Source organism: Theropithecus gelada, chromosome 5 (genome assembly GCF_003255815.1).
Source record: "Theropithecus gelada isolate Dixy chromosome 5, Tgel_1.0, whole genome shotgun sequence".
NCBI lineage: Eukaryota > Metazoa > Chordata > Mammalia > Primates > Cercopithecidae > Theropithecus > Theropithecus gelada.
Window position 1 is genome coordinate 125,299,211 of NC_037672.1, and position 66,620 is coordinate 125,365,830.

Sequence of the window (66,620 nt, forward strand, 5' to 3'; positions counted from 1 at the left end):
TTGTCTAAGTACCCTCTATGATGTTTTCACAATGATGAAATTGCCTAATGACACATTTCTCAGGATGTATCCCTGTTGTTAAGCAACATGACAGTATAGTCAATTAATTTTTGACAGGAGAGACAAGATCATTCAATGGGAAAAGGATCACCTATTCAACAAGTGGTTCTGGGAAAGCTGGATATCCACATGCAGGGATATCCATAATGAAGTTGGACCCTTAATTATACCATATATAGAATTAACTCAAAATGAACCAAAGACCTAAATTTAAGACAAACTATAAAACTCTTACAAGAAAACGTAGAGGAAATCTTCGTGACCTTGAATTTGACAATGGTTTCTTACGTATGACAACAAAAGCACAGGCAACAAAAGAAAAAATAGATGTTGGACTTCATCGAAATTAAGAACTTTTGTGCTTCAAAATATACCACAAAGAGAATGAAAACAAATTATGGCAGAAAATATTTACCAATCACATATCTGATCAGGGATTAGTATCCAGAATATATAAGGAACTCCTATACCTCAATTACAAAAAACCTCAATTCAAATATAGATGAAGGACTTGAATAGACATTTCTCCAAAGAAGATATACAAAAGGCCAATAAACACATGAAAAGATGCTCAACATCATTAGTCATTAGGGAAATGCAGATCAAAACCCAAATGAGAAAAACTGGAGTTATTCCCTAATGACTAATGGACTTTTTTTTTTTTTTTTTTTTTTAGCTCCTCTTACTGTCATTCCCAGTTGAATGGGCTATTCTAAAGCAAACTAAACAAAACAGAATCAGAAAATAACAAATGGTGATGATGTGGAGAAATTAGAACTCTTACGTATTTCTGGTGAAATATGAGTGGTGCCTCCCCTGTGGAAAATACTTTGGCAGTTCCGCAAAATATTAAACTTAGAGTTACTATATGACAAGCAATTTCACCCCTAGGTCTGTGTTTAAAAGAATTGAAAACAGGGACTCAAACGCATAATTGTACACTAATGTTAGCATTATTCACAATAGCTAAAAGGCTGAACCAATCCAAGTACCTATTGGCAGATGACTGGATAAGCAAAATGAGGTCCATCCGTACAATGGCTATTCCTCAGCCATAAAGAGGAATGGAATTCTGATACACACGACAACATAGATGAGCCTTAAAAACAAGCTACACAAAAGAAGTCAGACATGAAAGGAATATTTTATGATTTCACTTTGTAAAATATCAATTATTTTGGGTACATATGATTCCACTTTTATGAGATACTTAGAATAGGCAAGCTCAGAGACAGAACCTAGATTAAAGATTACCAAGGGGTTGAGGGAAAGGGAAATGGGAATTGTTGCTTAATGAGTATAGCGTTTCTGTTCGGGGCAATGGAAAAGTTTTGGAAACAGGGAGCAGTGATGGTTGCACAATGTTGTCAATGTGTTTAATGCCACTGAATTGTACACTTAAAATGGTAAATGTTATGTTATACATATTGTATTTTACCACCATAAAAACAGATTTGAACATAATTTTTGAAAAATTACAGACTAGGTAACTTCATAGAGATAGAGAAGCAGAAATCCACAGGTGCTCAGAAAATAATCATAAAGCTAGTTGGAAAGAAGGGGACAGGATGTGAGTGGCTGAAACCAAGAGGGGTGAACTGGAGACAGCTTCAAGGAAAAGCCTGTGGAGTAAGAAGGGAAAGAGCACGGGTGTTAAGTAATCATCATTTGGCAGACTCCACGGGGAAAGCTTTTATGTACTTTTCATTTTACCCTCATGGCAGTTGTGTGTGGTACATCCTGTTAGTCACTTGTTTCATATGAAGGAACAGAACCTTAAGTTAATTAAGTCACTTGCTCAAGGACTCACCCAGCGAGTGGCAGAGCCAGAAATCAAAACCCAGTCTGTCGCTTCCAGAACCCATATTCTAATTCTATCAATCTCAACTTTTTTGGTTAAGAACTGGAACAGGGCTGGCTGCGGAGGCTCATGCCTGTAATCCCAGAGCTTTGAAAGGCTGAGGCCGGTGGGTCACCTGAGATCAGAAGTTCAAGACCAGCCTGGCCAACATGGTGAAACCCCGTCTCTACTAAAAATACAAATTAGCCAGGCGTGGTGGTGGACACCTGTAATCTCAGCTACTCAGGAGGGTGAGGCAGGAGAATCGCTTGAATCTGGGAGGCAGAGGTTGCAGTGAGTCGAGATCGCACCATTGCACTCTAGCTTGAGCAAAAAGAGTGAAACTCAGTCTCAAAAAAACAAAACAAAACAAAAAAACTGGAGACAATGTCCACCCCACAGAGTTGTTGTGAGGGTTAAATGAGAAGTACTTTTTAAACTGGGAAGCTCTAAATATAACAGGATTTTGCATTTTTTTTTTTTTTTGACTGCTTTATCCTCTATTGCCCCACACGAGACTGAGACCTTTTTTTTTTTTTTTTACCATAGTAGATAGTTCACTGAAGATCGTTCTAACATTTGTGCATTTCACAATGGCAAAAACTCTATTTTATTCACTGTTAAAAAGGTGTGTGATTTTTTTTTTTTTTTTCAGATGGAGTTTGCTCTTGTTGCCCAGGCTGGAGTGCAGTGACGCAATCTCAGCCCACTGCAACCTCTGCCTCCTGAGTTCAAGCAATTCTCCTGCCTCAGCCTCCCAAGTAGCTGGGATTACAGGCGCCCACCACCACACCTGGCTAATTTTGTGTTTTTAGTAAAGACAGGGTTTTGCTATGTTGGACAGACTTGTCTCGAACTCCTGACCTCAAGTGATCCCCCACCTTGGCCTTCAAAAATGCTAGGATTACAGGCATGAGCCAGTGCGCCTGGCCCTAAATGTTTTTTAAGTGAAGGTGATGTTTGAGTAGAATTTTGAGATGAAAAACATTGCAGAAAAGATGGACAAGGATCCCTATAACAACTGCATTTGAAGGCCAGACAGGCTTCTCATTGGAGTGGAGGGCCAGAGCTCCAGAGCTGGCCTATCATATAGGGAAGAAACGAGTTGAGACAGGGAAGCAATTAGTGAGAAATTTGGATCTGAACAGCCTTTGGACTCAATGTGAGATTCTGGGAAGGAGACAGATCTCTGGAGAACATGGGTGACTTCACTGTGTAAAGGATCCTTTGGATGGGAAAGAAGTGACAATCGGCAACAAGATCAGCATTCTGAACTAGAACAGTGGTTGTCAGGAGGGGAGATGGGATTTTGAGGCGTCGGCATCAAACATCGCCTCTGTGCGTACTACTCCAAAAGCTTCCTGAATCCCTACTGCACCAAATGGTATCATTGCATCCTTATGGTCCTCACCATCATCAATGCTATTATCTTCAGTAGCAGCAATAATAACCACAGTAGCAGTGAATATGCTATGAGAGCCTACTGGGTGGAAACCACTAACCAGAGCTATAAACAAAAGTTTAAGCCTCTGCTTTTTTTTTTTTTCTTTCTTTTTCTCTTTTTTAAAGATGGAGTTTTGCTCCTGTCACCAGGCTGGAGTGCAATGGCACGATCTCAGCTCACTGCAACTTCCGCCTCCCAGGTTCAAGCGATTCTCCTGCCTCAGCCTCCGGAGTAGCTGAGACTACAGGTGTGAGGCACCATGCCCAGCTAATGTTTATATTTTTAGTAGAGACGTGGTTTCACCATGTTGGCCAGGCTGGTCTTGAACTTCTGACCTCAGTTGATCCACCAGCCTTGGCCTCCCAAAGTGCTGGGATTACAGATGTGAGCCACCATGCCTGGCCTAAGCCTCTGCTTTCAAAGTATCTAAAAAGGTGCTAGATCCTCCCACCACCCTCTACCCTGTCCTCTGATGCCAGACTACTTTTCTTAAATGCCACGTAAATAATGTCATTCAGTGTTGCTGAAAAGAAAACATCATAACTCCTTAGTGTTTAGGCCTTCCAAATTGGGATCTTAATATTTTTTAAAAATAATTTTAATTCTTTTTAGAGTAGATTTTACATTCACATGGCTCAAAAAAACACCTAGGTATATGGTGAAAAATCCTGCTTTCCATTTTTCTCTCAGTTCCCCCATTTGTTTCCTGTGTGCCCTTCCAGGAGGGGTTTTAAGTATGTCTTTTTAATATTTCCCACACCACCCACACAGTTTTCCCATCGGATCATCCTGTCTTTGAATGTGCCTTTGCTGTTTTTCTTTCTGCCTGTAAAATACTCCTTCTACCCGACTATGAATCTATTAAACCAAGAAATATCCAGGTTTTCTCCAGGGTTGTGATTTATTGACCAATAAAAAGGAAAGGAGAAAAGAGGAAAGGAGCTAGCTTCTGTATTTTGGACCCAGGAAGTCAGGAAGAGACAGCAAAATGCTACTGAAGACTTTTGGTGATTATGGAGCAGAGAAAGTAACCTCCCTTTCACACTTATTTAAAAACAAAACAAAACACGAAAAGTCCAATACTTTTTAAAACAAGACACTTTTAAAGCCTTTAAATCTCACTCTAACACCATTAAGTGTCTGTCTAGGAGGATTAATTCCAATTTGACTTCTCTGACCAGATTTGGTGAATCCCATTCCCTTCAGAGCAGCAGTTATCAAAATTATCTGATTCATAGTAAGATGAAGAACATTCTGGCACCCGGAGAAGGAGGATTACTATGTGCAAAAGAGCTGTCCAGTGAAGTTGAGGGGGGGTCCTGTGGGGTCCCGTGGGGAGCAGCTGTCTTTCCCCAGCTGCCCCTTAGTTACCCCTGACCTAATGATTAACAAAAATTGCAAGAAACTCCTGATGTTGAAATGTTTATTGTTCACCTAGTTGATAGCATCTGTAGAGCCTGAGACTCATCAGATAGGGCCTTGTTTGTGGATAACATTCTTGTCCTTGCCAGTTTATCTTATGAATGATTGTATCTAGTAGCTTAACTACTAATGATCGTATCTAGTAGCTTAACCATTGTCTAATCTACAATGAAGAGAAAATCTGAGCACAAACCAGATTAAACAATGAGCAGATAAAAATATTTACATTGTTCTGAAAAATGGCTTATTTTATTTTTACTTATTTTATTTTTTGAGACAAAGCTTTGCTCTTGTTGCCCAGGCTGGAGTGCAATGGTGCGATCTCAGCTCACTATAACCTCCACCTCCTGGGTTCAAGCAATTCTCCTGTCTCAGCCTCCCGAGTAACTGTGATTACAGGCATGCACCACTACACCCAGCTAATTTCGTATTTTTAGTAGAGATGGGATTTCTCCATGTTGGTCAGGCTGGTCTTGAACTTCCGACCTCAGGTGATCCACCCACCTTGGCCTCCCAGTGTGCTGGGATTACAAGCATGAGCCACCGCGCCTGGCCAAAATGGTTTAATTTTTTTAACTGTAAAATATTATGCTTTCAGAAATCACCCCTCTGAGAATAATCTACAAACTCACTAATTTACTCAAAAGTACCACCACTAAAAATGAAAAAAGATAAAGTATCATAACTCATGTCTTAAAAATACTTGGCTATAATAATTTTACTTATTCTAAGATCATGCTGTTACTACTTGAATTGAGAGCACATTATGGTATATTTGAAAGCTTTATGAAACTGGTTTACCCTTTCTCTATGAAATATTATTGAAAAATAGTATTCAAATACTCTACAGGCTTTATATATTCACTAATTTAATTTCACCGTAAATCACTTTGTATTAAGACACTCAGTATCTGTGAACAGAAAAGTGTTTGAAAATATGCAAAACATAAAAAGGGCAAAGAAAATAAAGTGTACAGGCCAGGGGTGGTGGCTCACACCTGTAATCTTTGGGAGGCTGAGACGGGCAGATCGCTTCAGCCCAGGAGCTTGAGACTAGCCTGGGCAAAATGGCATAAAGCCCGTCTCTACAAAAAATACAAAAATTAGCTGGGCATGGTGGCACGAGCCTGTGGTCCCAGCTACTTGGTAGACTGAGGTGGGAGGATGGTTTGGAAGGGAGGCAAAGGTTGCAGTTAGCTGTGGTTACACCGCTGCACTCCAGCCTATGCAACAGATAGAGATTCTGTCTTTAAAAAAAATAAAAATAAAAAAAGTGTATTTTTCAAGCTCAAAAAAAAATTCTTGTTCTGAAAACCGAGAAGCACTAAATGGAGTGAAAATCATCTGTCACATATAACCCACCAAACTGGAAGATGAAATGGTGCATTTTGTGAACATTACAACCTAAGTCGAGAGCTCCCTAAAATATCAATATTTTTCTTTGTATTTTTAATTTACTATGTTTTCCTACTTTATTCCATAAAGAAATTAAAGTGACTTACAAAATTTCTAACCTTATGCTAAATGGAAATTTTAAAAGCAAATGGTTCAAAGCTAGGATCACATGCAGATTTATAGGTCATAAAGTGTTAGATGGCTATTAAAATTGGGCTGCAATTTTTTTTGAGGTGCTTCACAGTCAAAGTAAAAAGAGAAGCTTGATAGGTTAAAATTTCACATTCCATTAAATGATAATTTAATCTCCTAGAAGAATGGAAACTATTCCTGTCATTTAGGTCTATAAGACATCTGTGTGGGTTTTCATGTATGGGCATCAAGTGACACCTGGACATCTTTAACAACATCCTGAATACACACAATAGTGGGTTCTGTCTGTAGTTTCTTCTACCATTAGTCTATGTAAACCAAACGTATAACTGTGCAATGTAAATCAGAAAGGTAATATGAACAAAGAAAAAACAACAGATACCACAGGCAACTTTGTGATAATTCAGAGAATAAAAATGAGATAGCTTAATAGGGTAACTGTATGTTCTTCAAGATATAGCTTTGCATATTTCCTTCAATTGGGCTTTTGATAAAAGTTGAGCAGGAGGGAATTCAGTACATATTCTTTTACATGGGCCAAGTATTCAGATATTCTCTGTAGTTGAATAAGAGTGATCCATAGACTTGTTTTCTTACCTTATCTTTAGAGATGGGATGTTGCTCTGTCACCCAAGCTGGAGTGTAGTGGCGCGATTATGGCTCACTATAACCTTGAACTCTTGGGCTCAAGCCATTTTCCTGCCTCAGCCTCCCAAGTAGCTGGGATTACAGGTGTGCACCACCACCACCCTCAGCTAATTCACAGACTTTAAACATAAATTAAGACTAGGGGAGCTCACCACCTTTATAAAAACTGGAGGCCTGGTATCATGAGGATGCTTTTGACTGCAACTTCCAGAGAGCACAACTCAAAAGAACTTAAAGACATAGGTAATTTATTTTAATATTTCTTGTTTTTGAAAAATTTATTTAAAGCTATAAATTTCCTTCTGAAAAATGCTTAGGCAAATCTCATAGATTTTGGCATGGAGTTTTTCTATTATCACTTAAAACCTTTGTGTTTAGTACATTTTTCAGTTTTAAAAAGGTATCTTTCGGTTGTTAACATCTAATTTTATTGCATGATGGCAGGTTAATTTACACTATTCTTGATAGCAACAAAAACTTTATAGGACTAAAACAAGAATAAAATATTCTAAGACAAAAATGTAATATTTCCATGAAGTAAACTTTAAAGTGCTAGTAAGGGACATGGAAAGGGATCTGATTAAAGCTTAACACGGCAGCTCACACCTGTAATCCCAACACTTTGGGAGGCTAAGGAAGGCAGATCACTTGAGGTCAGGAGTCCGAGACCCGCCTGGTCAACATAGTGAAACCCCATCTCTACTAAAAATAAGAAAGTTAGCCAGGTGTGGTGTAATCCCAGCTACTCAGGAGGCTGAGGCAAGAGGATTGCTTGAACCTGGGGTTGTAGTGAGCCAAGAGCACACCATTGGATTCCAGCCTGGGAGACAGGAGAGAAACCCTGTGTCAAAAAAAAAAAAAAAAAAAAGGGGGGGGGGGTAAATGGAGAGGTACTCTTTTTTTTTTTTTTTTTTTTTGAGACGGAGTCTTGCACTGTTGGCCCGGCTGGAGTGCAGTGGTGCAATCTCGGCTCACTGCAACTTCCGCCTCCTGGATTCAAGAGATTCTCCTGCCTCAACCTAACGAGTAGCTGGAATTATAGGTGCCCACCACCATGCCCAGCTAATTTTTTTTTTTTTTGTATTTTTAGTAGAGACAGGGTTTCACCATGTTGGCCAGGCTGGTTTTGAACTCCTGTCCTTGTGATCCACCCGCCTCAGACTCCCAAAGTGCTGGGATTACAGGCGTGAGCCACCGTGCCCAGCGGTTTGTGAATTCTAATAAATGCACCATACTAATGTAAGATGTTAATAATGTGAGAAACCGTGTGTGGGGTATAGGGGAACTCTCTGTACTGTATTCTCCATTTTTATATGTTCATAAATCTAAAATGATTCCAAAAAATAAAATATATTTAAGAAAATATATATGCAAACAAAAAGATTCTCATGGAAATGCAGTGGATAGGAGCAGAGTATGAGGATATAGAGAATAAACAAGTGAAACAGAAGTAACGTGCAGGGCGCCATGGTGACTGTGTGCCTCACACTAAGAATGGTCAGTAAACCGATCCTCTGTGCCACAGGCCCAAAAACAAATCAATAAAAGAAAACAGTAAGCAGGTAAACAAAAGCAACAGTCAATTCTCACTCCTAATCTCACTGGACTTGGCAGCATTTGAGTCTTTTCTTCTTGAACCACCTTATTTGGGTCTCTCAGTCTACCCACTCCCTACACACTCTCCTTTTGGCTCTCCCTTATAGCTCATCCTCTAAAACAGGGGGACTTTTGCAGTTGGTAGTGCTATGAACTCCTTTGGTAATCTGTTGAATCCTAGGCACCCTTTCTCAAAATACTATTTTTAAATGTATAAGATAAAATACATAGAATTGCAAAGAAAACCAAATGTATATTGGTTTGATTAGTATATATATGTGTGTGTGTGTGTGTGTGTGTATATATATATAAACAAACAATGGTGTATATATATGTATACACATATATATACCATTATATATGATATGCCATATAAATATACACACACAAAAATGATATATATATATGTATACCATTTTGTAAACAGAAATTGATTCTGAGCCCCCGCTTCTCAAAGAGTTCTAGTCCATTGTCATTTGGATAAACAAAAGTGCTTGATTGTGCCATTCCTGCACACCACTCTGATGGACTTGATGACTTGACATAGTATAGTCTCTAGAATAGGCCTCCTTTATTACAGAAGAAAATAAATTATATTGAAATATAGTATCAAACATTTAAAAATTATTACATATTAATATAAAGGCCTCATTGTTAACTCATTAAACAATAAGATCTAGGAGTCTGCCTACTAACTACCACCATTTAGAAGCTGTAATGAATATAAATGATACTTCTTTTTTTTTTTTTTTTTGAGACAGACTCTCACTTTGTCTCCCAGGCTGGGATACAGTGGCGTAATCTCAGCTCACTGCAACCTCTGCCTGCCTGGTTTAAGCAATTCTTCTGCCTCAGCCTCCAGAGTAGCTGGGACTACAGGCATGCACCACCATGCCTGGCTAATTTTTGTATTTTCAGTAGAGACGGGCTTTCACCATATTGGCCAGGCTGGTCTTGAACTCCTGATCTCATGATCTGCCCGCCTTGGCTTCCCAAAGTGCTGGGATTACAGGTGTGAGCCACCATGCCCAGCCCATCAATGATATTTCATGAGAGATATTCTCAGTCAACCAGGAATAGAAGGAAACTCCCTCCACCTGACAAAGGGGTTCTACAAAAACCCTGCAGCGATATTTTACTTAACGGTGAAAGATTGAAATGTTTTCTGTACAAAATTTGGAACAAGGCAAAGATGTTTGCTCTTAACCACTCGAATTCAATATTGTACTGGAGGGTGTTAGCACAGTAAGGCAAGAAAAAGAAATAAAAGTCATCCAGAGTGGAAGAGAAGAAGCAAAACTATCTTTGCTTGCAGATAACATCATTGTTTATACAGAAAATCCTAAGACAGCTACAAAACACAAAACAACTCTCATAATATGACAGACAAGGAAATTAAATATGGGCAAAAGATTTTATCAGATACTTCACTAAAGAAATGTGTAAATCAGGCCAGGCGCAGTGGCTCAAGCCTGTAATCCCAGCACTTTGGGAGGCCGAGATGGGCGGATCACGAGGTCAGGAGATCGAGACCATCCTGGCTAACACAGTGAAACCCCACCTCTACTAAAAAATACCAAAAACTAGCTGGGGGAGGTGGCGGGCGCCTGTAGTCCCAGCTACACGGGAGGCTGAGGCAGGAGAATGGTGAAAACCTGGGAGGCGGAGCTTGCAGCGAGCTGAAATCTGGCCACTGCACTCCAACCTGGGTGACAGAGCAAGACTCCGTCTCAAAAAAAAAAAAAAAAAAAGAAATGTGTAAATCACCATTAAGCACGTGGAAAGATGCTCAAATGCATTATTCACCAGGGAAATGCAATGTGATATTACAATGTGTCTGCCCACCAGAATTAATAAAATTGAGAAGCCTTGTAGTACTGAATGTTAGTGAGGATACTGAGCAACTGGAACTTGCATATACTATTGGTGGAAATATAAAATGATACAACCACTTTGGAAATACAATTTGGCAGTTTCTTATTAAGTTAAACACACACTTAGCATTCATATCAGCAATTCCATTCTTAAGTATTTATCCAAGAGAAGTAAAAACCTCTGTCCATGTAAAGATTTATTCAAAGAGGTTTTATTGATAACAGCTGCAAATAAGAAATAACCCAAACAGGTGAAAGAATGAAGTTGTGGTATATCTATGCAAAGAAATACCAGTCAACAATAAAAAGGAATAAAGCTTTTATTGCAACAACATGCGTGAAACAACATGGATACATATCAAAACATTATAATAAGTGAAAAAAGCAAGACATAACATATCTGTTAAAGGAAAAGGCAAATCTACTCTAAAGTGAGATTAGATCAGTGGTTACTTAAGATAAGGCAACTGGGGGCAGTTCCAAGATGGCTGAATAGGAACAGCTCCAGCCTCCAGCTCCCAGTGTGAGTGACGCAGAAGACGGGTGATTTCTGCATTTCCAGCTGAGGTACCGGGTTCATGTCACTGGGGCTTGTCGGACAGTGGGTGCAGGACAGTGGGTGCAGCCCACCGAGCGTAAGCCGAAGCAGGGAGAGGCATCACCTCACCTGGAAAGTGCAAGGGGTCAGGGAATCCCCTTTCCCAGCCAAGGGAAGCTGTGACAGATGATACCTGGAAAATCAGGTCACTCCCACCCTAATACTTCCCTTTTCCAATGGTCTTAGCAAATGGCACATGAGGAGATTATATCCTGTGCCTGGCTCAGAGGGTCCCATGCCCACAGAGCCTCGCTCATTGCTAGCACAGCAATCTGAGATCAAACTGCAAGGCAGCAGCGAGGCTGGGGGAGGGGTGCCTGCCATTGCTGAGGTTTGAGTGGGTAAACAAAGTGGCCAGGAAGCTCAAACTCAGTGAAGCCCACTGCAGTTCAAGGAGGCCTGCCTGCCTCTGTAGACTCCACCTCTAAGGGCAGGGCATAAGCCGAATAAAAGGCATCAGACCTCTGAAGACTTAAATGTCCCTGTCTGACAGTTTTGAAGAGAGTAGTGGTTCTCCCAGCATGGAGTTTGAGATCTGAGAATGGACAGACTGCCCCCCCAAGTGGGTCCCTGACCCCTGAGCAGCCTAACTGGGAGGCACCCCTCCAGAAGGGGCAGACTGACACCTCACATGGCTGGGTATGCCTCTGAGACGAAGCTTCAAGAGGAACAATCAGGCAGCAACATTTGCTGTTCAGCAATATTTGCTGTTCTGCAGCCTCTACTGCGGATACCCAGGAAAACGGGGTCTGGAGTGGACCTCCAGCAAACTCCAACAGACCTGCAGCTGAGGGTCCTGACTGTTAGAAGGAAAACTAACAAACAGAAAGGACATCCACACCAAAACCCCATCTGTACATCACCATCATCAAAGACCAAAGGTAGATAAAACCACAAAGATGGGGAAAAAACAGCACGGAAAAGCTGAAAATTCTAAAAATCAGACTGCATCTCCACCTCCAAAGGAACACAGCTCCTTGCTAGCAGCAGAACAAAGCTCGACGGAGAATGACTTTGACAACTTGAGAGAAGAAGGCTTCAGACGATCAAACTTCTCTGAGCTAAAGGAGGAAGTTAGAACCCATCGCAAAGAAGTTAAAAACGTTGAAAAAAGATTAGATGAATGCGTAACTAGAATAACCAGTGTAGAGAAGTCCTTAAATGACCTGACAGAGCTGAAAACCATGGCACGAGAACTATGTGACACATGCACAAGCTTCAGTAGCTGATTCAATCAACTGGAAGAAAGGGTATTAGTGATTGAAGATCAAATGAATGAAATTAAGGGAGAAGAGAAGTTTAGAGAAAAAAGAGTAAAAAGAAATGAACAAAGCCTCCAAGAAATATGGGACTATGTGAAAAGACCAAATCCACGTCTGATTGGTGTACCTGAAAGTGACGGGGAGAATGGAACCAAGATGAGAAACACTCTGCATGGTATTATCCAGGAGAACTTTCCCAACCTAGTGAGGCAGGCCAACATTCAAATCCAGGAAATATGGAGAACGCCACAAAGATACTCCTCGAGAAGAGCAACTCCAAGACACAAAATTGTCAGATTCACCAAAGTTGAAATGAAGGAAAAAATGTTGGCTGGGCGCGGTGGCTCATGCCTGTAATCCCAGCATTTTGGGAGAGGTCAGGAGATCAAGACCATCCTGGCTAACACAGTGAAACCCCGTCTCTACTAAAAATACAAAAATTTAGCTGGGCGTGGTGGTGGACGCCTGTAGTACCAGCTACTCGGGAGGCTGAGGCAGGAGAATGGCGTGAACCCAGGAGGTGGAGGTTTCAGTGAGCCGAGATCACGCCACTGCACTCCAGCCTAGGCGACAGAGTGAGACTCCGGAAAAAGAAAAAAATAATGTTAAGGGCAGCCGGAGAGAAAGGTCGGGTTACCCACAAAGAGAAGCCCATCAGACTAACAGCGGATCTCTCTACAGAAAGTCTACAAGCCAGAAGAGAGTGGGGACCAATATTCAACATTCTTAAAGAATTTCTCAAACCAGAATTTCATATCCAGCCAAACTAAGCTTCGTAAGTGAAGGAGAAATAAAATCCTTTACAGACAAGCAAATGCTGAGAGATTTTGTCACCACTAGGCCTGCCTTACAAGAGATCCTGAAGGAAGCACTAAACATGGAAAGGAACAACTGGTACCAGCCACTGCAAAAACATGCCAAATTATAAAGACCATTGACACTATGAAGAAACTGCATCAACTAACGAGCAAAATAACCAGCTAACATCATAAAGACAGGACCAAATTCACACATAACAATATTAACCTTAAATGTAAATGGGCTAAATTCTCCAATTAAAAGACACAGACTAGCAAATTGGATAAAGAGTCAAGACTCATCAGTGTGCTGTATTCAGAAGACCCATCTCATGTGCAGCGACACACATAGGCTCAAAATAAAGGGATGGAGGAAGATCTACCAAGGAAATGAAAACAAAAAAAGGCAGGGGTTGCCATCCTAGTCTCTGATAAAATAGACTTTAAACAAACAAAGATCAAAAGAGACAAAGAAGGCCATTACATAATGGTAAAGGGATCAATTCAACAAGAAGAGTTAACTATCCTAAATATATACACACCCGATACAGGAGCACCCAGATTCATAAAACAAGTCCTTAGAGACCTACATAGAGACTTAGACTCCCACACAATAATAATGGGAGACTTTAACACTATGCTGTCAATATTAGACAGATGAATGAGACAGAAAGTTTAGAAGGATATCCAGGAATTGAACTCAGCTCTGCACCAAGCAGACCTAATAGACATCTACAGAACTCTCCACCCCAATTCAACAGAATATACATTCTTCTCAGCACCACATAGCACTTATTCCAAAATTGACCACATAGTTGGAAGTAAAGCACTCCTCAGCAAATGTAAAAGAACAGAAATTATAACAAACTGTCTCTCAGACCACAGTGCAATCAAACTAGAACTCAGGATTAAGAAACTCACTCAAAACCACTCAACTACATGGAAACTGAACAACCGGCTCCTGAATGACTACTGGGTACATAACGAAATGCAGGAAGAAATAAACATGCTCTTTGAAATCAATGAGAAGAAAGACACAACATACCAGAATCTCTGGGGCACATTTAAAGCAGTGTGTAGAGGGAAATTTATAGCACTAAATGCCCACAAGAGAAAGCAGGAAAGATCTAAAATTGACACCCTAACATCACAATTAAAAGAACTAGAGAAGCAAGAGCAAATACATTCAAATGCTGGCAGAAGGCGAGAAATAACTAAGATCCGAGCAGAACTGAAGGACATAGAGACACAAAAAACCCTTCAAAAAATCAGTGAATCCAAGAGCTGGTTTTTTGAAAAGATCAACAAAATTGATATGCCACTAGCAAGACTAATAAAGAAGAAAAGAGAGAAGAATCAAACAGATGCAATAAAAAATGATAAAAGGGGATATCACCACTGATCCCACAGAAATACAAATTACAATCAGAGAATACTATGAACACCTCTATGCAAATAAACTAGAAAATCTTGGAGAAATGGATAAATTCCTGGACACATACACCCTCCCAAGACTAAACCAGGAAGAAATTGAATTCCTGAATAGACCAATAGCAGGCTCTGAAATTGAGGCAATAATTAATAGCCTACCAACCAAAAAAAGTCCAGGAGCAGATGGATTCACAGACAAATTCTACCAGAGGTACAAGGAGGAGCTGGTACCATTCCTTCTGAAGCTATTCCAAACAATGGAAAAAGAGAGAATCCTCCCTAACTCATTTTATGAGACCAGCATCATCCTGATACCAAAGCCTGGCAGAGACACAACAAAAAAAGAGAATTTTAGACCAATATCCCTGATCAACATCAATGTGAAAATCCTCAATAAAATACTGGCAAACTGAATCCAGCAGCACATCAAAAAGCTTATCCACCACAATCAAGTCAGTTTCATCCCTAGGATGCAAGGCTGGTTCAACATATGCAAATCAATAAACATAATCCATCACATAAACAGAACCAATGACAAAAACCACGTGATTATCTCAATAGATGCAGAAAAGGCCTTCAACAAAATTCAACAGCCCTTCATGCTAAAAACTCTCCATAAACTAGGTATTGATGGAATATACCTCAAAATAATAAGAGCTATTTATGACAAACCCACAGACTATATCATACTGAATGGGCAAAAATTGGAAGCATTCGCTTTGAAAACTGGCACAAGACAGGGATGCCCTCTCACAACTCCTATTCAGCATAGTGTTGGAAGTTCTGGCCAGGGCAATCAGGCAAGAGAAAGAAATAAAGGGTATTCAATTAGGAAGAGAGGAAGTCAAATTGTCCCTGTTTGCAGATGACATGATTGTATATTTAGAACACCCCATCATCTCAGCCCAAAATCTCCATAAGCTGATAAGAAACTTCAGCAGTCTCAGGATACAAAATCAATGTGCAAAAATCACAAGCATTCCTATACACCAATAACAGACAAACAGAGAGCCAAATCATAAGTGAACTCCCATTCACAATTGCTTCAAAGAGAATAAAATACCTAGGAATTCAACTTACAAGGGATGTGAAGGACCTCTTCAAGGAGAACTACAAACCACTGCTCAATGAAATAAAAGAGGACCTAAACAAATGGAAGAACATTCCATGCTCATGGATAGGAAGAATCAATATCATGAAAATGGCCATACTGCCCAAGGTAATTTATAGATTCAATGCCATCCCCATCAAGCTACCAACGACTTTCTTCACAGAATTGGATAAAACTACTTTAAAGTTCATGTGGAACCAAAAAAGAGCCCACATTGCCAAGACAATCCTAAGCAAAAAGAACAAAGCTGGAGACATCACGCTACCTGACTTCAAACTATACTACAAGGCTACAGTAACCAAAACAGCATGGTACTGGTACCAAAACAGAGATACAGACCAATGGAACAGAACAGAGCCCTCAGAAATAATACCACACATCTACAACCATCTGATCTTTGTCAAACCTGACAAAAACAAGAAATGGGGAAAGGATTCCCTATTTAATAAATGGTACTGGGAAAACTGGCTAGCCATATGTAGAAAGCTGAAACTGGATCCTTTCCTTACTCCTTATACAAAAATTAATTCAAGATGGATTAAAGACTTAAATGTTAGACCTAAAACCATAAAAACCCTAGAAGAAAACCTAGGCAATACCATTCAGGACATAGGCATGGGCAAGGGCTTCATGTCTAAAACACCAAAAGCAATGGCAACAAAAGCCAAAATTGACAAATGGGATCTAATTAAACTAAAAAGCTTCTGCACAGCAAAAGAAACTACCATCTGAGCGAACAGGCAACCTACCGAATGGGAGAAAATTTTTACAATCTCCTCATCTGACAAAGAGCTAATATCCAAAATCTACAAAGAACTCAAACAAATTTACAAGAAAAAAGCAGACAACCCCATCAAAAAGTGGGCAAAGTATGTGAATAGACACTTCTCAAAAGAAGACATTTATGCAGCCAACAGACACATGAAAGAATGCTCATCATCACTCACCATCAGAGAAATGCAAATCAAAATTACAATGAGATACCATCTCACAGCAGTTAGAATGGCGATCATTAAAAAGTCAGGAAACAACAGGTGCTGGAGAGGATATGGAGAAATAGGAACACTTTTACACTGTTGATGGGACTTTAAACTAGTTCACCCATTGTGGAAGACAATGTGGCAATTCTTCAAGGATCTAGAACTAGAAATACCATGTGACCCAGCCATGTCATTTCTGGGTATATACCCAAAGGATTATAAATCATGCTGCTATAAAGACACTTGCACATGTGTGTTTATTGCGGCACTATTCACAATAGCAAAGACTTGGAACCAACCCAAATGTCCATCGGTGACAGACTGGATTAAGAAAATGTGGCACATATATATTATGGAATACTATGCAGCCATAAAAAAGGATGAGTTCATGTCCTTTGCAGGGACATGGATGAAGCTGGAAACCATCATTCTCAGCAAACTATCGTAAGGACAAAAAAACCAAACTCCACATGTTCTTACTCATAGGTGGGAATTGAACAGTGAGAACACTTGGACACAGGAAGGGGAACATCACACACTGGGGCCTATCATGGGGTGGGAGGAGGGGGAAGGGATAGCATTAGGAGACATACCTAATGTAAATGACGAGTTAATGTGTGCAGCACACTAACATGGGACATGTATACATATGTAACAAACCTGCACATTGTGCACATGTACCCTAGAATTTTAAGTATAAAAAAAAAAGGAAAAGATCAGGCAACCTAGGCAAGAGGGAACTTTTTGGAGTGAGAAAGAAGTTCATTACCTTGACTGTGTTAATGGTTGCATGAGTATAAATAATTGTCAAAAGTCATTGAACCGTATTCTTAAAATGAATGTATTTGTTGTATGTTAATTATATATCAATAAAGCCGATTTAAAGATACTGAATTTTGAAACTCAAGACAGAGTTAGTTGACTGGAAATAAAAAGAATCTTTGAGTTCTAAGAGCCAAGATGTTTTCAGTCCTGAGCTGAAATCCTGGTCTAAACAATCAACATCAGACTGGGTGCAGTGGCTCATTCCTTTAATCCCAGTACTTTAGGAGACCAAGATGGGAGGATCACTTGAGCCCAGGAGTTCAAAACCAGCCTGGGTAACATAGTGAGATTCCATTTCTACAAATAATCTAAAAATTAGTCAGGTGTGGTGGCACCTTCCTGTGGTCCCAGCTACTTCAGAGGTTGAGGCAGGAGGATTGCCTGAGCCTGGAAGGTTGAGGCTGCAGTGAACGCTAAGATCACACCATTGCACTGCAGTCTGGGCAACAGAGTGAGACTATGTCTCCAAAAAAATAAATCAACAAAACAAAAAACAATAAGCGTCGAACATGAAACATAGAACAAGAGTGTAGCCTCGTTATCCCCAGCAGCCCAACTTTATCGAAAAACTTACTAGGCTGGGGAATGCAGAGGAGAGTTCAATAGGAAAGAAAGTGAGCTATTGGTTGGGGCCCCAAAGAAAGGGTCCTATATCACCCTTGTGCCCCTTCATCTTCCAACCAAGTCAGATCCGTTTGTAGGGACAAGCTGGGAGGGTCCTCTTGCCGTGGGAAGTAGCAAGCCCCACAGGGCATTCCTGAGGCCACTGTAGCAGGGAAGATCAGGTGTGGCTCTGGCAGCCTGAGGGATGTCCTGTATGCTCAGCATGCTTGGAAGAGTGGCTGGCAAAACCTTAAGAAGCAGGAGATCTGGAGGGGCCTCACAGCTAGAAAGAGGGGAAACTATTTTATCAGTGGCTGCAGCAGAGGCTGTGTGGCTGGAGATACCATCGAAGAGATAGTAACAGTGGAGAACCAAATGGGAATTTATTTTGGTGGATGCTAACATGAAGGGGTTGATGACAGAGCCATGGCACTGATACCACGAGCCCACAGAAACCTTGTGGAACTTACTTGCCACTTCAGGGACAAGGCTATGGGTGGGGAATGAAGGCAGGGGAAAAAATTCATTTGAAAAATGCTTTTTGGGCCTCTCTTGGAGTTGCCTTGCTTTTGTCTCTGCTAAAACATCAGACCAGCCCTGTCCTCCCCAGGATTCTCTGGGAACTCTGAGATGTGGTGTAGGGGACAGATTGGATCCCTAATTTGCTGCCAACCTCCTTTCTGCAAACTCATTAGACTAGACCAATGTGAGCACTGCAAGGTGTAAGCAAGGGAAGCTGTCATCGATAATGCACCATTTCTACTTTCATTCTGAACTCTTAACTGACACATTTACAGAACCTCTTACAAAAATGAAAAGTTCAAATATCCCTCTGTTGTAAAGAAACAAGATGGGCCCAGTGGAATAGTCCATCTTGTTTCTTTACTCTTTACATTTGGATGAAGAACCACACCATTTAGTCTTGGGATCCACTTGAGAACTCTCCGGGACTCAGATTTCTGTTCTTATTTCTCATAAGGCACAGTGTACGTGTGTCATCCTCTGAGCTGTCTGTGATGTTTTCCACCTGACCACAGCTCGTGCTCTGTCTCCCACCATGGTCAGGCAAGCTGTGTGTACACTTCTTGAGAAGGCTGATTGTTGTGAAAACCTTTGCCATAGAAACAAAAACAAGGCGCTGGCTCTTTCAGATACATTCGTCAGCAACTTTTCTCTTATGACCTCTGGAACACAATTGCATCAACTCAGACATGTGACTGGGCAGAAATATCAGCTCAAAGACCATCTGGTTAAGAATGAGGCATACTTCCCAGCTTGGTGGATGGCAAAATGCCAGAATTTTCAAAATGCCCCAGGGGAATCTGCCTCATCTCTCATTCTTAAAATATTAACAGGCTGGCTGGTTCTGACCCAGCCTCAAAAAGGGGGGTTTCCCCTGGCAGAAGTTAAGTGATCCTGCCCTCAGGTTCTATGTCTTTTGGAGCACCATCAGGGCCTTCTGTGTTTCTGGAGCTAATCTAAGGAATAAGTGTTGTTTTAGGACAGTCGTAATTCAGCGAAATTTATTGATTCACTCACTAATAACTGTGAGCAGATACTGTCCTAGGGAGTAGAGATACTGTTTTAGTCTCCCTGTGCTGCTATAACCAGATACATGAGACTGAATAATTTATGAAAAACAGAAATTTATTTTCTCACAGTTCTGCAGGCTGGGAAGTCCAAGATCAAGGCAGGTTCAGTGTCTGATGAAGGCCGGTTGTTCATAGACAGTACCGTCTAGATGTCGTTACTTGGCAGAAGGGACAGAAGAGCAAAAAGGGGACAAACACTGTGTCCTCATGGGCAGAAAAGAGTGGAAGGGCAAACTTGCCCCTGCAAGCCCTTTATAAGGCACTAATCCATTCATGAGGGCTCTACCCCCATGGCCTAATCACCTCCTTATAGCCCCACATTTTAATGCTGTTGCATTGTGGATTAAGTTTCAACATGAAATTTGGAGGGGACACAAACATTCAAACCATAGCAGGCACAAAGATAGCCAATTTCTGCTCTTAACAGATCAGGCAACGCGGGGAGGGTCTAAGAGAGGGAAGAAAGAGACAATTGATTAGATGCTGATGACACAGGGTGGCCATGCTATGACAGAGGTACGTGAGCATAGCAAAGGAGCACAGAGGAGGCACACCTCACCCCAGAGGGCTCATGGGAGTGGTGTTAGTAAAGGCTTTTTAAAGAGAAGGATCCCTGGACTCAGTCTTGAAGAAAAAAAATTGGAATTCACTAGGCAAAGGGTGAGAGAGTTCCTAGAAGATGAGATGAGATGTGCAAAGGTGCAGAGGCAAGAGAAGGCCTAGGGCGCTGTACCACCTGGAGTGCATGATGAGAGATTAGGTTGAAGATGGCAGCGGAGGCCCAGTGATGAAGGGCCATGAATGTAATGCTAACAGCTTGCAGTTTGTCCTCTGGGGACAGGGAACCACTGGAAAGAGAGCCATTTTGTCAGTGGAGCGATCTTAAATGTGTGTTTAAGAGAATATATGGAACTGTGGGGACAGATCCCTGAGAGGCAGTGGGAGGTGAAGAAATGCAGAGGCCTTCTAAGATGATGAGGAGTTATATTTGGCAGAGCTGGGCAGGTGGGTGGATGTGGAGGAGAGAGCATGGGCCAAGGAAGACTCCAGGTTTCTGGCGTGGGTGACTGAGGACAGTGCTGTTGGCAAACGGGAAGGCCAGAGGATGGATGGTCTGTTTTCTTTTTTAGCGGAGAAGCTGATGAATGTCTTGAACACACCAAACTGGGGGAACCTGTGGGCCATCACGAGGAGGGACTCAGTGGGCAAAGGGCACTAAGGTCAGCGCCCGGGACAGTGTCATCAGTCCAGAGATGGAGGTGACAGTCAGGGGAGTGGCAGAGATTGCTCAGGTGTTTATGGGAGTGAGGAAAGAGGCCCATGAATGCTGGGGGCAGCCACTTTTGCATTGGCTGAGGAAGAAACTGAGTCCTGAGGTACAAGCCCAGGGTGGGGTGGAGTCCTGCTGTCAAAGTCAAGAAGAATGCAGTGGTGGCCATGTGGCAAAATGAGGGCAGAAGAATTTTTCTGAGAATGAATCACAAAAGGAATTGCAGGTCCCTGGAGCCTACTCTGAAAAGGAACAGGGGCTGGAAATTCTGGCCCTCTGGGTGGGCCTCCCTTCAGCAGCCTCTGGATCCCTTTCTGGAGCCCTGCTCACTCTCCTCCAGGAACTGGCCCCCAGCAGGACTTCTATCCAAGCCGTGCTGCACTTTGTCAGAAGCTTCCAAGGCCAAAAGGTGCTGGGAGCGAGTCATGTCTTTTTGGGTTGTTAGAGTGCCCGCCAGCAAATCGCTATCCTTTCCAGGTTATTTTTTCCTTCCAGTGTATTCCTTTCCTGCTACATTTAAAAACACACAAAAAAATTTCATTTTTCCCTCACATAATTCTCTTATCTTAGTTGTTTTCTGCTTTTAAATGTCTATGTTGCTAGCAGAATCCTTTCCCCAACCTTTTTAAAATGTGAAATACACTTTGTCCTGCTATGGCAGGTGAAGGTTCAATCAATTCATTGCTCTAATCAGTAAACATTTGCGGCATGCCCACTTGGTACCAGGTGTGTACCAGGTGCTGTGGCAGCAGAAAGACCACCTGAGAGATAGCTTGAGGGGAATGAATGCCAGGAAGATCAGAGGAAGCCCTCTCTCACTCTCCCCTGCCACAGTGCCCTTTTTTATTTTGTCCTCCCTAGTGTTTGAGGTGTGGAAGACCCATACAGCATGGAGGCCAAGAGCACGAGATGAGGTGGCTGCAGTTCCTAATACTTTCTGAGTCCAGAGGAGGCTACGCCCTGGAAGTGGACTCTGAAAGTAGGTCCCCACTGTGCCAGTCACCTTACCATGTCAACCATAGAGCTCCCTTTGCCTTTCTTTAAACACACACGTAGCTTCCACTCTGAGCTTGTAAGAAACAAACAAGCAAAAAACAACCAAACAAAAAACAAAATAACCCTACACATGAAGGTTCATTCAAAGTAGTGAAACAGCAACTTAAGTTGCTGGCAGGGAGAGGTAGGACAGTCAGAGAATGGCAACTTTGCTGACTATTCTGCTGTACATCTCTGGTGAGTCACTGTGTTTAGGAAATGCAGGCAGGACTCAAAGATGAATGGAGGCTACCATTAGTGATAATGGGTCCATCCCAGGCATAGCAGACTCTTCTCACCTCCTTCCCCATTGGACACCTGGTGAAGACAGACATACACTTAACATTTCCATAACACGCTTTAGTTTATCAAGTACTTTCCCCCCACTTTAGTTCACTGAATCAAAAGAGGTAAGCTGTTGTGGTAAATGTAGACATTTCTTTTAGGTACTAAGGAGCTGTTTGAAATCATTATATGGAAAATTAGACTTGAAGTAGTTAAAAAAAAAGAGGCAGATTTTACCTGTAATACTTTAGAACTATTTCCAAAATACATTAATGAATTAAACAAACAAGTCTGCAGAATAACACACAGTAGGATGCCATTGATGTTAGGAAAAGAAGAGGAGGATGATAATAGCTAATACTTTATAGTGCTTACGATGTGCTTGACACTGTTCTAAGTGCTTCACATGCATGAACTCATTTGATTCTCTAAGCAACACTACAAATCTGGCACTATTATTATCTTCATTTTACAAATTTGAGAACTAGGGCACAGAGAGGTTAAGTGACTTGCTCAGTCATACAGCTAATAAGTGATAGAGCAAGGATTTAAACCCAGGCAGTTTGTCTACAGATTCTGGACCATAAGCTCTGCAATATTTTTCATAGGTATAGCTATATGAATATAAATGCTGATAGGGTTTGGCTGTGTCCCCACCCAAATCTCAACTTGAATTGTACCTCCCAGAATTCCCATGTGTTGTGGGAGGGACCCAGGGGGAGGTAATTGAATCATGGAGGCCAGTCTTTCCCATGCTATTCTCACGGTAGTGAATAAGTCTCACAAGATCTGATGGGTTTAACAGGGGTTTCTTCTTCCTCATTTTCTCTTGCTGCTCCCATGTAAGAAGTACCTTTTGCTTCCTACTATGATTCTGAGGCCTCCTCAGCCATGTGGAACTGTAAGTCCAATTAAGCCTCTTTTTCTTCCCAGTCTGGGTTATGTCTTAATCAGCAGCATGAAAATGGACTAATACAAATGGTTAGAAAAAAGGTCAGTCATGTCCCAGATGTTAGGCAAATGTGACACCACTGGTATTCAAATGACTATTCAGCTTTTGCAGCTGATAAATCCCTAGTCTCTCTCTCTCTTCCTTTCCTCTCCAAAGCAGTTAACCTAAGACCACTTCATGTTGAAGTCAATGCAATTTTCTGTGATGTTACCTTTCTAAGTTGGGATATGAGAAATAACTATATTTGGGGAAGAGTTAAACACATGTGACCCTGACTTTCAAATCAAGTTGTTGTTTTTTAAATTTTCCTCAGTCAGGTTATAAAGTGATGAAATAGGGAGGAAAATTCAAATGCCAAACAATGAATTGTGATTGATGAGATGAAATCCCTAATGTTCTTAAACATTTAAGAGTAAAATTAAATACTATCTGTTATTTCATATACTTTTCAAATATAGTGGCTAAAGTCTACTTTTCTACATTTTTGTAGTTTACTTTGGTTACTAAAATCCTACAGAATAAAATATAAGTGAATTACAGACTGTGAACCCTGAAAATCTGAGACAGGTCTCAGTTAATTCAGAAAGTTTATTTTGCCAAGGTTGAGGTCATGCACCTGTGACACAGCCTCAGGAGGTCCTGATGACATATGCTCAAGGTGGTAGGGGCATAGCTTGGGTTTATACATTTTAGGGAGACATAAGACATCAATCAATATATGTAAGATGCACTTTGGTTCAGTCTGGAAAGGTGGGACAACGCGAGGTGAAGGTAGGACAACTTGAAGTAGTGAGGGAGCTCCCAGGTCATAGGTAGGTAAGAGGCAAATGGTTGCATTCTTTTGAGTTTCTGATTAGCCTCTCCAAATAAGGAAATCAGATACACATTTGTTTCAATGAGCAGCAGGGTAACCTTGAATAGAATGGGAGGCAAGTTTGCCTTAAGCAGTTCCCAGCTTGACTTTTCCCTTTAGCTTAGTGATTTTGGGCCCCAAAATTTATTTTCCTTTCACATTTCCCCCTTTTTCTTTTTAAAAATCTTTTGGAGAAAGCATTTTAGGAGAAAATGAGTCTCTGGTCTTAGGTTTCCTCTGATCTGTCATGGCTGGGATGGTTTATTCCTAGATGGGTAGGAAGGAAGAAAAACAACAAGCCAAAGAACAATTCTGGAAGGCCAGATGTGGTGCCTCATGCCTGTAATCCCAGAACTTTGGGAAGCCAAGGCAGGCGGATCATTTGAGGTCAGGAGTTTGAGACCAGTGAAACCCCGTCTTTACTAAAGATACAAAAAATCAGCCACGCACAGTGGCACATGCCTGCAATCCCAGTGAATCAGGAGGCTGAGGTAGGAGAATTGCTTGGACCTGGAGGTGAAGGATGCAGTGAGCTGAGATCATGCCACTGTACTCCCGCCTGGGCAACAGAGCTAAACTCTAATAAAGCAAAGCAAAACAAACAAAAAAAGAACAATCCTGGAAAATCACTATAGGCCATATTACTCTGAAGTTCATACATCAGTAGGCAGGTATGAAAGTGGCTTATGTGTGTAAATCGGTTGCTATTATTTTCTTCTGAAGGTTAAGTTGCCTAGCTTCAGTTCACAGGGCTTTATGAAAGCACAGCTTAGTTTTCAGTGACTCCAAATTAGGAAAAATGAGGAAAAAAGAAGAAAAAAAATGGAAAACATTATTTTGAAGACTTATAGCCAAGAAAAATTAGAATTCAGTCCAAACGGCAGAAAATAATTGACATTGAAAAACATTAGGCAAGACTAGAATCTAATAGCAGGTGTACTGTAGTTTTTGAAAAATAATTTTTCTCTCTCCAGTTTTCCATTTTTAGTAAAGACAAAGCATGGTAGGATTGGTTTGCTTTATTATACTTGGCCTGATTATTTGTATACAGTGCAGCGGGAATAATTATTTTCTTACATAGGCTTTTACATTGGCTTTGATGGAACTTTGTTTCATAGAAGGAAACTTGGAGAATACTTTTTTTTAAAGCCGAGTCCAGCCATGGATTTGTACCATCAAATACCTATAAGTTGGGTGAATTCCTCTCCTCTTGAGATTCTGAGATAAACTTGGGACTCCTGTACCTGTCAGAAAGTGACATTCTTCATTTACCACAGGTCAGAAACCCTGTACAGGGACTGGATATACAAGGTAAGAGGCCAGTTTTCCCATAAGTCAAGTTTGATTCCTTAAAGGAAAGCACAGCATTCCAGTCAAAGCCTTGGTAAAATAACCAGTTTCCCCAGCTGTGTTCTGTTATAAATGAAAAGGGATTCTTACTGCACTTATGCAAATAACTATATTACCATTAGTTAAGAATACTCAAAAATAGTTCCCAAATTCTGGAGAAATCAGGTAGAGAGAAATCAATATGTTCTAAATTTTGTTCACAGGAGCATACTAAATTATTAAAAGCTGTCAATAGCTCAAAAGGAAAGGTTCCTTTACTCTGAAAAAATAAAACAAAGGATCAGCAATGTCTTAAGCAAAAAGTCAAAAAGATTACTTCTGTCTGCTATTAGTTCAGTCCATGTAGTTAATTTCTGTTCTGCTTGATGTTCATGAACATTTTTGTTCTCTGAGTCCTAAAAGTTTTTCTTCTATTCTGATGTCACAATCTCCAAAGTTTTCAAACACCTGTATTCAAAAGCACCTGTTAGAGTTTTATAGCTGATTATAAAACCACCTTCTAAAACGGACCAAAACAAGACAATGATTGTCCATGGATGACAAAAAGTTTTAAGGCAGCCATAGTTGAGAACGCAATTGACAAGGAAATTTTTACCTCTATGGCACACAAAAATTTAACATAGCAATTGTAATTATTACTAATAATGTATACTAAGTCATATCAGAATTATAGGAGTTTCCCATAATTTTGGAGCACATACCAACAGCATATTTATACAAACACAACCCAAAGAAATCAAACACAATTTCATATTTGACAATGTTTCCTGTATAATTTTTATACCAAATAAGCCAAATTATGTCATTTTTGGACTTTAGAGAACCTAATATCTTAAAAGTTTAATTAGGTCAGAAAAAGACATAATTTATAATTTCGTTTCATAAAGTTTGTCAAATATCAAAGGTTTAAAACACTTGATATCACAGGTCATTGTAAAACAAGCCATTAATTTGACCAAAGTGCTAACTCGAGGATTAAAACAAACAAACAAACAAACAAACAAAAAAACAAAAGAAAATCCTTCACTCTTTGAGAGAGGGGACTTAATTTTCTAAACAATAAGCCCTAATAAAAACAGCATGAAGCCAATTAAATTTGTTTTTCAAAATTTTATAAACAATCTATAAAATGTTAATCTTGATTGTAAGATATAACTGCTATAAGCCTTTTATAATCTTTATAACCTTTATTAAAGAGTTGGTTAATGCTTCAAGAAAACCTTGTTAATCTGACATAGGGGCCCATATGCTGATCTTGCATCAGTGTGCCTATGACATCAATGATTAATTTATAGGGAAACTGAACTTATGTCCTCTCTCAAAATTGGCCTTTACAATCTCACATGTCCATCTCTTCTGTGATAGTCCTGGGGCCTTGAGGAGTTGAATAGCTTTATTTTCTGGTCCTGTGTCTCAGGAATGCAGTGTATTTTTTTTTTTTTTTTTTTGAGATGGAGTCTCGCTCTGTAGCCCAGGCTGGAGTGCAGTGGTGCGATCTCTACTCACTGCGAGCTCTGCCGCCTCCCAGGTTCACGCCATTCTCCTGCCTCAGCCTCCTGAGAAGCTCAGACTACAGGTGCCTGCCACCATGCCCGGCTAATTTTTTTTTTTTTGTATTTTTAGTAGAGATGGGGTTTCACTGTGTTTGCCAGGAGGGTCTCGATCTCCTGACTTCGTGATCTGCCTGCCTCGGCTTCCCAAAGTGCTGGGATTACAGGCATGAGCCACCACGCCCAGCCTGCAGTATATTTTGATTGGCATCTTCTACTGTGTCTGAAGATGAGGCTTTAACTGCTGTTAGTGTTTAAAATTTAGCAGGAATTGGTGTCCGTTTTAGATCCAGGAGTCAAAGCCCTGTAACTCAATGTCACAAGTACTTTAAAAGCACAAACAGAAAAATACACGGACATAATAACTTTAATTTTAAAAAAAGTTTTTTTTTAGGTAGTTCACGCCTGTAATCCCAGTGCTTTGGGAGGCCAGGGTGGGTAGATCATGAGATCTAGAGATCGAGACCATCCTGGCTAACATGGTGAAACCCCGACTCTACTAAAAATACAAAAAATATTAGCTGGGTGTGGTGGCAGGCACCTGTAGTCCCAGCTACTCGGGAGACTGAGGGAGGGGAATGGCATGAACCTGGGAGGCGGAGCTTGCAGTGAGCCGAGATCTTGCCACTGCACTTCAACCTGGGCGACAGAGACAGACTCTGTCTCAAAAAAAAAAAAAAAAAAAAAAAAAAAAAAATTTAAATCTCTTTTCTTCCCAAGCAAACCAAAACTTAATAATGATGGTATAGGAATTGTTTTGGTAAACCATAAAATCTGTTGGGCCAGTTACCAAAAGACAAAAGAAAAGACCTCTGCACTGCACAGTATATTATGTTGGAAGAAAACATTTCCTTTAGGCCTTTAGCATCAGGCCACAACAAACAGAACTCGAGGAGAAAAACTTATATGAACTGAAAATGAGTTGAAGGAGAGTGTTACTATTTTGTACCCTTTAAAAGGGGAGAGAAAACTAAAAATGGAGAGATGCAATAAAAGTTGAACTTTGGGTTTAAAAAAATTAATTGTTCTAACAAATTATTTAGTGTATAAGTTTTTTTTTTTTACCTCAAGCGTAATCCCTAGAAAGACCATTATAATTTCTCTTTAATTAATAGACAGCTTGATAAATGTTTTTGCTTTTTAAAAATAAATCCTCTTGTGACTTACACAGACCATTCATGACGTGCTTGGACTTTCTGGTTTGTCCTGAACATCCTTCTTTCTTCAACAGCAATCATTTTATTCTAGGACTAAATCTACCATACAATATTCTTTCTCACATAAAATTATTTCTCTTTAAGCTTTCTTCCCCCCCAGAAAAACCACCTCTTTATTTTTATGACTTTCTTTACATCTCTCTTGTTTCCTGGCTCCTTTTACCTTGTCTTATACATAAAATTTATATAAGCTTTGATTTAGACAAAAATTGTTAACCTTTTTAAAATGAACACACTTTTTTTTAGAAAGAATGTTTCCCTACAAATATATTTTTATTGGAAAAAATACTCAAATAATAAAATATATATTATTTAATCTAATATAACTGTAGATTCTAAATTATGATGAGGAACTGTGTTTATAGTTTAGTTTTGAAATAAATGGTAATAGTCCCTTCCCAAAACAAACCTTACTACCTGTGGACTAAATTGCCTAAAGCCACAAGATTAGAAGTTGTGGTAATTTTACTAAATTCAAGATGTAGCTATTTTTCTTAAATGAATATCAATGTCTTATTTATTATAGATTACACAAGCAGAGATGATTCTGTTTTGGGCTGGGTTTATAGTTTTGTAACCCCTATGCCAAATTTTGACACCTTAGATGATTTGGCAGGTATAAAGAATAAATTGCTTGTTTAATAAATACAAACAAAAATGTATGCTGGCAATTCTTAAGACATTTCTAATATTACTTTACCAAAAATTTCAAAGATAGCTTATTTATTAAAGATTTCACTTAAGTTATTTAAATTTGAAAAAGCATTTGACTAGTTTTTTCTTTTTTCCTGATAAAGTATTTTATTCAGACACTTTTGTTTTCTTAAGCCAATTAATTAGAGGTCTTTTATATATTTTCAGTAGTTAAACATTGTGTACACAGCATGTAAATACATGGACATATTAGGCATGCCAATAGAAGTACATCTTATAGAGTCATAAAAACCTTTTTATTCTATCTTAGACTTTCAAATTATTGATAACCTGCTTTGCTACCCTAGGCGGTTGTCAGCTAAATAGCCTTAAATTTGCATATTAAAGGAAACAACTCAGGTGAAAATCAAATAGCAAAGTATACCTCATAAAGTACAAAGAGAAAAAGTATGGTGTGCTAGAGAAAAACTAAAATGGATTTAATTGCCAATTAAACATAAAATTACAGAAATTATGAAGGCCTTTTAATATATACACAAACACATAAACACACACACACACGAAGATCCTACGGCTTTTACTTCAGAACTTTAGCCATGAGATAAATGAAATTCACTGGCTTGCAAAAAGAACCTGTTGGATCCAAACAGTCGTTTTTATCTAAATAGAAAAATAACAGCAGATTTAAAGCAGGCAGAAAAGAAAAACAGAGAAAAAGAGAACTTAGGTCAACCTCAGGGCTCTTTTTCCTTAATGTAAAGGTGCACAAAGACCATATTACTTCCATTTTACATAAACTCTGGCAAGTAGAGTTGCCATAAAACCTACAGAGTGCTTGAAGGGGGGTCATTCTCCTTGCTTTCTCCTCATTCTTAGATTATTTGTTTCCCACTTTCTTTTCTTAAAAGGAAGAACTGATGCTGGGCACGGTGGCTCATGTCTGTAATCCCAGCACTTTGGGAGGCCAAGGTGGGTGGGTCACGAGGTCAGGAGATCGAGATCACCCTGCCTAACATGGTGAAACCCCGTCTCTACTAAAAATACAAAAATTAGCTGGGCGTGGTGGCGCATGCCTGTAATCCCAGCTACTTGGGAGGCTGAGGCAGGAGGATCGCTTGAACCTGGGAGGAGGAGGTTGCAGTGAGCCAAGATCATGCCACTGAACTCCAGCCTGGTGACAGAGCTAGACTCTGTCTCAAAAAAAAAAAAAGGAAGAACTGAGGGGTGGCCTAGGGTTTTTGTGTGGTGGATCAATGTGTGCTGTTTGTGGGCACACACAGTGTGTCACCACTGAGCCGTTTCTGCCCTCTTACATGTCTCAGTTTCTCTCTCCAAAGGTCTATCACCTCTGAAAGGGCTCAAAACGTGAGGTGATCAACTCTTATATGCGTTTCCTGGATGACTCTTTTTTTAACATTAATTTTTATTGGAATTTCCCTGTGGGGCTGCTGCATGTCACAGGAGGTCAACCGCCAGGCCTCCCATGAGGTCCTCGGTCACCCAGGGAATGCCTTTTGGCTGGGAAGAGCAAATGCCCTTTCCTTTTGGAGCTGAAAAAACTCAGTCTCTCATTTACCTATGAACGACAGTTTAGTTCCTCATGCAAGTGTGCACAGACAAGCTGAATAGGGATTTATTTTGGGAGAAAAAGCAACAGAGAAGACCCTTTAGAATGTGTCTCTGAACTAGAATTAGGATGCTTAAAGAACAACTTCTTGGGAGAGAAAAAAGGCCAGCCAAGACCACTTCCTGTAAACTGTGTTCAGCCACCCCTGCTTGGTAGCTCTTGTCCACTATTACATATGCCAAGGTCAATTCCTCTCACAGTATAAGGTCATCTCTGGTACCCCTAGAGCCAAAGAGGTCAGGTCATACAATATAGGAAAACAGAGCTTTAGACCTAAGAAGAATCTGCCCGTGACTCTTGAAATTCCACAAAGATAACAGAAAACCCCAAAGGGATGAGTGGCACCTTTGTTCTGAATTCTTTAAAGGGATTCAGGTAATTAGAAGCCTTCTCTAGATTTTTTTTGGTACTGCAGATGGCAAAGGCGGAAGGAGGTATATGGTGGAAGAAAAGTAAACAAACATTTATTTTCTTTTTTTTTTCCAAAATAGGAAGCAAACACAGAAACCAAGTGCATGATTTTTTGGGGATTTTTTTTTTTCTCTTTTGCAGCTGTGAGAAATTGTGGCCAAATTGAGAGGCTTTGTTAACCATAATTTGGAATTCTCACTTGGATTTGGCCAAATCAGCTAGATTTGGTCAAATCTGATAGAAGAAAGACTGAAATGAACAACAACAACAACAACACCCAACAATATGGTCACCTAGTGCTCTAATGTTAAGGAGAAATTAAAACCAGCTGGTTGTTAAACTTTAGCCAAGACAAAACCCCAACTCAGCTACTTACCTAGGAATGGGTCTCAGGCTGAAGACTGCTTTCTATCATCCTAGAAGCAGAAAAAAAACAAAAACAAAAACAAAAAAATCCTCAAACTCGTCTTCCCTGCTGGGAGCAAGCTCAAACTCCAGAAACAAGTTACCTGGCTTTCATCATCATCGAAACAGGAAATCTTGCCTTCCTTCTTGGAAGCAAGTAAAACACCAAAAGAAGGGAGTTGTGCAGCAAAATAAACTTTAGATCTCGACCAGATTTTAGGAGATCAGGGATTCAATGGAGGGGGTACCCTCAGACCTCAGCAAATTGTCCTATTTGAGCCATAAAGTTAGCTCGTGATGGTGCCAAGCAATGATAGGAGATTCATCAAAGGTCAGGGGCATCTCCACTCAGAATCCCTTCATGGTTACCAAAATGTGAACCCCGAAAATCTGAGACAGGTCTGAGTTAATTCAGAAAGTATATTTTGTTAATTCAGAAAGGTTGAGGACACATGCCTGACACAGCCTCAGGAGATCCTGATGACATGTCCCCAAGATGGTAGGGGCACAGCTTGGGTTTATACATTTTTAGGGAGACATAAGACATCAGTCAATATGTGTAAGATGTACATTGGCATATTGGTTCAGTCTGGAAAGGTGGGACAACTCGAGGTGAAGGCAGGACAACCTGAAGTGGGGAGGGGCTTCCAGGTCATAGGTAGATAACAGAAAAACGGCTGCATTCTTTTGAGTTTCTGATGAGCCTCTCCAAATGAGGCAATGAGATATGCATTTATCTCAGTGAGCAGAGGGGTGACTTTGAATAGCATGGGAGGCAGGTTTGCCCTAAGCAGTTCCCAGTTCGACTTTTCCCTTTAGCTTAGTGATTCTGGGGCCCCAAGGATTTATTTTCCTTTCACAAGACTAACCTGTAATTTTCTTTGAAATATGAATTGTCACCTTTTTGGTTCTCAGCTGTGCTTCTTCTTACTATATTTATCCAATATCCCAGATTTCAGGAGCTCATATGTTCCTTAACAAACATCAGATAGATTTGTTCTGTATAGAGACGCAATGTTTATTATCCAATATCCCAGATTTCAGGAGCTCATATGTTCCTTAACAAACATCGGATAGATTTGTTCTGTATAGAGACGCAATGTTTATAATTTGGCTTGTTATTAAACTTAAAAATTGAGTGTTTTTATATATACATGTTACAGTATGTAGCAAGTCAGACATAAGCAGGGCAGGAAAGGGCTCCCCTACACTCCCGCCCCCACCACATACACACACCAGGAATGTCAGGTGATCATCAGGTGATGGTCAGGTGGTTGTTAACAGTCTCTCTAAAATAATAATTGGTCTTAGCACCAGGGCAAGTCAGTCTCCCTGTAGACAGAAAAAACCTGAAACTGGTGATCAGCAGCTTCCCGATAAGATCTCAGGAGTTGGGCGAGTGAGCTCAAGCATGTGCATTAAGAGGCAAAACAGCAGAGTTTAACTGGTATATGACCTCCTAGGGACATTTGGCTGGAAAGGGAAGAATGCCTCAAGTAAGCGTGTGTACATTTGCAGTAAATACACTGTGCATGCTCCCCTCCCAAGTGCTGGCAGCCACTGTGCATGCGGACAGCCCACCCATTCCTCACCAAGGGAAGAATTAGGCGAGAAGACCCTAAATATATGCCAACATATAAAACCCCAAGACAAAATGTCAAACACAAAAATGTCAAGTTGCCCGCTTGGCCCTCTTCCAGGTGTACTTTCCTTCCTGTTGTTCCTGCTCTAGAGCTTTCTAATCAACTTTCACTCCTGCTCTAAAACTTGACCTTGTTCTCTTTCTCTGCCTTATGTCCCTCAGTTGAATTCTTTCTTCTGAGGAGACAAGAATTGAGGATGCCGCAGACTTGTACAGATTTGCCACAGGTAACGTACACACATATATATGTCATTTCTATTACACACACACACATACACACACACATAATTAATTGTGGCATTTGCTTCTGTATATGGGGAAAGGATTTGAAGGAATGAACAGTAATAATGAAATATTTGGTGTGGGATGTAAGGAATCATTTATTAAATACATAAAATGCAATTCAAATTCATGTTAAAAGATCAAAATGGTTTTTAAAAAAAGAAAAACAAGGTCAGAAAGATACAGACTAAACCGAAAATCATGGTCATCTTTGGAGAGCAATTAGGAATTGGAGATGAGGCAGGGTTAATTCAAACATTCCATTAGCTGCAATGTTTGAGGTTTTTTGGTCCCTGCATCCCCAAAGAGAAGGAATTCATGTTACTTCTGTTGTTAAATATATGTACAATTACTTTTAAAAATATTTTTAAAAAATCAATCTTGGGGTCAATATAAGTGGTTCTAAATAAAATTATTATATTATGCTCCTCAACCTATATGTCACAGGGACTTTGGTGTCATTGAGATCGGAAGTATTAATCATTTCATCTTTCCTCTTGGTCAGTCTCATGACATCTGATGAAATCTTATTTTAGATAATTAGATGAGAAGATATTTCAGATTTTATCTGGAATATTGGGAGGTATATTGGTAAATGTTTTACATTTTAGGGCTGAAATGTCTTTCATAGTTCAGAAATTAAAGCCCAGGTGGCCATATCAGATCAAGTATTAAGTATTGAATGAAGAGGGTTTTGTTATTTAATTACAAAAATGAAGTAAAACTTTAAAAAATCTTATAGTGTACTACTAACGAAATAGTATATTAGGGTATTCAGAAAAACAGAACTAAGAGGAGATGATAGATATCTAAATATGTCTGTCTATATTTGTTTAAAGGAATTGGCTCACGTGATTGTCAAGTCTGAAATCTGTAGAGCTGGTTGGCCAGAAATTCAGGTAAGAGCTGATGTTGCAGTCTTCAGTCCAAAATCTGCAGGGCAGGCCAACAGGCTGAAAACTCAGGCAGGGCTTCTGTGTTGAAATACTGAGGAAGAAGAGCTTTTTTTCTTTTCTTTTTTTTTTCAGGAAACCTGTTTGCTCTTAAGTTCTTCAACTGATTGGGTCAGGCCCATCCACATTATGGAGGGTGATTTGTTTTACTTAAAGTCAAATGATTGTAAATTGTAACCACATCTACAAATATCTTTACAGCGACATCTAGACTAGTGTTTGACAAAACCCCTGGGCACCCTAGACTAGTCAAGTTGATATAAAAATAACCAGCATGAGCAGATTCCAATTTGAACTAAATTCTGTCTGCTCAAGAATATGAGTCTAGTGATTGATTTTTTTCCCGTCTATTTCCAAAGAGCACTGATTTTAAAAATTTAGGATGACTGAAGTTTTAGTTTGCTTTAAGACTCAGTTGACCAGTCATTTGAGGAAAATCTTTCAACAGTATATTTGCAATGTATTTAGCCATTCTAATCACTAGTTTTGCCTAACACAAGGTGGCTTGTGAAGTCATTCTGAATTATTTCGTGATGGTTGAAAGAAGGCCAACTATAATAAAACAATGCAAACAAATTAGTGAAGCTAAACAGGAAACACACTGGTGAACTCATTGCCATCATCTGGCATTTTCAATTTTGCTTCCAATTTAAAAATAGCTAACATGCACAATGTACTCTACTGTTCTACAGTGAAGATGGTCAGTAATGAGGTGTTTTCACAATTCAATGTAATCTCTCACTTCCATCTCTGATATTTCATTTACAAATGAATCAAGTCATGCAAATGATTTCAGGATAACCCCCACCCCACGAGTCCATAGTCCTAATGAGTTGTGAGTTGGGCATGTAAGAATATTAATAAATGTGGAAACGGTGACTCCTGGCATTGTTGCTAAACTTTAATATTGCATCGATGCTGTGGGACTAAATGTAAACACATCACTACTATGTTGCTGATAGATTAACTGTGGGAAAGCTAGTGATTATTTTTCAGATTTAGGACTATCAGTATAATTAACAAAGGGTTATTCAGATTATTTTAAATAAGACAATTATATATTACCTAAAAATACTTAGAACTAGTCCTTTTCCATGCATGTGGAAAATTAGGCTCAGCCAAGTTAAGAACTTGCTCAAAGCAGCAGATCCCCTCCAGGGCCTGCTTTTCACTACAGATTCTGAAACACAGAAAGAATTAAAATGCTTGCTCTTATATTTTTTTTACATAACAATGATTACTTATTCCTACCTTGTCTACCTTATCTTGCTTTTGTTTTCCTTTCTCATTGTTAGCACTATTTTAAAGGCGAAAGGTCTTTCCCTACTAAAAAGGCATTGCTTCCCAGGAAAGCCTGTCAGGTTGGGCCATTTTCATTGTACTCTCACTACATTGCAGTTTGTCTTTGGGAAGATCGAATTTAAATCTTCTTCTCATTTTAACTGGTCTTTTTCTAAATTGCAACTGGAATAGAATAGGAACAACAAGGAGTGCCTCTGTGTTGGGGGTGGTGGGGCTGGAGGCCAGGGACACAGTGGAAGGGAGCAAAGGGCTCCCCAGGTAGGATTTCAAAGGCATTGAATAGTGTTTTGTTAAAAGAAAAACAATTGGGTGTCCTCTCCCCTCCTGCAATGATGCCTAAGCTGCAGCTGCTGCAGAACAATTTTGACTACATAGGCACTCAGGTCAGGGTTGCGCTGTGGTTTCCACCTTCATCAAGCTGTCAGGAAGACAAATCTGTATTTTGCAGTCATTGAGCTATGCTAGATATTTATGACTGCATGGGTCTGCTCTTGAATTGTACTCATAAGCCAAAAAGGTGCCAGGTGCAGTGGCTCACGCCTCTAATCCCAACACTTTGGGAGACCGAGGTGGGCAGATCACCTGAGGTTGGGAGTTTGACACCAGCCTGACCGACATGGAGAAACCCCACCTCTACTGAAAATACAAAATTTGCCAGGCATGGTGGTGCATGCCTGTAATCCCAGCTACTCGGGAGGCTGAGGCAGAAGAATCTCTTGAACCTGGGAGGCAGAGGTTGCGATGAGCCAAGATCAAGCCATTGCACTCTGGTCTGGGCAAAAAGAGCAAGACTCCGTTTCAAAACAAAACAAAAACAAAAATCATAACTGAAAAGGTATCAGAGGTCAGTGAGTTCCGTGGCTTTCTAACTTTTTTTTTTTTTTTGGTAGCATAAAAACCCTTAAAATTCTTAATTGTAAACCCAATAAAAAACAAACAGGAAAAGAGGTATTGCTCTAATGCAGCCCCTAGGCTCTCTTCTCAGACATTGATGTTTCCTTGGAGGTTGGTATAAAAACTACTGTTACTGGTCTACCCTCTCATTTTATCAATTCATTTAACAAAAATATTTTGATCAAACACTGTGTAGCCAGCAGTATATTAAGTTTGGGAAAAACACTGCGGCTAAAATGAGTAGAAATCCAGTCCCTAGCTTATCAGAGGAGACAGATAATTACAACATAGTAAATTCAATGACACAAAAGTAGCCCTGTGATATTATGAAAGTACAGAATGAGGGCTCCCTAATTCAGTCTGGGGACATTGAGTCTGAGACTGAGTCTGTAAGACTGAGCAAATTAGCAAGGAATTGTGTGGTGGGGGAGGTGGGGCTGGAGGCCAGGGACACAGTGGAAGGGAGCAAAGGGCTCCCCAGGTAGGATTTCAAAGGCATTGAATAGTGCTTTGTTAAAAGAAAAACAACTGGGCGTCCTCTCCTTGAGTGTGGGGAAGAGTATAATCCAGACTGAAGAATGGAGTAAGTAGCTAAGGGTATATTCTGGAAGCTACCCCAGAACCAAATTGGAAGTGGTTTTTGTTTTTGTTTTTTTTTTTTTTGAGACGGAGTCTCGCGCTGTCGCCCAGGCTAGAGGGCAGTGGCCGGATCTCAGCTCACTGCAAGCTCCACCTCCCGGGTTTACGCCATTCTCCTGCCTCAGCCTCCTGAGTAGCTGGGACTACAGACGCCCGCCACCTCGCCCGGCTAGTTTTTTGTATTTTTTTAGTAGAAACGGGGTTTCACCGTGTTAGCCAGGATGGTCTGGATCTCCTGACCTCGTGATCCGCCCGTCTGAGCCTCCCAAAGTGCTGGGATTACAGGCTTGAGCCACTGCGCCCTGCGGAAGTGGTTTTATGTAGCACACTGCGAAGTGGCAACTGGTGAAGAGGTGGGTATAGAAGGCCCTGAGCATTGTCTTGATTCTTTAGAAGATCGGTCATTACTGAAGGCCTTTAAGGAGGGAAGCAACAAGGCCAAATTAGAGTTTTAGATTAACAGGAATCATACATTTAATGAGAACAATGAGATGCAGGAAGACCTGTCAGGACAGTATAGAAGCTCACTAACAGACTATAATAGCAGAAGCAAGTTATCTTGAAGTTCCAGGAACAGTCAGGTAGAGATACCCAGTAAGACTGGATAGGTATCTTGAATCTGGAACCTTGGAGTCCTCAGACTGAGGACTATTCCCAGTATATACATCAAGTCACTAAGGTAGGACAAAAGGTTGCTACAGTCCTATTATTTTATGGTTATTATAAGTGTACCGGGACTCTAAAAGGAACTTGTTTGTATAATGCTATACTATACAAGGTACGTAGCCCAGGAAGTGACCAGCCTGATGTGTGCTATAACCCATCCTTTTTCCTACTGCCCATAAAAACAGGCAAACTTCTAGTTTTCCCAGTCTATGCTTTCCGAGAAAAGAGAAGCATATCTATAGGTGACTGGAAATATGATGAGTGGCCCCCTGAAAGGATCATACAGTACTATGGGCCTGCTACTTGGGCACAAGATGGCTTGTGGAGATACCAGATCCCCATTTGCATGCTCTACCAAATCATGCAGTTACAAGCTGTCTCAGAAATAATCACTAATGAAACCAGCAGAGCCTTGACTATTCTGGCCCAGCAAGAACCTCAGATGAGAAATGCTATCTATCAAAATAGCTTGGCTCTCAACTACTTGCTAGCAGCTGAAGGAGGGGTCTGTGGGAAATTTAACCTTACTAATTGCTGTCTACACTTAGATGATCAAGGGCAAGTAGTTGAAGACATAGTTAGAAATACGACAAAACTGGCAGATGTGCCCATGCAAGTGTGGCATGGATTTGATCCTGGGGCCATGTTTGGAAAATTGTTCCCAGTGCTAGGAGGATTTAAAACTCTTATAATAGGAGTTATAATACTAATAGGAACCTGCTTACTGCTCCCTTACTTGCTACGTGTACTTCTTCAATGCTTCAGCACAAGTGTACTATATGAATCACTATCGATCTGTCTTGAAAGAAGAAATGGGTAGTGAGGATGAAAGTGAGAACTCCCACTAATGAGGTGAGGTTCTTAATGTGGAGGAATAAGGAAGGAGACCACCCCTCATATTGTCTTATGACCAATTTCTGCCTCAAAGGAAAAGTAGGAGTTAAAGAAAAGACAGAAGTGAAATCAGTAAGACAGCCCAGCACTGCATTCCAGGCCTGGTAGTTAAAGATTGACCCCTGATCTAACCAGTTATGTTATCTATAGATTCCAGACATTGCATGGAAAACCACTGTGAAAATCCCTGTCCTGTTCTGTTCTGTTCTGATTACCAGTGCATGCAGCTCCCAGTCACGTACCCACTGCTTGCTCAGTCGATCACGACCCTCTCACGTGGACCCCCTTAGAGTTGTAAGCCCTTAAAAGTGACAGGAATTGCTCACTCGGGGAGCTCAGTGTTTGGAGACGTGAGTCTGCCGATGCTCCCAGCTGAATAAAGTCCCTTCCTTCCACAACTTGGTGTCTGAGGGGTTCTCGTCCTGCTACAGAGCTTCCTGTAGTTTCATTAAAAACTTTATTATTTGGGAACAACACTATGCAGTCACTAAAATCATGCTTTCAGAGTATTTAAAGGCATATGCAAATATTGATCAGTCTTCTTACACTAAACATCATGATGTGGTTTTCTTATGTGGATACAGTAAAAGAAAAATTGTGGGAATAAGCCAGTGTTCACAGCATGTCAAGTGCTCTCTTGAATGGAGTAATTGCAGGTAGCCCAAATGTTCTCTCAATCACTAGTGGTGGTAGAACAAATGCAAAGCTGGTACTCAAAGTGACTCAGGAGTATGACAATTTTTCTGTACATGCTTTTCTGATAGTGCCTAGGAATGATGCTTTTTGCCTAAAAACAGGAAAACTGGGAGGTCTTTATTGGAACTTTCTTGCCATAGCCAAATAGACAATAATCTGTGATGAATATCATCTAACAAATTGATAGCTGACCTTAATGGAACATAGATACTCAAAAGTTATCTTTTAAGCATTTGCTACTTTAATTAGAAGAATTTGAACAATTCATTCAATATCATTGTTACAATATTCCATGACTCTTATTTTCAATATGCTCAAAGCAACTTGCAAGTTTTACAAATTCTTTGCTACAGTATTTCCCGCTTATTCTGATCCATAAAAGCTCTGTAGTTACACACTGTTAACATGTTAATGGCACATCTTACCAGCAACTTGCTGCACTTCCCAGTTATCAATAGAGGTTATGTAAACTACTTGGATAAGGACAGCCTGATCCAATATCGAGTTTTCTACAGAACAAAATATCTCCCAGTGGTAATTCAGCAAATTAGCTTCGAGAATGTGGGTAAAAGTATGTGTAATGTTGGATTCTGCAGATCTACCTCCAGAAACAGATCTACCTGCAGAAAGGCAGGTAGAATTACCGTTAGGAAACACAAGCAGCCTTAGCACCATGGTAAAGGTTTTAAAAACCTGATCTGTAACTGTTACGGGTTCATTTCCTAATGCAGAGAAACTGGCTAGTACACAGAGTATAGATTTAATGTGGGAGATATGCCAACTTGGAAATGCTACCCAAAGATAAAAATCTAAAGACTATCAAAATTTGCTGTTTTCTAAAATCATACATTAGAATTTTGTGAAGTCTCCTGAATGACACAAAACCAAATGAAGGGAATCAGATGAAAATTACCTGAGTAAGGCCATTTCAAGTGCCTGACAAAGATGGTCAATATTAACTTGAAAAATTAGTGTTTCCTAAGTGTTTCTGTTCATAACAATTACCTGAGGCATTCCTTACAAATAAATTCTGAGGCCCATTCTCTTTAGATTCTGGCTTAGCAGGTGGTAGGTCTAGATTGAAGGCTAAGAATCTGTACCTTAAGCAATTCTAATTATCAGGCAAGTTTGGAAAATAGGGCTAAGCAGGAGAGTGTGTGGGGGGAGGGATGGGGGGCAGGGACAGGAACAATACCAGCACTGTCTGGTCCCCTCATTCAAACACTACCTGAAAAACTACCTGAGAATGAGAAACATTCAACTGAAGTTGAGGAATTATCTACAGAACACTGTTTATTTCAAGTCCAAAACATAAATTACTCATTTTTCTTAACAGACCACATAACTTTTACTGCATGAATATTTAGGGTTTCTCTATTCATAAGTACAGTTTATTACCAGACTTTAGGCTCGAATGATTCATATATATAGATATCAGTTAACTACAGAGGACATGTACTTTTAACATTTTTTGTTTAGGAAATATTTTACATAAAAACACAAAGCATTTCCCAGCACTCCACACCTGTCCTCAGCAGATTTGGCTGAAGATGACTTTCTACAAAGCACTCCAAGACTGAATAGAATGTAGCATTTTACATACTTTAGCTTAGTGTTGCAGTTAAAAGTTCCCCTTTGTTTGATGGCTTCTGCATATAGCTACAAAGCAGAAGTCTTTTAACTGGCGACTTGTTAAATAAAATTGTTTTAAGTGAACTTGTCCCCAGCCCAGAACCTAAGTAGTCATAATGAAATAAAATAATTGAAATATGTGCGGCTTTTAGTAAGGGCTTTTTCAGCCTATTAAAAGAATAATTTAGTATCAGTGCAATATTCTTTTAATGCTTTGTGTTCAATACATCTAGTATAATCAGTTGGCATCAAATATAAAGTAAAAAGATGTACATTTAATATACTAATTCTTACCTGAATAATCTCAGATTTCTGGAGAATGTTCTACAAAGTGGAATTTATTCCTAAAGTTATGCTGAATGTGGTACAATGTGTACAACTTGGTTACCCAGTGCCTGCTTTTCATTTCCAAGATTTTTCCTTGAATCAAATGCACAATCTTACAACTGTTATCATATTGCACTGGCTTACACTTCTGTATATAAAGTCCAACTCAAGCTTATTTTGGTTTATTGTACATGCTTTATTAAAATGGTGCTTGTATTTACAGTATCTGCAGAAAGAGTCCCTTCCAAGGCGCTCACACACACATTCAGACACACCCATACAGATATCCACTCCACAGCCCCATGCACCCACACCAGTGAGATGTGGAGGGTCAGACTCCTAAAATTAGGCAGCTGTTGGGGATAAGAGTTGATTTTTCAATTTTTTTTAAAACAGAAAAGCACAGGGGAATGCATTTGGCCATCACAATGCTAATTGAGTTTGTGTATATTACATATATGGCAGTTAACACTGAATATTCCTTTTACATTCTATATACACAGAATGATATCAAGGTTTTACGTTCAACAGAATATTCCAACTTCAGTCTTAATGCTGCTTGTAGTGACTTCTGAATTCATTATAGGGGCTTTCCCTAAAAATAATTCAAGTCTATGTTAAGTGAAATAAGGCACAATTAATATTGATTTGATTTAGGGAAAGGGAAGGAAAGAGAAGGGATAAAAACTGGTTTCAAATGATCTTTCTGTTGGGGAACTAGCTCTGACTTAAACCTACCTGAAATTTCTTCTTCTAATTTCCAAAGATTTATAAAGATATTTTTCTTTTCCCTGACAAAGCCAAAACCAAAAGTTTGGGAATTCACATTTTAATGTTCCAGTAGCCTAAACTACTCAAATTGATGTGTACCCCCACCTCCCCTGATCAGGTCGCCTCCCTCACCAATGGTAAAATAAAAACATAGTATGTGACAGAGGAGTCCCTTGACGTTTCTTGAGGAGATCTGTACACTTGGGTAGCAAATACATATCTGGTTGTCTTCAATACATTTTAAAAAGAAAGAAAAAGAAGAAAGGAAAGAAGGAAATAAGGAAGGAAAGAAAAGAAGTAATATTGTGACTTTCTTGCTCTTTAAAGAAATCCCTGTCTCCTTCTTTTCAGGATGATGAAGCCCCACTAGACATTACAAACAACTGCAACAAATGAGTTTGGCAGCATAATGTCTAGTAATCAAATCTTCATAGTGATATTCATTTATCTTGTACACAATTTGTTGAATGTTTTTCGCAGCAGGTGAATCAAACCCAGACGCTGGACATTCTGTGAAAGGGAGTAAGAATTGCAGCTCTGAAGGCCCCTGACTTTGGTTGTTTACAAAGTTCAATCCTGTTTATTGTGATCCTTGGTATCTTCTTCATCTGTATATTCTGATGGTTCTTCTCCTGGTTTTAGGAGTCTGCCTACATAATCATATTTTTCTGAAAGAGACATCAAAAGAAAATCAGTGGTGATCAAATTTGTTTCATTATTCCATTACACAAAGAAAAGGCATTTGTCTGTTTTAGAATCATATAAAATATGATACTAGAATATTATGTAAATATTCTAAAATTGCTTCACCATGGCTGGTCTTTACACACATGTAAAGCTTGCACAAAAGAAAACAGGATTAGGGAACTTACAAGGCTTGGGAATTCTTTGCAAGAGAGTGGTCTGTACCAGTGATTCTCAGTTGGATACTGCATCAGAATCACTTGGACATCTTTTGTAAAAATGAGTTAAGTCCAGGACCCATCTCAGTACCCAGCCAAACCAGAACAGTTGTTCCAAGGGACCCAGGGGTCAGATAAACAGCTGGGACAGCGTCACGCAAGTGGTAAAAACTGATGTTACGAGGGCATAATAAAGGGGAATGATATTTTTTACCTACATTTCAAGTGTTAAGACCTGTAAAATCATTTTAGAATAAATTATAGTATTGAAATCAGTAATCAATTCAGTTTTAAATATAAGCCTGTATTTTTAAAAAACTAAACCTTAATGAACAAGCTTTAAAGGACTACAAGTATCACAATTTTTATGAGGCTTAGAGTTTGTAACAAGTCATTTTTTAAATATGGATTTTCAAAATAAGTATCACATGTAACAACCATTATTTTTATTTAGCTATTTTTTGCAATTTCCTTTTTTGGACAAGTCTCACTATGTTGCCCAGGTTAGTACTTATACTCTTGAGCTCAAGGGATTCCCATCAGCAGCTGGGACCACAGGCGTGTGCCACTCCACTCAGCTTTAGGTATCTTTAAAAATATTATCAAATAATGATGGCAACAAAAACAGATGACATCCTTAGGCTCTTAAAGCATGTGAAATAGTATATATTTTCTTTGAACAAATATTTAATTTTCCAAAGAATCCAACAAAATAAAAATACCTTTAAACTGCATTTCCCATTCTCGAACACTCTCCATTTGTACTGCATTCAAATCTGAGAGATCATCATATTCATCTCTAAGTGCATCTTTATCTAGGCAAAATGTGGCCAGTCCTCTGGAGGCATCCCTACCAGCAAATATTCCATATGGACCCGCTGGAAAAAAGAAAAGAAATTATTTAGATCACCTAACAATATTTTAGAATGTCTCAAAGGAAAAAGTAAAAAACAAAAACAAAACAAAACAACAACAAACAAACAAAAAATCCCTCATAATTCACATTTGTATATATCCTTAATTTCAAAACATGCACAGATACTAGATGGAATAAGAGAAGAAATTTGTTGGAAATTTGCCTTTTGACCAAAGTAAAGCTTTTCACTTAGATCTTAAAACCCTCAATTTCAATTACTTCAGATACCCCCAAACTTAAATTCAAAATGAAGACTGTGAGGTAATGAGGGAGAAGAAGAAACTTAAGTGGTTAGGTTTAGAAGCCAGTTTGCTTGAGAGGAAATAATGTTTACTGGTTGCTGTTAATTAATAGTGGCATCCAAAAAAAAAATAAAAATAATCAACAGAACATCATGTATTATGTACAGACTCAGCTGAATTGTGCATCTGTAACAATTTTCTCTTTGCTATCCTTATGAAGTTTGTAATTCTATGAGAAAACAGACTGTATCATCTTTGTAGTCCCAATGACTAGTTCAGTGCTCAACACGCATTTAATAAATCTTTGCTGAGTGGTTTAATAAAAAAAGACCCATATTCAAAATAAATCACCTGACTACCATAATATATATACAATGATCTATATAAACTAAGAAAAGTCATTAGGGAAAATAATAGCTCTTACTTGTCATGACTTTTGAGAAACAGAGGAAGTAGCTATAAGGAATAATTCTTCTGGAATGACACATTAAGCAATAATTAGCATTTTACCCAAGGAATTAGGTACCGTTCTCTCTGAGGAGAAATGGCATGACTGATGTGCTGACAAAAACCATTCCCACGGTCTGTCCTTGAGAATAGCAATTCGTTCATCTCTGTATCCTCAATGCCTAGCACTGTGCCTGGCATAAAGTAGGAATGAAATAATTTTCTTCCAAATGACTTAGCTGTAGTTCCAAATAAAATCAAACTCAAGATTCTGACCCTTCAAACAGATTCACTTATGGTAGGCAAAGACACTATTATGAACAACAACAGAGTGGTGAAAAAGAGGGCTTATAAATAAAAGAACAAAGTATGTTCTGATAAGCAAACAAGCAGAAAAAAACTACAACTTCCTTGATTTTTAAATGAGCGAAATGATTATATTCATACGTAAAAGCATTTAGGAAATTGAAAGTTATGTGTCAAAAAGTCTCTATACTTTCTGAGAGTAGAAATTGAGGTTTCACTTAAATAGGTATCTAAGCATTTATGAGTATTAACTTGAGTTGCAAACAGCACTGTACTATCAAGTTAACCAGATGTGAAATTCATTCCCTGAAGTTTACTGCAGGGAACTAGAAGTAGCATTAGCAATAATTTTAAGAGTAACATTAATAGGTATTGATACAGTAACATGAAAGTAAAGCTAACAGTTCCAGTGAAGTACATTTTTATTCTGCTTTTCTTATTCTTATTGCATTTTCCATATTGCTACTTGGTATCACACGACTATCAACAATTATTTAATCATTGAATGGTTATACATTATCCCACTGAATGGATGGGTACCTGTAATTTATTTTATCTGTCTATTAACATAGGCTACCATTTTATACTTTCAAATGTGTCTTCTATATAAGAATATGGAATACAATTTACCACTGGCCAATATTCGTAACCTTCAAACTTTTTCTATCATCTCAACTGACATTCAAAAGGGTATTAACTAGGCTGGGTGTGGTGGCTCACGCCAACACTGTGGGAGGTGGAGGTGGGTGGATCACCTGAGGTCAGCAGTTTGAGACCAGCCTGGCCAACATGGTGAAACCTCGCCTCTACTAAAACTACAAAAATTAGCCAGCTGTGGTGGCGTACGCCTGTAATCCCAGCTACTTGGGAGTCTGAGGCAGAACTGCTTGAATCCAGGAGATGGAGGTTGCAGTGAGTTGAGATCACGCCACTGCACTGCGGCCTGGCTGACAGAGCAAGACTCTCAAAAAAAAAAAAAAAAAAAAAAGGGTATTAACCAGTTATGTCTGTGTGTGTGCACGCACATGTGTGTGCAAAATACACGCTTTGTGGCAATGGGTGTTTTCTGGAGGACAAGGAGAGAGACAGAGACAGAGAACTAGTGTGTTTAAAAATAAAATTTCCTGAGAAACAATGACAAAAAAATATATAAACATTATGTTTACCCTTAATGCTGACTAGACCAATGCTTATAAACTTGAAAAGCAAAAAGTGAAACACACAAAAGGAAAAATAAAACTAATAAAGGCCATAACAATCTACAAATGGAAGATGATAGTTTCAATTTTTGAAAGAATTTTCCAGCAACCTCACTTTCCTCTCTCAGATTTCCCAAAGTGGAAGGGACAGACTTTGCCTTCCTCACTTGGCAGATAAAAAACCGGAGCAGAGGCATTCAGTGTGATTTGCCTAAAATTACTGACAGAACTGGGAGTACTACTTCCACTTTCCTAAATCCTCCAAACAGTGTATCTCAAGAAAACACATAGAAGACTCACAAGTCCAAAGACGGAGTAACAACCAGGAAAACAGGAGCATCTTACTATTTACAAAATTTCAAGAGAATGAAGATTTTCGAATATTTATTAAATCAAAATGGAAGAGAAGTAACAAAAAAGCTCTACTCAATAGCTCTTCTTAGCATTCTATTATAGTATTTATCTCCATGGCCTGTAAACATTAATATACTTCAGGCACTTCAGAGTATAAGCCATAGAACACATTTAAATGATACAAAGAAGATAAAATCATTATAAAAACAGCAATCAGAAAGTCCTCCATCTTTGAGTATATTAATATATACCAGTGCATTCTTTAATAAATTTCTCTACCAACTTCCCTAAGAAAGCTTCAACACTGAATGAATAAAAAAAAATTTCATAAAATATGCTCTTTCTGGGGTACGGTGGGGGGGAATGATTGACTTGGTAAGAGTGAACTTGAGTCAACAGTTAATAATCCAAGCCAAATTCTAGACAAATGATGTTCTGTTGACTCTTGAACAGAAAAGAATAATTCAGTGATTAACATATTCCCCTACTGCCTAAACTATATTAAGCTGTCTTCTCCATATGTTTAGAATTTCCCTCAGGAAGCATTTAACTTCTGCAAAGGTCTTTTTGGTAATAGTTTTCTATGCTCTTTCCTGTAAGACCATTAACAAATTTTTTTGTTTTGTTTTTTGAGACAGGGTCTTACTCTGTCACCCAGGATGGAGTACAATGGCTCGATCATGGCTCAATCATATTTCACTGTATGCTCTACTTACCTGGGCTCAAGTGATCCTCCTGCCCTAACCTCCCAAATAGCTGGGACTAGAGGAATGGCCCACCAGGCCTGCCTAATTTCTTTTATTTTTTGTAGAGACAAGGTCTCACTCTGTTGCCCCGCTGATCTTGAACTCCTGGCCTCAAGCAATCCTCCTGTCTTTGCCTCCCTAAGTGTTAGAGTTACAGGCCTAAGGCACCATGCCCAGCCTTCTGTAAGGTCATTAAAGAATATAACATTAAGAACTAAAGTTGGAACTGGATAGGTTACTCTGAGGAAGGAGGATTTGAGGTCTAATAAAAGGATATTTCCCTGCATTCATAATACAATCAGGAGCTTATCTGAAAAGTCAGCAATACCTTCCCATTCCATTACCCCCTTACATAACAAACTTAAAATATTTACCAATTCTAATATTTTGGTAAGTATACTTGGCTATTCATAACACTAAAACAATAGGGAGCTACCCAAATAAAGCAAATTTGAAATGGTTTAAGTCTGTTGCATGGTATAATTTATTTATTTATATTAGTATTTTTTTTGAGACAGTCACACTCTGTCACCCAGGCTGGAGTGCAGTGGTGTGATCTCAGCTTACTGTAACCTCTGCCTCCTAGGTTCAAGTGATTCTCCTGCCTCACTCAGCCTCCCAAGTAGCTGGGATTACTGGGTGTGGCACCATGCCCGGCTAATCTTAATATTGTTGGTAGAGAGGGGGTTTCACCATGTATGGTGACTAGGCTGGTCTTGAGCTCCTGACCTCAGGTGATCTGCCCACCTCAACCTCCCTGTGCCCAGCCTAATTTATTTCTAAAAAGGCTAGTTTACATAAACTGATCTGGTTATTTTTTATTATTAAGGCTCATTTAGACACTAACAGTTCAGTAATAACTAGAAGAATTAAATTCTGTTGCTTTATCAAATATTAAAATATAATGCTGATCCAAAAATAGCCTCCCAATTTTAAGCAAATTCTTGCTACAAAAAATGAACAGCATTATTCAGTCAAAGCAGATACTCTGAAATGTACCTACATAACAAATATTCAAGGACATCATTTTAAAGATAAATTTTATTTCAAAGCTATTGTTAAATATACCAACATGAGGCAGGCGGATCACGAGGTCAGGAGATTGTGACCATCCTGGCTAATGTGGTGAAACCCTGCCTCTACTAAAAAATACAAAAAATTAGCTGGGCATGGTGGCAGGCGCCTTGTAGTCCCAGCTACTCGGGAGGCTGAGGCAGGAGAATGGAATGAACCTGGGAGGCAGAGCTTGCAGTGACCTGAGATCTCGCCACTGCATTCCAGCCTGGGAGACAGAGCGAGACTCTGTCTCAAAAAAAAAAAACAAAAAAACCAAAAACCAACATGAAGTATACTAGTCAGAATTCAGATTTCATTTAGTTTTTAGAGTCAATCCAACTTGTGGTCAAGGTATTTTAAAGTTCAATAAACCTATTAGTTACTGTATCCTAAAACTGCTTACTTTAATATAATCAGTTAGAATGAGGTGACATATTCTTGAAACAGCAACAACATATGTTCATTGTAAAATGTTTTAAATATTACTTTAATAAACAGAAAATTCCAGGAGGAAGTAAATAAAATATGTAGTAACAGATAATTCTGTGATTATTAGGATGATTATATAGCTACCTTAGTGTTTCTAAGGGGATATTTTAGTTATTCTCACAGTTTAAAAACCACATCTCTCAGAGATGAACTTTAATTAATTAAAGTTTATCAACAGTGCAGTTTTCAGGCCTGTTTTGACAAGTCTTTCGTGATAATAAATTCAGTAACTAATAACACTTAGTATTGCGTAATTTATTCCAAATAAGATTATAATGAGCCTATCAACAAATGAGGCAATACGTAAAAGTGATTAACTGAACTAATAAATTTTTTTTATGCTTAGGTCCAGTAAGTCCCAAGACTTTTAGAGAGAATGCAGTATGGTAAAACTGAAATAAAACCTCTCAAGACGACAGATACTTGGGTTCTAGAGGATCCACTCAACAAGTAACAATGAGCAAGTCTCAATTTCTGTAGTCCTTAGATCCCTCAAATATAAATTAGGAAAATTATTTTACCTGCCTAAAGTTGAGGCCAAACTAAATAATCTCTTGAATAGTATGACTCTATAAGAGACTGAAAATGCAATTTTGCTTCTGAAATTTGAGCTACTGTCAAAAGCTCCCAGCAACACTGTGAACTGAGCATATGGCCTTAACTCCAGGGTCCATGGGTAGGCTGGGGTAAAGACGGAAAAATTAAAACTCCAGGCCCGTGCCACTTATGGGAGTGGGGCCTGAGTTTATCCAACCCATGTAGAATGAAAATTCCAAGGTGAAAAAATAGTATGAACGCAGATATCTACAGGAATGAACACTCAAGATGACTTCAAGTATTGGGAAAAAGGGATTACTCCCCTTTTGGGGAAACATGTTGGGACAACTAGATAACCTTCTGTTAAAAAACACAACCCCTTGGGAGGCCAAGGTGGGTGGATCCCGAGGTCAGGAGCTTGAGACCAACCTGGCCAAGATGGTGAAACCCCATCTCTTATACTAAAAATACAAAAATAAGCCGGGCGCAGTGGTGGGCACCTGTAATATTGGTTACTCGAGAGGCTGAGGCAGGAGAATCGCTTGAACCCGGGAGATGGAGGTTGCAGTGAGCCGAGATGGCGCCACTGCACTCTAGCCTGGGCGGCAGAGCAAGACTCCTTCTCAAAAACAAACAAACAAACAAACAAACACACACCATCCCACCAAATTTGGACTCTAATTTCACATCTTAAAGCAAAATCAATTTCAAATGGAACTAAAAAACTGAAAACATAGAGGTACTAAAAAAACTACACATTTTTAAAAACAATTTTTAAGTGCATAAAGTCTTTAAATATACTACATAACTTAGCAGCCATAAAAGATAAATTTGAATATATAAAACCAAAAATTTGTGTGGTTCAAAAAAAACACCATAAATAAGTAAAAAGACAACTAAACTAGAAAAAATATTTGCAGCAAAGGCTGATTTACTTTACAAAGAACACCTAAAATTTGTTGTTTTTTTTTTTTTGAGACGGAGTCTCGCTCTGTCGCCCAGGCTGGAGTGCAGTGGCCAGATCTCAGCTCACTGCAAGCTCCGCCTCCCGGGTTCACGCCATTCTCCTGCCTCAGCCTCCCGAGTAGCTGGGACTACAGGCGCTGCCACCTCGCCCGGCTATTTTTTGTATTTCTTAGTAGAGACAGGGTTTCACCGTGTTAGCCAGGATGGTCTCGATCTCCTGACCTCGTGATCCGCCCATCTCGGCCTCCCAAAGTGCTGGGATTACAGGCTTGAGCCACCGCGCCCGGCCCACCTAAAATTTGTAAGATCTATATGATGATTGAAAAACTGTGCCAAGGCTGGGCGCAATGGCTCATGCCTGTAATCTCAGCACTTTGGGAGGCTGAGGTGGGCAGATCACCTGAAGTCAGGAGTTCGAGACCAGCCTAACCAACATGGAGAAACCCCATCTCTACTAAAAATACAAAATTAGCTGGGTGTGGTGGCACATGCTTGTAATCCCAGCTACTCGGGAGGCTGAGGCAGCAGAATCACTCGAACCCAGGAGGCAGAGGTTGCAGTGAGCCGAGATCATGTCACTGTACTCCAGCCTGGGCAACAAGAGTGAAACTCCGTCTCAAAAAAAAAAAAAAAAGAAAAACTGTGGCAAAGAATATATGAATAAGCAATTTGTAGAAAAGGAATCATAAATGACTCAACTTTTTAAAAAGAAGTCCAACCTCACTAAGTAAATGAGAAGTGTAAATGTAAACAAATATTGAGATACCATTTTAACCCAGATTGACGTAGACCAAGAAGCTTAATATCACGTTTTTGGCAAGAAGTTAGAAACAGGCATTTTCATCAAGTGTAAATTGGTCTAACTTCTCTGAAGGGCAGTTCGGAAACAAGAATCCAAATTAAAAATGTCCCTATCCCAAGCCTCAGTAATTTTATTTCCAGGAATTTACTTGATAATCATAATTTTACACACATGTGTAAAATGACATGTACATATTTATTGCATCATGCAACAGAAGATTGAAAACAAATGTTAACGGTGGACTGTTAAATTATGACATTCATATAACAGAACGTTAAGAATGTTATGCATGTATTTCAAAGAATAAGATGGTTCTCTATACTGATGTGAAAGGCTCTTGTGATATTAAAATATTGTGAAGCGTATGCATAGTATACTATAATTAGAGTAGGGGGAAAGGAAGATATCCACACGCTTGTACTTGCACCGAAAATAGCTCTAGAACAATACGTATACTGGTCCTTTGCCTCTTTGGAAGGGAACCTGGTGGCTGGGAGTAGTCGTGGGAAACAGACTTATTTTTCACTGTATATCCTTTTGAATTTTCTATTTTGAGCATGTATTACTTAATTTAAAAAATCATTGTTTTAACTTACGTGAGGCCCTATTTCACAACACACCCAAACCACTTTACAGGGCCACTTTCACAACTTAGGGCTCATAGAATTTTACAGGAAATACTCCAAAATTAAAAAAAGTAACTACTGAAGATAAGAAGTTCACAATAAAAAATATAAACTACATGAAGAAACAAACCATCATAGAGGAGTGAGCACATATAACAGGAGAACTGGCATTCCAAGAATAAATAGAAGCAGATTAAAGAACTAAAGTAAATTTGCTTAAAATTATTAAGAAACAGTACATAAGGAAAGATTAAGAGACATTAAGAATAGATGAAAACCTAATGTATATCTACTAACAGTTCCAGAGGAAGGAACAGAGATAATGGAGGAGGCAATAAGTAACAGCAAATTTTCTGGGGGAAAAAAAAAAAAGGACAATTATGTCCAGACTTGAGTAGACTTTGGTACATGGTAAATAAAATCAAAACCACACCTGGACAAATCCTAGTAAAAGAGGAAAACCCCAAAGACAAAAAGATCTCAGCTACAACCAAAGGGAAGAAACAGATTAATAAGAGTAAAGACAAACTACAAGCCGACTCCCCACCAAGTGGAAGACAGTAGCATAACGCTACTGAAGAGCTGAGGTAAAATAAGGTCAATGTACACTTTTTTTTGAGACAGGGTCTCGCTGTGTCACCCAGGTTGAGTGCAGTGGTGTGATGAAGGCTCACTGATCTTCTGGGCTCAAGCAATCTTACTACCTCAGACTCTTGAGTAGCTGGGACCACAGGTGCACGCCACTATGCCTGGCCAATTTTTTATATTTTTGTAAGAGACAGGGTCTCGCCATATTGCCCAGGCTAGTCTTGAACTGCTGGGCTCAAGCAGTCTTCCCACCTTGGTCTCCCCAAAATGGTAGGATTATAGGTGTGAGCCACTGTGCCTGGCCCACTCTCCAATTTTATATTCTAAACCCAAACTATTATTCCTGAGTGAGGACAAACAAAAAAATTTTTCCTGCCAGTGAAAAACTATAGGACATACCTCACTAAAATAAAAAGTGAACTCCAAACCAAGAAATGAGATGCAAGAAACAACAGTAAATTAAAAAATGATAACCATGCTGGTAAATTTAAACAAGAACTATTTTAAAAAGATAATTTCATCAATTTTGGGGTGGACTTTGAAAAAATATAGTGACACTAAAGTCTAATAGTGATACTGTGGAAAACAGGATGGGGGAGGAATCAGAGTTAAAGCTTTCTAACCAGGGCCTCAACATAAGACTATGTACAATGCAGGGGATACTATCCATATTTGTAGTCATGGCAGTTTTGCTTATTTATTAAGAAATAATCTGTCAAATGTCAGTAAAGTATCTTAAAGAGGCAGCTTTTTCTAATTCACACTAAAATGATGTTTGGCTAAAATTCTTATATTATTCAAAAGCATAGGATAGTCAGCTATAGCAAAAACTTAAGGAAATCACCAAAAGGATAGAAACAGAATACATCGACATCAGTAGAGGGGAGAAAATGGAAGAAATAAATCAGTCTGAGAAGGAAAAATAGTGGGAAGAGAGGCAAAGAAAAGTAAGGTGAAGAGAAATCACAAAATAAGATGATAGAAATAAACCTACTAAATATACCAGTAATCACAAAACATATACACTAATTAAGCTATTAAAGGACACAGTGCTAATATTAGATTTAATGAAAAAATCCAGCTATATGTCATTAATGTGAGAAAAATAAAACAACACAGATTGACTAAAAGTAAAGGGATGGAAAATGAAATATTGTGTTAATACTAATCAGATAAAGGCTGCAGCCAAATCTGAAAATCAACAGTATTGAAGATGTTTCTAATATGATCAGTTCTAGATCTACTGCTAGATGGCTTTGCTCAGTATAGTAGGCATAGTAATAATCTCACTTCAGAACATTCTCATACCCAGTCTTTGTATGGCTGGCTCTGTTAGGTTTTTGCTGAAATGTCAAGTCCTTTTTCTTGACAATTTAACACAAAAAAGGTAACCTTGCTTAGCCACTTAATCTAAATAAAGTCCTTTGTTATCCTCTATTCCCATTCTATTAATTTCTTTTACAGCATGTTTAATTACAGATTATAATTACATACTGAAATCCTTGTTTACTGACTGTCTTCCTTAGTAGACTATTAACTCCATGAGGACAGGAAAACATCTGTTTTGAAGACTCAGTTAACTCCATTTCTCATATCTTAAGGTTTTACTGTAATGAAATCCAGGGAAGTCTTTCTCAGTATTTAAAAATGGAGCTGAAATCCTATTATTAAAGATCCTGAGGCTGGATATAGGCTCCAAAAGAATACAGGAGTTATACAGTCAGGTCTGTCATGAGTGCACAGGGAAAGGAGTGGTCTATGTCAGAGTGTTGAAAAAATAATTAAAAGAATTTGAATGGCTAATTCCAGATGTTATTAAATCTACTCCTTTCTTCCACCCTGAATAATAGCTTCCAGTTTTAACCTATCCTTTTATAATATGCTTTAGTATTTAACACAAATACAATGCCCTCAAAGATTAAAAACAATGGGATGATGTTGAATTCAGAGCCAACTAAGTATAACTAGTAGAAATTTGAGCAGAATATTAAAAAACCATCAGAAAACCTGGCTAATCCTTTTATCTTACTGGTAGGTAATAGAAGCATATGGGCATTAGCCCGAACAACAAAGCCAGTTGGCTTCAAAGCAAGAAGCTGGGATGAGAGGTGGGTAGTGTCAACTTTAGGACATCCATGAAGAAATAGGTAAGATTGGGTCCGGTTTTTGTGATGCAACTCTGCAAACATAGAGTTTCCAATTCTGCAAACTAAACTATTAAAAAAAAGTGAACATATTGAAGATAAAGTTTAAAATGGAGGAAAAACACTTCAAGGTACATGTGTTTTTTTCCCCAACCTCCTAAATATTAGGCATCTCATGGGGTTCTTCTTATGTGACTTTTTTCTTTCAGTGGAACTTAAAAGGTAAGTTGGAAAAAATATAGCTTTGGTATATGTCAAAGAATACTCTACCTGGGATAAGGGAGCAGCAGTGTTATAAGTTTCAACAACGTGAGATAAACTATCAAAAAGGTCAAGTGTATAATTTTTTGCCATTCCAAAAAAATAAAAGCACTGTTTTGGTAAAGTTCCACAGCAGTAATATTAAATCAAAGTGTTAAAAATTATACTAGCTGTTTGAGTCTTCAAAACTTATGATTCTGTAAACATGTGAAACTGAATAGACTATGTTATGATACAATGGGAAGGATTGAAGCTATGAAAACCTAGATTTAATTCTTAGTGTTGCCACCTACTAGATATGTGGCTTTGGGCAATCTCATAGGGCTGTTTGAAAATCAGAGATACTAAGCTCAATAAATGAAGTTTCCTCCTCCTCCTCCGACCTTTAGAATCAGTGTTTTCAACAACTCTCTGGGAAGACAGAAATACTCTAAAAGGTGCCTTGTTAGTGCAACAGGTGGCACGCCAGTCTCACAATCTGAAAAAAACCTAAGTGCACCGTCCAAAACGGTAGCCATGGGGGTGCTGAGCACTTTATATGTGGCTGGTGTTACTAAAGAACTCAAGTTTTAATTATATCTAATTTTAATTAATTTACATTTAATTAACCACTTGGGGCCACCATTTTGGGCAGTATAACATAAAGCCATAAAAGCATTTTTTTTTTTTTTTTTTGGAGAGAGAGTCTCATTCTGTCATCCAGGCTGGAGTGCAACGGCACGATCTCAGGTCACTGCAACCTCTGCCTCCTGGGTTCGACTGATTCTCTTGCCTCTGCCTCCCGAGTAGCTGGGATTACAGGCACCCACCATCATGCCCGGCTAATTAGAAACAGGGTTTCACCATGTTGGCCAGGCTGGTCTCGAACTTCTGACCTCAGGTGATCTGCCCACCTTGGCCTCTCAAAGTTCCGGGATTAAGGTGTTAGCCACCGTGCCCGGCCTTTATTTATTTATTTAATTTTTTTTTTTTTTTTTTTTAGTAGAGCTGGGGTTTCACCATGTTTTCCAGTCTGGTCTCAAACTCCTGACCTCATGTGATCCGCTTGCCTTGGCTTCCCGAAGTGCTGGGATTACACATGTGAGCCACCATGCCTGGCCGAAAGCATGTTTTTTTGAGGCTTTATATCCTTGGATTTAGGGGAACCAGAGAAGGGTATGCAGAAAAACAACAGTAAGATTCTCTACAAGTTATGCTTGGTGAGTTAGAAAAATAAAAGATTCTCTACAAGTTTATCACAGGATGCAGTTTACTAGAAATAGTATAGATAAGCTTTGTGGTAATATCCATCTGGATTTATCAGACATACATGTGATCCAAGCCAATCTACCTAAAATACCTAAACCTCAGACTCCCCATCTATAGAGCAGCAATACTTACCAACTTCACTGAGGAATTATGGAGATAAAAAAATTAATGGATGCTTAACAAATCTGGTTTTCTTTCTCCTCCAATATTCAGTTTTACATGACCAAACTTTCCTCACATGCTGGCCAAGCACCTAATCTGTTACTAAATTTAATACTTGCAAATACAGTTAATGCCAACTGTTTGCCAAAATGTGTATACTCCACCAAATTTATTGTCAATATTTAAGTAAGAGTCTGAACTTTAAAAATGTATGTCTAAAAATAAACATATGTTCAGCATTATGGAAAAATCTCACAAAATTTAATCCTAAAACCATTACTGTGAAATTAGAGTAGATATTGGTTAGGCACAGAAACTAACAATTACTGCTTCTGAATTATTCTGCTACAAAACTGCTTAATTTATGAGGATGAAAATAATTAAAAGCAAAACTGAACTTGTATCTGTTTTACAGCCAGAAATTTGGCTTTAAGATTTTTTGAAAAGTACTACTTATTACATTTTCTATTAATATGCAATATCAACATATTCTGAGCCCATAAAATGATCTGGCTTTCTTTAAGGTTCCTTTCAATAATAAAATATTCAAATATCTGTTAGGCTGTTGATTAACTGTAGAATACTAACTGTATATCACTCTTAGGTTGTTCATCAGAACCTAGGAACTGGCAGAAACTAATCTAAAACTGACTTCTCCATTGTAATCTCAAGAGCCTCCCTCAGTGCACTTACCATAAAAAAGCAATCTACCACCTATGACTCTTAATTTTTATTATTTTTTTTAATACAGAGTCTCTCTGTCGCCCAGGCTGGAGTGCAATGGGGCAATGTCGGCTCACTGCAACCCCTACCTCCTGGGTTCCAGCAATTCTCCCTGCCTCCGCCTCCCGAGTAGCTGGTATTACCGGCACCCGCCACCACACCTGGCTGATTTTCTCGTATTTTTAGTAGAGACGAGGTTTTGCCATGTTGGCCAGGCTGGTTTCGAACTCCTGACCTCTGGTGATCCACCTGCCTCGGCCTCCCAAAGCGCTGGGATTACAGGCGTGAGCCACCGCGCCTGGCTTTAATTTTTAATTTCTATCACAGAACAAACATTTGCCTCTGGAGGCTGCCAAACTGTCTCTATGACTGTCTCTCCTAGCTATTTTCAGATACTGCCAAGGCATAATGTGTGAGGACTAATACAATTCTTTGTACTAATACTTTGTTTTCTTCAGTGGCAGTTCAGACAGAGGGTACAAAAGCTGATCTTTCAGCTGGGTAAGGTCTATATTAAAAATTTAAACCTGTACAGGATTTCTAATCACTTAACACACATTTTAATACTAATGGGGAAAAAGCTTGAACTAGGTATAAAATGCTGTGTAAATCCTTGATTTAAAAAAAGTTTACTTCACTTGGCCTGTTTAAATACTGTACTTTGCCCCTGCTCTCTTGTCCCACGTGTGCTTAAGTAAACAAAAATGTATTAACCATTTCAGCTGATATAAGATTTCAGTAGACACCTTGTGTTCACATTTATATAACTAGAAGCAAAAACTCTGTAAGCTATGTATTCACTTGGTTGGATTAAATGTGTATATATACACAGAAGTACAAACAACTAAGAAATAAATAATTCAACAACAAAAATCTCCTATTTATCTCTAGTCCAATGAACAAACTACAAACCAAAGCACTTCTAAAGTATCTTCCAGCTACCAACCACTGAAATCAGAAGTATATATTTTTAAGTGTCAATAAATCTCAAACACTTAGAGATTAAATTAAGGAGAAAACCAGCTTATTTCCAGACTGCCAACCCTGTGACTTTAAGGCTTGGATGTACTCTCTCCAATACCAGGTCACTTTAGGTCTCTAATTTAATTATTTATTCTTATTGTAGTCACCACTTTTCTTTTTTTAAAGCTTAGTACTAATCAGTGCACAACCAGGATGTACAGTGTTGCTCAACTCTATGATATACTAACAGGTTCCATGAGTCTGGAGTTTAACATAATCCAAAATGTATGCTATAACCACACTGTAAAACAAGGGCTTCTAAATCAACTACCCTACACAAAGTTCTCTGAAAACAAATTTCTAAAAATCTTTAACTTGCATAACTGGCACATGGGGGTATGAATCTACGACTCTTCTAAGTTTTTTCTCCTCAGTTCTGCTAAGTGAAAACACAAGTCATTATCAACGTGTACTTGAAAAGCAGAAAAAAAAAAAAGAAAAAAGAAACGAGAGACATGCCTGCTGGGTATAGGAGCTCCACCCCCAAAACTCAGGGCGAATATCCTTACTAGTCTTTAATAAGCTCTGCATTCTGGTCTGTCCTCATCCCACATACCTTGTTAATCATGGAAAGCAACTCCGAACTAAAACTGGTTTAAAAAGAGTCCGAGGTGTTGCTTATTCGTCCGGACTTCAGAGACTGGAGGGTTGGGACTTTACATGCCCCTAAACGTGGCCTTACGGAGAGCAATACAGCGAGGGAAAAAGGAGATCAGTGGCCAAAAAAAAAAAAAAGGAGCGTGGGGCGGGGGCAAGGAAAAGAAAGCTGTGAATTACAGAGCGTAAAACTTTAGTTTAGGTCCCAACTTCAGAAATCTCCCTTCCCTGGTGCCCCAACCACCCCAGGAATTAGGAGACTCAAAAGAGGTTAAGGGCCAGCGTTGATCGGTGACAAATGTAACGATTTTGAAAAATCCAGCCAAAAAAAAAAAGACTGCGAGGAGAAATGGCATGGAAGAAAGATGAATGCTGAGAGCTGGTCGCTGGGGCGCCAGCGGGGACCCTGGTTTCGGGAGAAGAGCTGGAGGTGCCCGCAGCTGCGGGGGGGGCGGTGTATGCGTAGGGGCGGGGCGGGCCGTCCCAGGTGCGGCGGCCGAGGCGCGGGGGTCCAGGCGACCAGAAGGCTGGGCAAACTAACCCGGTGCCCAGAGGCCTCCCCGTCCGAAGGGGGTCGTGCTTGAGCTGTAGTGGGTCCTTCCCCTCCCCTTCCAACTCCTCACCCGGGCCGTAGAACTTGCTGCCTTTGGTCACGTCGAAGACTTTCCCATTGACCGCGAGCAGGATGCGCGGGTTGCCGGACCCGTCGTACTGGCGCAGCTGCTCCAAACTGAAGTCCCGCTTCTTCATGCGAGGCAGAGAGGCAGCGGGGCTCTCCTCGCCCGCTCCGGCCCCGGTCCCCAGACCCCGCCGCCCCCAGCGCACCCACAGCCGGTAGGCCCCCAGCAGCACCAGCGCCACCAGCGCCACGTTCAGCAGCATCTCCCCGCCCCCCGTCAGAAGCGCCAACGCCGCCGCCGCCCAGCCGCCCCCTTCCGCTGCCGCTCCCGCGCCGCCCGGACTCTCGCTGCCGCCGTCGCTGCTGCTCTCGCTGCCACTCCCCAGGGTGCCTAGCTTCACGTCCCCATCACCCGCCGCCATCACTGCCCGCCAGCGCCTTCCTCCTCCTCCCCGCCCCCTGCCCTCCCCAACCCCACGGCCGGCCCCGCCCATCTGGGGGCCTCCCAGCCAATAACGTGAGGAGAGGGGGCGGGGTTAGGGCCGCTCCTGATTGGGTGTTGACGGGGTAACGTTGTCTCGGATCTCTCCCGCCGCCTCCCTTCTTTTGCTGGCCGCGCACGCGTGCGACGCCCCGCCCACCTCGCCCCACACTTCCCTGCTCTAGCTGCAAGCCTCCGCTAGGTTAAGTAGACGAGGGGGGCGGGTCTGAAGAGAACATGCTACGGCGGCCGCTCGGACGCTCTTGGGCGGGGCGAGACCACAGCGCGTGCGCCGGCTCCTGAGCGCCACGCGCTCTCCTCTTGCTCCGTAACCCCTACGGGAGGCACGCCCCTCCAGTTCCCTGGCTCTGCGCGTGCGCCCCGGAATCGCTTCGCGTCCCAGGCCTGGGTTCGCGTCCGCAAACTCCCGCCTTCTTGCGCTCGCTCCGCCCGGGAGCTTCACGTGCGCCTTGGCGGCTACGGCGGGGGCAGATCCGGGTGGGACGCCTGGCGGAGGACAGGTGGCTTGTGGGAGGCTGGGGCATAGTTGAGCTGCAAGGCGCAAACCCATGAGGGGCTTCTGCTTTTTCCCAGGGCGCTGTGGCGTTTTTCGGGAAACTGGCAGCTTGGGCGCGCAGACCGGGAAGCGGCGAGAAGTTTTGGCGACGAGCTCGGGTCTTCCTGGAACGGAGAGAAAGCACGGAGCCCGCACCGGGCTTCTCTGGCATCGGCAGTCTACGTGCTCCTCGCCCTGGCACCGAGCAGCCATTCCCCGCTGGGTTTGGCCAAGGCTGCTCTTGTAGAATTTTAAAGGATTTAGAGTCTCGTTATTCCTTGAATCATAATCTCTGCGGCCGTAGGGAAGTGGACAGGTTGAGGTCGTCTTTCTATTCGTCATTCACTCTTATTTGCAGATTCTGTTTTATGTACTTGGGACGACTTTTAGCCTCTCAGACCTTAAAATTCTGGTGTGAAAAAGTGACCTCTGAAGTCTCACGCACTCGACTCGTTTGACGTGTTCTCTCTTGCCCTTGTCTGTTGTCTTGAGTCTCATAGGATAGGTTTGAACCTTTCACTGTCGGTTTTGGAGGAGCCACTGAGGTTACTGATGGGGCAAGTGACAGGGTCGATACTCTTGTAGAGAGGTTATATAGCAGCCAGATGTCTGAAGGATTAGAGGCAGGGGAAAGAGTGGGAAATCAGTAGGCTAGGGTATTTGTGCGTGAGGTGAGGAGACTCAGAGCTAGTGGAGACATTAGAGCAGGGGTTGGCAAACATTTTTTGTGAAGGGCCCGATTATATTTTAAGTCTCTGCCTTAACTACTCAACTCTACCTTATAACGAGAAAGCAGCCATAGACAATACTTGAATGAGTGCGGCTGTGTTCCAATAAAACTATGGACATTGAACTTTTTTTTTTTGAGACGAGTCTCGCTGTGTTGCCCAGGCTGGAGTGCAGTGGCCGGATCTCGGCTCACTGCAAGCTCCGCCTCCCGGGTTTACGCCATTCTCCTGCCTCAGCCTCCTGAGTAGCTGGGACTTACAGGCGCCCGCCACCTCGCCCGGCTAGTTTTTTTTTTTTTTTTTGGTAGAGACGGGGTTTCACTGTGTTAGCCAGGACGGTCTCGATCTCCTGACCTTGTGATCAGCCTGTCTCGGCCTCCCAAAGTGCTGGGATTACAGGCTTGAGCCACCGCGTCCGGCCGACATTGAACTTTTAATATAATTTCAGGTAGGAAATATTCTTTTGATTTTAAAAAAATCATTTAAATATGTAAAAACTTCTATTTTTTAGTCCTGGAGAGGTGCAGAAACAACTTATAAGCCATATGGCTGAGCCCTACATTAGAGGTACTTGAGGGGAGTGACACAATTGGTAATGAATAACCATATACTCTATCCTTCAATATGGAACACTTTTGGAAGTAAAGTAGGGCATTAATAATTATAGCCAGAGAACAGGAGTTAAATCAGTTTATCCCAGGCAAACCTAAAGGAATAATCACCTTAAGGTTAAGGGTTAGGAGAAGTCAAAATTGCTTTAGGACTTAGTAATAGAAAATGGGAGGTGCCAGTGAAGGAAATAGGAAGATAAAGAAGAAACTGGTTTTGAGGAGAAGATAGCTATAGCAGTCCCAAGAGCCATATACAGTTGGAACAACATTGATAGGAAAGAAGAAAGCATCCCAGAAGCAGGCCACTCCTTATATCTTATTGACCAGAACTGGGCTATTAGCTGTCCCTAAAGCAGTAACAGACAAGGAGCATGGGACATCCATGATTGCCTAGTGTTTATCTGACTTTTCTAGTTCTTATTCAGGACTGTGTTGAGCATTGCTGGACATTTACCATCTCTGATTCCTTCCAACTAAATATCAGTAGCACACCTCAGGCATTGTGACACCATAAAGCAACCCTTTTCCCTTCCCACCCCCCAGAGGTGTGCTACTGGTTGAGAACCAGTAGCTTAGAACCTCAGGATTTACTTTGGGGCTGAATTATGTGTGTGTAGGTTTCTTTTCCAATTGGTTTGGAGGGAAGAGAGGAATTGGACAGTATTAAAGTTCTGTTGTCAAGGAAGTGAGGTGGGGAATGTTGGGTAGCTAACCAACATTGGCTGCCATGTGAAGTAAAAAGTTTTCCTTTATACCCTTGATAAAATAGTGTTTTGACTTCTTCACACTTGAAGCCTCCCGGAAACCCCAGCTTTTTTGATTCTCATTGTAAGCCCCTTGAACTGGACTAATTGGGAGTTCTTATTTTCCACTGTAAGTAACAAGCTCTTGTCCCAATAGGATACTCCTGCTTTGAGTACTGCAATAACTTTGCGATTGGTGACTTGCTGTCAGTCTTTTCCTATTTCATTCCCACACGAAGAGACTAGACCTGTGTTCTGATTTCCTTTGCTCAGACACCAATCTCCAGGGATGCTCTGTAATTTAAAGAGGACAACTCAGAAAGCTCAGTTTGCACTCAAGGGCCTCCGTAAGTCCCTTCCCTGCCTTCCCGTTCTCCAGCAAACAATCCCTTGGATACCCTCTATTAAATGATACATTTCCCCTTACAATACCTAGTCCCTTGCCCCATATATGCTATGTGCATTCCCCACTCTAGGACTTGACTCGTGCTGTTTCCTCACTGAGCATGCTCTTCTTATTTCCAACGATACAAATTCCATTGCCTTTCCATTCTTTTAATTCTACCTCCACCTGAGGCCTCTATCAGCCCACATTAACCTATCTTCCTTGAATTTCTGTGTGTTCCTTGTCTGTACCACCCATTTTGGCCTTTCATTTTATGCTCTTCTTGACTATTCTGTTATTGAAACTGTGCTTTAGATCCCTCTACTTTTCTCTGTGGATTTTTTTTTTTTGGGGGGGGACTTCTTTCTACCCTCCTTTTCCTCTTACATCCTACCTTGCCTAGAGGATATCTTGAAGAATCCGTCGTCTACATTCTTTTCTCCTATTGTTAGCTTTTTCCCCCTGACACTTCATCTATTTACTGATTTACTTGTAATCTCTTCTCTGGAAGATATTAGTACTAGCCATAAAATATTTCTATTTCTTTTTCCACACACATAGTAATTTGGATTTCCCTACTCCTTTTACCTCAAGAGTGGCCAATGAAATGTGATTGGAAGTGACTTGTGTCATTTCCAAATAAAAGCTTTAAGAGCCTGTGAACATTTATTCTGCTCTCTTTCTGCCGACAGTGATGAAATATTTTAATTATCTATTGTTCCATGACAAAGCACCTTAAATCTTAATGGTTTAAACCAGTCACCATTTTATTATCTGTAACGGTTTTGTGGGTTGACTAGGCTCATGGGCAGTTGTCTAATCTTACTTAGGGTCTCTTGTGGTTCCAGCCTGGTATTATCTGGGGCTGGAGTTTTTGGAGGCTCAAGTGGGTTGATAGAGTAGCTGAGCTCTACCCATGCGGTTCCAAAGACTCTGATTTGCATGGCTTCTTCAGCAGAGTAGCCTGACTTCATGCATGGTGGCTTAGGATTCTCAAATGCAAAAAAGCAAAAACTTCCAGGTTTTGTAAGTCTTAGGTCTGGAAATGACATGTTGTATTGGTAAAAGCAGTCACAGGGCCAGCTCAATTTTAAGGGGAGAGGAAATAAACACTTGATAGGGGTGGAGGGAGAGTGACAAAGAATTTGTGGCCATCTTTATTTATTACAAACATTTTTGTCAACCACAGAGTTCCAAGAAAATGTGGCCATCTTTAATCACTACTCCAATGATGTTTCAAATTGTGTGGGCTTCCTTCAGCCAGGGTCTCGGAGACAGGACAAAGTGGAAAATGGCTCCCTGCTAACCCATACATAGGTATATGAATAAGAAATACATCTCTGCTGTCCTGAGTCACTTAGCTCTTTGGAGTTGTTTGGTATCAACTTTGGCACACTAATAGAAAAATTGGTACTGGAAATAGGGTGGGGCTATAACAAAAATCTAAAATATGAGTCACTGACATATATAATAATTGTGTTAGAAATATTAGTGGTTGGTTGGTAGGCAGCATCCAGCTTTGACTCACTTATGCATTTCCCAGTGAACCTAGCTCAGAAGTTTGCACCATGATATTCAATAAATAATTCTTAAATATGAGAGATTGTTTCTTGTAATTTTTCCCTATTTTAGGGAAAAACATTTTTTTCCCCCATATCACATGTTTCTTGAAACATGGAGTGCCATGAACATATTATTTGATGCTCTGTTCCAGGGCCACCAGTGAGTTTACTGACATGTAAGTTTGGCTCCTGTACAGCCCACCTTCTTCCTCTCCGCTTTTTCTTGGGAGCCATCCTGATCATGGAAAGTGTGCTTTCTCCTCTGCTACCTCACACAAGTTTTCAAAGAGCTTGTTCCTGCCAAGGGAGGCTTGGGGTAAGCCGAACAGCGAACAGCGTCAGCTCCCTGGGGGAAGGGAAATTTCAGGTTTGGAGCTAAGTTCACTTCCAGGGAGTGACAAAGCCTGTTTGAACTTTAATTCACAGAGTAAAAGAGTTCAGTGTTGGCCATTCATGACTTTGGACTTTAACATGAAGTTGGTAGTGATTACTTTTGGCTATAATTTAGAGTGATTTAATCTCTGAACTTTTAATTTCTCTCTGGAAAATTAATACTGGGAGAGGGTCAAAATCAAATTGAGGACATCTTGGTTCTTAGTTATTAAAGTATTTGATCACATTTTAGAAATTTTGATAACGTTAGAAAAGCTGACAGGACATAGTTTGAGATGGCAATAGAACATATTGTGAATTACAGCCTTGGGGACAGAATAGCATTGGAACTGATGTAATCGATATATTGTTCTGACCCATTCAGGGCATTTTGGGGACAGACTCTACAGTTTACTAGTGGCCCCAGGAAGTCCTACAAAACAGGTGAAATCAGTATTGGAGAAGTGGTCTCACGAAGATGGGAGCAGGATTACTCCCATTGACTGCTGACTTCTCACCCTAGGAAATAACCGTATCCCAGCCTGATCTCAGTGGATAAGCCCACAGGGTTAAGGTAATGGTCTTCATACTTTTGCTGACACACCCCTAAAATAGTTTTTAAGTTGACATGTAAAATATTGTGACCCTAGTTGCAAAACATGTAATTTTTTGCGTAATATAAATGTGAATATTTTAAAATAAAAAAGATTATGTTACTTAAAATGCAATCTAAATGAAATCTAAATCCATAGAAAAGGAATACCATCATTTATTTTCTTTTTTTTTTTTTTTTTTTTTTTTTTGAGACGGAGTCTCGCTCTGTCGCCCAGGCTGGAGTGCAGTGGCCGGATCTCAGCTCACTGCAAGCTCCGCCTCCCGGGTTCACGCCATTCTCCGGCCTCAGCCTCCCGAGTAGCTGGGACTACAGGCGCCCGCCACCTCGCCCGGCTAGTTTTTTGTATTTCTTAATAGAGACGGGGTTTCACCGTGTTAGCCAGGATGGTCTCGATCTCCTGACCTCGTGATCCGCCCGTCTCGGCCTCCCAAAGTGCTGGGATTACAGGCTTGAGCCACCGCACCCGGCCACCATCATTTATTTTCACAGAAATTTTACATTATGCCTTTTCCTATTTGAATTTGTATTTTCATTCTACTTCCCTAACAGAATTTTATTTTAATATATTTTGTGCCCAAATGTATTTTATTGCTTACTCTATTTTTCTTTTCCACAATAATAAGTTATTTATAGGCCGGGCACGATGGCTTACGCCTATAATGCCAGCAGTTTGGGAGGCTGAGGTGGGTGGATCCTCTGAGCTCAGGAGTTTGAGACCAGCCTGGCCAACATGGTGAAACCCCCGTCTCTACTAATAATACAGAAATTAGCTGGATGTGGTGGTGGACACCTGTAATCCCAGCTACTTGGGAGGCTGAGGCAGGAGAATTGCTTGAACCTGGGAGGTGGAGGTTGCAGTGAGCTGAGATCATGCCATTGCACTCCAGCCTGGATGACAAGAGAGAGACTGTCTCAAAAAAAAAAAAGTTTGTAATTTAAAAAAATTCCTATGACTATAAGGTTCTAAGTGGCAAAAATTTATTTTGAATTATAATTACAATTATTGTTAGTACATAATAATCATACCTACATTATAAATTTTTACAAATAATTACTAAAGAGAACTAAAATTTTGTTGGAAATATATCTCTCAGTGAAGTGAATGGAGCTCCCCTCTCCTCAATTAATTCATGTATTTATAGGTAGGCAACAAAATGGGAAAATATGTTGGAAGATAATTAGGTGTAGGGCTTACAAAAACAAATAAATGATTGTTGTTAAATGTGTTGTTTACAATAGAAAAGAATGTATCTAAATCTATTACATGAATGGTAGGAATGAATAATGAGGTGAGAAATGTTTAGCAAATAACAGTGAGCAGACATACTTGGGTAAAAAAATGAATATAGATTTACTGTATTCAATTTCTCCTAAGATCTGAATATCTATTCAAGAAAATAAAAGCCTGTAATCCCAGCACTTTGGGAGGCCGAGACGGGCGGATCACGAGGTCAGGAGATCGAGACCATCCTGGCTAACACGGTGAAACCCTGTCTCTACTAAACACATACAAAAAACTAGCCGGGCGAGGTGGCGGGCGCCTGTAGTCCCAGCTACTCGGGAGGCTGAGGCAGGAGAATGGCGGGAACCCGGGAGGCGGAGCTTGCAGTGAGCTGAGACCCGGCCACAGCACTCCAGCCTGGGTGACAGAGCAAGACTCCGTCTCAAAAAAAAA

The 66,620-nt window shown here is 40.1% G+C and overlaps 1 protein-coding gene across 2 annotated transcripts; it reads right to left on the reverse strand.

Moving 5' to 3' along the window:
- Positions 1 to 40,483: 40,483 nt before the first annotated feature.
- Positions 40,484 to 60,352, reverse strand: PGRMC2 (progesterone receptor membrane component 2). Of its 2 annotated transcripts, none has more exons than XM_025385500.1 (3): positions 58,896 to 60,352; positions 43,563 to 43,718; positions 40,484 to 42,606 (listed from the first exon to the last, which is right to left on the reverse strand). In XM_025385500.1, the coding sequence occupies exons 1-3, from the start codon at positions 59,383 to 59,385 to the stop codon at positions 42,509 to 42,511; spliced, it is 744 nt and encodes a 247-aa protein (XP_025241285.1). In that variant the 5' UTR covers positions 59,386 to 60,352; the 3' UTR covers positions 40,484 to 42,508. The 2 variants fall into 2 exon arrangements, with proteins under 2 accessions (XP_025241285.1, XP_025241286.1); XM_025385501.1 differs by lacking the exon at positions 40,484 to 42,606 and adding an exon at positions 58,232 to 58,352 and having other exon boundaries at positions 58,814 to 59,548.
- Between the last annotated feature and the right edge of the window lie 6,268 nt (positions 60,353 to 66,620).

Coding starts and splice junctions, on each gene's coding strand:
- PGRMC2 (XM_025385500.1), bottom strand. CDS start 59,385: ATGGGCGGGGCCGGCCGTGGGGTTGGGGAGGGCAGGGGGCGGGGAGGA. Junction 43,719..58,895: donor CAGCAAGTTCTACGGCCCGG/GTGAGGAGTTGG, acceptor TCTTTTTTCCAG/CGGGTCCATATGGAATATTT. Junction 42,607..43,562: donor ATGGGAAATGCAGTTTAAAG/GTATTTTTATTT, acceptor TGTCTCTTTCAG/AAAAATATGATTATGTAGGC.